This window comes from Macaca fascicularis, chromosome 6 (assembly GCF_037993035.2).
Source record: "Macaca fascicularis isolate 582-1 chromosome 6, T2T-MFA8v1.1".
Classification (NCBI taxonomy): Eukaryota; Metazoa; Chordata; class Mammalia; order Primates; family Cercopithecidae; genus Macaca; species Macaca fascicularis.
Window position 1 is genome coordinate 298,031 of NC_088380.1, and position 72,089 is coordinate 370,119.

Sequence of the window (72,089 nt, forward strand, 5' to 3'; positions counted from 1 at the left end):
TCTGATGCCTGCCTGAACATTTCCTTCCCACCTCTGGCTTGGATATTGAACACCCTCAGAGCTACTGAGTCACCCACATTTGCAGGTCATTTATCCAGCCACCAGGATAACACAATTATGCGATAAAAATGCCTTCTCAGGGCTTTGTCATACTCAACAAAGAAGCTCAGAAGGCTAGGTAAGCGCAAGAAAGGGGGAAGCGTCCTCCAAACAGACAAAAACCAAGGAAAACCGTGCAGAGACTCGAGAGAGAGAGCAGAAACACAGCCCGCTGTAGCCTTTCAGGTCCTGCTGGCCGCAGCCCTGCGTTAGGTGGCACCATTTCCACAGATGCATCCTGCTGGGCCCACTTGAAAGGTCCCGCTTGCGAGACACTCACCCCCACTTCCAGCTCCTGCAAGACCCGCTGCAGCCTCACTCCATCCTGGGGGCCGACTGTGCAAGTCTTCCCGGCGAGATCCCTCAGAGCCTACTCAGTGTCTGAGACTGGGAAGCACCAAGGATCCAGAAAGGCACAATCCCGTTCTCCTCGTGCTGCTTTCTGGGTTCCAAGTTGTCTAACGAGTCCTGCATAAACCCCGGGCTGGGGAGCCAGCCAGGGCCCAGCAGCACCCAGCTCATGCGCTCCACTCACCCCACAGAGGACCACGGAGGCCCCAGCACGCTCTGTCCGCGGGGCAAGACACCAGAAACAGCCACAGTTCAGGGTTCTGCCACCCGCCCCGCTGCCGTCATTACCTCCTGGGATCTGAATTCTCATTGGTTGGAAAGGTGATCCCACAGCTCCGCTGCCTTAATTACCTGCTGGGATCTGAAATTGTATTGGTAGGAAAGGGGATCTCATTGCTCAAGCACTCCCTGCTGCCTCCTTGCAAACAACATAAAAAATCCAAAACCCCTTGTAAAGAACGTTTACTATAACCTCAAAACAAGACACATCCCGAGACCAAGGAAGATACACACGCACATCTGACACCTGGTGGACGTCAGTGACCGACGCCACGGCTTCCGTGTGGCGTGTGAAGCAGGAGGCCTGTCACGGTGACTCAGGCTGGGGTCTGAATAGGGGTCTTCCAAGCAACTAGGCAACCAGGACGCACACCCCAAAACCCAAGTCCCCGCACTCATGTACCTGGCAGAAATGCTGCGTGGCCATCGACACCAGTTGTGAACCAAGACCGATATGTGTCCTGTGGCCCTCACAACGTCCGTACATGCCTGGGCCCAGCACAGGCACGCAGGGAACCCTGCTCGCCTCCAGTGGGGTTCTCTCCTGCCAAGGGGGATGGCCCTGAAGTCCGTTGAGATTTCCAAAGCTCTACAAAGTCGTGCTTCCTCCTGCTTGTTCAGAAGGCCTAAAGCCCTGAAGACACCAGTGAGAATTGACCTAGCCTCTTAAGGCAGCTCAAATACCTAAACACAGGAACGCTGGACCTCTCTGCCCTCGAGAGCAGCTGATAACACACTGGGCTAAGCAGAAGGTACAGATGTCACATCCAGAAGCCAGTGGCGCTCAAGATTGCATTCCAGGAGCCGCCCATGTGAGTCCCTCCCAAGGCTTCCAAGTCCCACTTGATTGTTTTCATCGTATCTCTGTAACATCAGAGACATTATATCTCACGGTATCTATGAGATCGTCTCTACTTTTATGAGCACATATGCTCTCTGACTTACAATGGGATGAAACTGTTCCAATAAACCAACATAAGCTGAAAATATCCTAAATAGAAAGTGCATTTGACATCATAGTTTCAACTTACAACGGGTTCATCCAGAGGCAGCCCATCTTGGGCCAAACAATGCACTGAGTGTGACTAGTTCACACCATCACAAGGTTGAAAAAAAAAAATCAGAAATGTAACCATTGGGAGCCAGGGACCATCTGTATTGGGGCTCCTGTCTTCAGAGACAACAGAAACCTCTTCTTAGACAAGAATCACAATTTATAATCCTCAAAATGTTAAACTTAGTTTAACAATGTAGAGGTTCAAACAAAGCCAAAGTAGGCACACAAGGCCGTTTGTGTCATTCACTAAGACGCACGACTCTGTAATAACCCTCACCACAGCCCCTCAGGGTGGGTCGGTCCCAGAGGCGGTTGAGGCTTGTGGCTACGGACACTAACGAAACCAAAATCAGAGTACGCAGGTGCAGTCAAGTCATATGACTTCTCCACTAGCATATGCACAAATGTTCATCAGCAAATCTCATCTTCGCTGTACCTCCCTCCCATGACCTAAAAAGGAGTCCACCACACACACCCATACACACACACACCACTTCAAAAACATAATTAGTACTTGCATTCAATTCTGGGCATTCGGAATAGACCTAATGGGTGATTAAATCTCTCCTCCAACCCATTGCTTAGTCTTCTTAGAAGATGAAGGATTTTGCATAACACAAGTCAACATATAAAAGATCTGCTATAGAAACAGACTTTCAAGTGGTCCTCATTAGAGTGATTCAACTAATATACAAAGGACCCAACACACAGCACAGTGTATATTAGAAGAATGATTAATTTGTTCCCCTAAAAATCCTAATATCTACACAGAAAAAATACCCAATACACATTTTATCATTCTTTACCAGTATAGTCATACAAAGGAGTATCACAAAAGCAAAAGAACACATTTGGTTTGACTCGCAGTTCTAAGTTTAATATAAAATTGCTAAAACCACCAAGACAAACATGACTATGAAATATTTAACGATCTTCACCTAAATTCAAGTCACCATTCAACCACCAATACCTCTGCTCAACTTACGGGAACTTTCCAAAAGTAAATTCTGGAATTAACAGGACAAAATTTTCTGGTGATAGAAATTAGGAAGAAATTGGTTGAAGGCGGTTCCTTGGCTGTCAAACTTTTTCTCAATAATATTTTGTAAAATAAAAGCGTCAAACAGATCTTTACATTAACTTACAATCTATCAAGCAATACTGGAGCAAGTTTTAAATATTAGCCACATTCTGTCAGGGCTAACATTAAATCAGTATCAGTCTCATGTCTTGCAGGATCCACAGATCATCTTCTTAAAACCACTTAAGGTTTCATAATTAACTCAATTAAACAATGTAAGTCATCTCCTTGATCTTTGACATGAAGGGGTAATTTTCCCCCAAAATAGTACCTCTTTCCTTGACATGATTTAATCTGTGGTTAGAGTATTTAACAGGATTTCTTTCCCTCTTAGAAAATAAAATATACACCTTTCCAATATGAAAAACTCTAACTGATAATGCCATAGCTTACCCAGGTCAAAAGCATTTTTTTTTTAAGTTAAAAAAAGAACCTAACTGCATCTTTGGACCTTATGTGAGGTAGTGTCCAGGGTCACTGGGACCCCTGCTTGGCCAGTGTAGCTGGGTACCAATTAAAGACAGAAACCCGAGCATTCACTCAAAGCCCCTTCCTAGCTGTTCATCCTAGTGGAAGAAGCCATTAGTACAAACGAATGCGGCATTCTAAGGAGGGCTTTGGGGATAGGCTGCTTGAGAACATCAAAGTGGCTCACGTCCCCCGAGTATAAAGCCAGTGACTGCTCTCAGCTTCCATCCACAGTAGCCAAGGTCTGGAATCACCTGAGTGCCCGTCAACAGGGGATGAAGGGAACGTGGCCCGAACACACACAGGAACAATACTCCATCACACAGCGGAGAGCCCTATCATCCGCGGCAGCATGGATGGAGTTGGAAGACATTACGTTAAGCAAACGAGTCAAGCAACGAAACGGCGCATGTTCTCACTCATAAGCAGGAGCTGAGAGCAGATCTCGTGGAGGCCAAAAGTAGGTGGTCAACAGGGCCCAGCAGAGCCCACTCATAAGCAGGATGGGCAGAGGCTGGTAACGGGCACAAACACACAGCCTAATGGGAACACGAGACCTACTACTGATAAATCAGCAGGGGGATGGCAGTGGGTCATCTACCGTGTATTTCAAAACAGCTAGGAGAGAATAACTTAACACAACCAGCACAAGGAAAAGAAACTATTTAAAGTGAAAGACATCCCAAGTACACAGATTTCATCAATATAGGGGTGAATCGAGGTATCACATGCACTCTGAAAATATGTACATATATTATGTATCAACAGAAACAAAAACCAATGACAGAACCATTTGCGAAGCACGTGGAGGAGAAGAATGGGAAGCCTGACATGGTGTGGCTGTGTGTCCCCACCCAAATCTCATGCTGAACTCTAACCCTATGTTGGAGGTGAGCCCTGGTGGGAGGTGATTGACTCATGGGGGTGGTTTCTAATGGTTTAGCACAATCCCCCAAGTGCTGTCCTCATGATAGTTCTCCTGAGATCTGGTTGTTTGGAGGTGCATGGCACCTTCCCCTTCACTCTCTCTCCCCTTCCAGCCATGTGAAGACATGCCGGCCTCCCCTTCACCTTCCATTCTGATTGTAAGTTTCCCCAGATGTAGAAGCCTGTACAACCCACAGAACTGTATGCCGATTAAATATTTTTTCCCTTATTACCCAGCCTCAGATAGTTCTTTATAGCAGTGGAACAGTACAGTCCTCAGGACCAGCAATGTTTTCCTTCTACCCAGCGGCCAACAAGGTCCTACACCGTAGCTGGTTTTCCAAAGCTTTGTCAGAATGCTGAAGCTGTTTTGGGGATACTAACTTTCCCCATCTCTGGCAAACCAGATGGGGCATCCTATTTGCCTCTTACCACCTTTCTCAGAGAAACCCCACCTCTGAAACAGCCTCCACCAGGGGCCTCCTTCAGCAGCAGCAAAGCTGAGTGTTCCTTGCACTTCCCTTCTTCTGAACAAGTCAACATCTTAAGCTTGTTTTTCCATCTTCCCAGCTCATTGAAAAAAATATCTTATGCTATTTTCCTAACACACACACATGGAAGAGAAGTGCCGTGAGGGCAGGGGCTCTTGTTTTCCCGGATCTGAGCCTGGCCCTCAAACACTAGGCGAATACTAACACTATATCCAGAGGCAGAAATGCAAATATCCATATGACTTCAAATACCCTAAGGACCTAACAGGCCGAGTGGCCCATGTAACTATGGTGTGCTGGGCCATTCAACTGGTGTCCAAATCCCCGACCAAGTGAGCTCTTTAATTTCGAGACTTTTCAGACAGCTGTTTTGTTGTTGTTGTTGTTCTGTTTTGTTTTTATTAAAGGGATATGTTACAATTATAATCAAGAATATCCCAGGCCGAGTGTGGTGGCTCGTGCCTGTAATCCCAGCACTTTGGGAGGCCAAGGTGAGCGAATCACCTGAGGTCAGGAGTTCAAGACCAGCCTGGCCAACATGTTGAAACCCCGTCTCTACTAATACAAAAATGAACCGGCCATGGTGGCAGGCACTTATAATCCCAGCTACTCAGGAGGCTGAGGCAGGAGAATGGCGTGAACCAAGAGGTGAGGCTGCAGTGAGCCAAGATCGTGCCACTGCATTCCAGCCTGGGCAACACAGCAAGACTGTCTCAAAAAAATAAAAATAAACCAATACTCCCAGTTCTTCACCAATGTCAGATACATCAGTTTAAAGAAAAATATGAAAGCATGTTTTTATATTTCAGTGTTGAATTTAACCATATCTTTTAAGAAGATATGAAGATAGAAGTTCCCCAAGGATCGGGGGAGAAAAAAGCAGTTAAGAAAATTTTAAAACCTCAGGAGAAAAACAAATATGGGTTAAGACCTCAAGGCAAAACTTTTTCTTTACACTTTGATTTCAAAAGAACAGAGATGCCCAAATTATGAACTCTCCCATCTGCATTTTATATTCGTCTGTGTCCTTTGAAAGGCTGGAGATGGGATCCCAGGTTCCAAAGTGCCTGGCCATGGCTCACATCAGGCAGCATCTTTCACAGCCGTTTACTCCCCTGACTGTGCCTAGAGAGCTCTGTGGCCCAATTTACAAAAAAAAAAAAAAAAAAAAAAAAAAGTCCTAATTTACTCACGTTCATCACTTTGAGCAGAGTCTCAAGAAATGAGACAAATATTGAGACTCCACAGAAGCAAGTACTCTCTTCCAAAAAGTCAAGTGTCAGGTTCCCATGAGCCAGGCAACTTGCTTACAGAAAGCACTGGCTGACTTGCTGGTTTAATGTTAAATGCATTTAAAATGTTAAGTGATCAAACGCCCCTCCTAGTGGGTGTGCGCGTTGAGCTGGCTGCAGTAGTGATGCAGACCACGTTCTTTCCTTTGGTTTTGCTTCAAGCAGAGCACCCCACACCCAGGAAGAGGCTGAAGGATGGCATCGAGGTCTAGGACAGATTTAAGGAGAGCTGCAGGCTGACTGCCTCATCTGCAAATAGTCTCTCATTTCAGAGAAAATCACTGAACAGAGTTCATAACACGTGAATTTTTAAAATTCATATTTCTAATTTCATCCCATTAGAACTTTTGAACCTCCACCTCCCACCTAGAGAACGTCAGCTCAAGCCGATCACAGCGCAGTGCGATTTTCTATAAATAATGTGCACACCTGCATCTGAGCTGAGATGTGAATGTCTGGAATGTGCCTGCCAGGCCCAGGAGGAACTGCAGCAAGTGTGGGGACACAAGCCGCTAAGGAATCTGATTTGGAGGGAACTGGAGGCAACTAAAACTAGGTCCACTGGTTTTTCTTGGTAAGGTTTGACCAGGCAAACTGTTATCACTGTTGCTAATTTATGGTAATTGGCATGGGGACTTAACAGTAAGTAATTAGAGCAATTACAGAATTTGCTACTCAATTACAATGGCACAGATTCCTGAGAATGGAAGAACTGTTGCCCAGGAATAGAGTTCAAGAGGTCCTCCCCATGCTCCGAGGAACATGGCATTTCCACGCACCCCTGCTTTGGTCCCTGGCCACCACCATCCTGATCTCGGCCATCTGATGGCATCAGTCCCCAAAGCTGGAAACACCTGACACCTCTTGTCACCCTCCCATCTGCCCTGCCTTCCTCCAGTCCGGGATATTCAGGGATGCCCACATACAGGACCAGGACACCAGGGTTATCCCAAACCAGTGCCTGCATTCAAAGTCCTCCACGGCAGCACAATCACCAATGGCCAATACTCCCAGAACCTTCCACCTCAAAACGGGAGCACATCTGGATTCAAGCTGACAATGCTGCATTCTCTTTGCCATGTACACAGGGAGGCATGTCAGGTTCCACCTAAAGGTATCAGGTTCCACGCTGCTCAGGAGCCCAAACCTAGTCACTCTGCATGATCTCAATTCACCATCCACAGAGAAGCCGGCAGTTTTCCTCTGGTGCACGGTGTGGATGGTGGATGGTGGATGCATTTCCCCTGAAGACTCGGAAACAGAAGCCTGGCCAAGGAGGCCAGTCACCCCAGCCCCTGCAAGGCCCGGACGTGACCCTCTGCTGTCTGCACACAGTACCCAAGTCTAGCAGTGCTGGCTCTGTGGTGGGATCCATCTGGGCCTGCAGAGGACCCGGGGCACAGGAACCGTGCAGCCTGGCTGCAGCCGGAGGCCTAAGGGATCCCCACGAGGCTCTCCAGCCTAGGTGCCCTCACCACAGGCAGAGCCATGCAAGAGAGTTGCCTGCTGAACTGGAAACGCCCCAATCTGCTCAGCCAACACAGAAAGACAACAGCCACCTACAGCTGCTGAGCCCCAAAACGTGGCCACTGGGCCTGAAGGGTTGAATCTGGAATTTAATCTGTGAAGTTCTTTTCAAATGTGTTTAGCTATGTAATCAAATCTTTATTCTAATTCAATTTAAAGGAGCCTCTGGCTATGGGCTCCCTTGTCGGGCTTCACAGCTCCAGGGAGTAAGAATGGGAGAGAGAGGCCCAGAGCCTCTCTGCATTCTCCACGTTAATTCAACAAGTCATCATAAGGAAAGGCACTCCAGCAGGAGAGGTGTACACGGGAAGAACTGGGTTGGCCCTGACAAGCATGACCCCCATGGCATCACAGCTGCCTCAGGCAACAGGCAAACGACAATGACACCCACCTGGACAGGCCACCGGATGTGATAATGCACCCCCAAGCCCTAGTCCCACAGCAGCCAGAGACCACCCGCTGCTCATCCCGGCTGAAACAGGCAGAGCTACCCGAGCTATCAAAAGCAGGAAGAATTAAGGAAGCGATTCCCACGACACACGTGACACTCCTTGGAGACAGACACACGCTTCGCTGTGAAAGTGCAGAGGACGGTGGAGTCCCTAGGCGGGCTGCTTCTTCCAACGATCGGGAAGAAACCAGATCCATTTCCTTGTAGGAGAATCATTTGTACCGTGATTAGACAGAAGACAGAAGGTGGCTGATATCAAATCATCAAGCACCTCACGGCTGCTTCTCCAAGGAAGGCCTGGAAACTTGCAGCCACCCGCGTAGGGGCCGCAGTGTTTACAATGGAGATACGGGTGACCGAGGTCTGGCTTCCTCAGGGAAGTTAATTTGAACTTTCACCACTGAGGAACCGGTCATTTACAGTCACTCACCCTCAATGCAGAAGAGGGCTCAAGACACTGCACCAGACTTCAACACTCAGGGTTGGGGTTAGGGTCAGGGTCAAATTCACAAGTTTTACAAGATGTATTTCCTTGGGATGCCAGAAGAGATGCAGCTTCACACCCCTGACCTCCATGGTTTCCTTAGCCCCTTCACCAGTGGATCTCACCAACAGATGACACATCCACGCCTCATCCATGGCAGCACAGAAAACCACTTGTAAGACAGCCACTCCCACCAAGCTTCCTGACTTTGGTGTTTAAAATCTGCATCATTTAAAATCTGCATCTCATACGTGAGATTACACTCCTCCGAACAACGACATTGCCACTGTCATTTCACCCAAAAGGGCTTTAGGAAGTGACACGCGGTCCAGACGCCAGAGGTCGCCGGCCGCCTTACTCTAGCCTAATTCCTTTGTGCCTGTATGGAGGCTTCACAGATACAGCCCATTAATGACTGTATGAGAAGCTCAGGGCATAGACGAACTCAGTGCTGAATTTTTTCCATTTATCACCCTTTGTTTTGTCCAGAAGACAGCTGAGAAAGGCGGGGGCAGATCATCTCCTCGAGTGTAATGACTCCAGTCACTTCTCTTCACCCCAGGTCACCCCTCAGTCACACGCTTTTGAGAAACCAAAGCAGTTCTGTTCCCTTCACTCTGAGTTCCAAGCACTGAATTCCTCCGTTTTATCAATTAGATTATCAAGCAGCCGTTTGTAATCTGGACTGCAATCTGATACGAAATTTAAAGCTAACTTAGGTTGCAGTAATAGCTCCTATTTACATTATAGATAAGGCATGAATGAAAACTTTAATCTGTTCATAGGACCAACTTTGTAAACAAACCAATTATTCAAGCAATGATTGTCTACAGTTAGATGCAAATTACTTTGCTCATAAAAGATTTTCCAGTAGGAATTTTTAAATCCATGGTCTGTCTTTCCTGAGCCTGTCTCTGCACCTTCCCCTGAGTGCACAGCAGGACTTCTCAGGGCATCCCATCAGCAGACCCACTGAAGAGAATAAGCTCGCAGCCCGCAGCCCAGGAATCAAGTCCGAGCCCCAGCAGCCCCTCGTCCAGCCGGGGCTTCCTCACCAGCACAGCACCCAGAGGTCTTCCAGGTTTAATGCCACGTGTGCGTGGAAAGTAGAGTGCTGGAAAGACCACAGTGGACATTCTACAAATGCAAATTCCCTCCTGGAACAGCCCAGCAACCCTCTTTATCTTCCCCAAAGTACCCATGTCAGGCAGGCGTAGAGTCTAATGGGGGTGCCTAGGAATCAGCATTTAACACGATTCTGATGAATAAAGAACTTTGAGAGGTCGGTCAGCAAGGGGCTGCCGTGGCCTCCACTCATTTGCAGGCTCTGAAGAGACACAGATTCAGGTAACAGGCCAGACAGGACAGGACAAGGATGGGGAGGTGGAGGGCAAATTCCATGGACCACCAACCACCCCGCCATCCCCACTGAGACTCCGTGATTTAAAGAGAGGCAAAGCCAGGGAGAAAAGATGCCCGCACCACACGAGCGACTGAGATTTCACCTAAAGCACGCAGCATGTGGCTGAGGGCCAAGGTTGGGCAAGCCAGGAGCACAGAACGGGGTTCACAGGCCCAGAGGTGCCCCCCACACCCAGACCCCGTGGATATCTCTCAAGCACTGCCTGTGTCTCCTGCCTGGTTTATTTCCTCCCCCCCCCCCCCCACTGTGTTGGTTTCTCAGCCGCCACCCACCACCACACAACCCTCTCTACAAGCTTGGTGGACTCAAAAGAGCGGGGGTAAGATCTGGGCTCTGGGGCCAACGTCCTGCCTGAGACATTAGTTCCAACCCACCTAGCTGTGATGTGAGCCCCCGAGATTTCTCAAATGTGAGATGGGAAGGTAACTGAACCCACTCACCAGAACGGCTGTGCAGACAGATTACATATAGCCACACCTCGGCATCCACCACACGTGGGACCCCAGCCGTGTTGCCCCTGATGGGAATCCCTCTATGCTCCTTCTGCTACCAGAGCCAACTCCCAGCAGTAGCTGTGGAGGGTGCATCCTCTATTCCCACTCACCTCCCATCGCTCCACGCAGTGACCTGCCACGCAGTGGCCACCAGCAAATCCGGCCCCACTGGATAATGGACCACCACCACCGCCGCCGCCACCCCCTCACTTTGGGGCGTCTTCCACTTGCAGTTCCGAAGCAGGCAGAGAAATCCCCCTCAAGGGCAGTCACCTGTTCCTTATTGCACGTAATGACCTGCCACGCAGGACCACCAGCAAACCCAGCTCTATCATCCAGGCTCCTGTGGATAACCAAACTCCCACCCCCCGACCTTGGGGCATCTTACACTTGCGGTTCTGAAGGGGGCCGAGAAACCGCTCTCAAGGGCACTCACCTGTTTCTTATTGCACGTAATGACCTGCCAAGCAGGGCCATCAGCAAACACGGTCCACCGTCCAGATTCTGGTGGGTAACTGCCTCCCACCCCGCTTCCTGCTGGGGTGTCTGGGAGGCTCAGAAACTGCCCTCCAAGGGCACTCATCTGTTCCTTATTGCACTAATACCTCATTTACAGAAATCCACTTTGACTTTCCAGCACTGCAGGTGTGACAATTTAGGAATCCTGCTTGCAAGCTACAAGAGCTTGAGGTCACGTCCACCTCACCAGTATCCCAGAGACCCAGCACTGTCCCACTGTGTTTAAAATTCCAAAATACTCCTTCAAAATGCTACTGGCATTTGCTTTGCACGTAAAATGCTAAAAACCTTCAGGTGAAACAAATATCTTCAACAGTTTGATATAATGACATGTGAGTTACACATCTGCCAAATTGTAAAGCCTCATGCATTTATAACATTTATGTCCAAATGGTTCATTAATACAAATTACGAGAATCTCCAAGAAACAAGATGTTTTCTGGCATTAGATGACCAAAGGAAAACTGGGTTCTGGCTGGCTTTCAGGCCTGTAGAGGCAGACATATCTGCTGACACAACCAAGCTCCTTCCCACTGATGTGGCCTCATCCCAGGCCCCTCACCCGGATGCCTGCAGGCCCCTGGAGGAGCAAGCTGACCTGTCCACATTTCTCAAATGCACAGCTGTTGCTCACACTGCAGATGGAGCTCAAGGCACGAGCAGGCCGCCACGCTAAAAATACCACGCAGCGTCCACGCCAGGTGACGGTGGTTTTCACTCCATCCCAAAGCCCCGTGTATGAGTTTACAGCCATGATTAAAACATGGATTTTTAGACCCTCAAGACATACTTTACTTTTATGCAACAAAGTTAAAAGACTATCACTCAGATATAGGCTCTGAAACTGTGGAATAATTATTTGGGAACAGAGTCTCTGCCAGATCAGGATAAGCACTTGGGACAACACCCTGTGACCTCGGTCCACACAAACCCATCCAGACCAGAAGCCTCCCGCACTGTAATTTCTGTGGATTTCTGTAAACGAGGTATTACTGCAATAAGGAATAGATGAGTGCCCTTGGAGGGCAGTTTCTGAGCCTCCCAACCACACAGCCACGTTCAGGCTGAAGCCGCGCCACCTCCAGAAATACTGTCCCTCACCGAGGTGTGCCTGGCTTCTCCCTTTTTCCAGACCTTAACAAAACCTGAAAGAACAGGTCTGTGTAGAAAAAAACAAGCTACTTGCGATTCCTCTTCCCAGTTCACGCTGTAGGAAGCTCGTCTCGGCCCTCACCGTGTTCTGACTGTGGCTTGGTTCCCATAAGAAATAAAGTCACAATTCCAGTCCCTGTCTCCTGGGAGGTGTGGCAGGCATACATACCTTCAGTTACATGAGGAAAGGCGTGGTGAGCCCCCTTCCTTCAGTAAAACTGCACAGTTCCCAGAACCCCGATGCCATCCCCCTCACACTGTGAACACCTGGACACAGCACATTTCAATGCGTGCACCTTTGTGGGCTAGTTTTCTATTTCTCCACTAAATCACCCCAAATTTAGCGCCCTAAACACTGACTTATTTTCTCACATTTCTGGAAGCTGGAGTCCAAAACAGGTCTCACCAGCTAACGTCGAAGTGGCGGCAGGGCTGGCTCTGGGGAAGCGACCGTCTCCTTGCCTCCCGCAGCCTCTAGAGGCTTCCGCATCCCCTGGTCCATATGGCACCTACTGTCTTCAGGACCCACAGTGGCCCTGATGGCCCCCCCCCAACAAGAAGACGCAGAATGTCAGGAGCCCAGGCTCTACTGCTAGGGCCAAACCGCCCCACCCTCCCAGTTCCTCACACACTCCCGTGCGAGTTAATATAGATTCCACTTTAACTAGTGTCACCTGTGTAAGGGGTAAGTGCCCAGCTGTGAACTGGTTAATCTCACCCACACAGACCCGGGGAATAAACTCACAGGCCATGGACCACTCCACAAGCAATGAGTGACCACCTGCTCGGGGACCTCCATGGCCCAGCAGAGCACTCTGGTACCTCCCCGTGGACTCAGAGTCTGCAGCACCAGAGGGCCCTGGATAAAAAAGATAGCTCCCATGTTGGGAGGCACCCACCAGCAGTTGGGTTCCAGGTACTTTAAGTAGCCCAGGTGGACAAGCTGGGCCCCGTGCAACTCCATCACAAGAATAACGGCTGCACGTGGCGAGTGCACGGGTGGCCACCCCTCAGTTCAGCTGGCCGTGTTAAGCACATCACCACCGTGACGTCAAATCAGACTCATCTGCTGGCACAGTCTAGGCATCGACCCCCAGGAATATTCTGGATCACAATTCACAGTAGTGATTGCGATCAGGGCCACACGTGGCTAAATGTATTTACAGGAGGACACCACAGCCCATCTGGCTGGACTGAGAGCATTTCTCACTGTACATTCTTACAACACCATTTTATTTGCGCTTTATTAAACTTTTATGGCTTTCTTCTGCCTATCTACTTGATGGGAGTGTTTCTTGTTCTTATGACTGCAGTGATACTTCAGGCTACAACTATCAATGTGTAAAATTAGTTTGGAAGGCACCTTATCATTAAACATTTCACAAGCAAGCAGTCAGAGGCACCTAACGCGGAGGACTGTTTTCTTCTCTGAGCCAAACCTACCTTGGACTCAAAGAAAACGGCACATGGAGAGGGGCTGGATCTCCAGCGCCCATTCCTAGGGGGCCTCCTGGGGAGCAGATATGGAAGGAGAAGCCCTGAGCTATGGCACTGCCGTACTAAAGAAAAATCTATTTGGGTAAATGTAAGCGCCAGACATAAGAGATTAAGCAAGCCATGAAAAGAAACCATTAACCACAGCTTCTCCAAAACAGAACTAAACTCCCTTTAGTTTGAATTGGAAAAGCAGAAGTGATGATCAGTATACATAAAAAAAAAAAAAAAGACAAAGTATCTGAACACAGGAGAATAATCAAGGGCCACTGTCTCTTCCTGTGTCAGTGGGAGCCTCGCATCTAAGCTGGATTTACAAGGTTGCTACTTTGGACTGAAAGTTATCCCCAACCCTAGTTTGTAAGCAAGTGGAGCAGAACGCTTCAATTATTTCAAGATTTAGTGGTAAAGCTCTGCAACTCTCACAACCATTTTAATTGGTGTGAATTTTAAAGTGACTCAATCTGTTGGCTGGAGTATCTAACGGCTTAATCACGGGGTCATGTTGGAAAATTATTCCAATTGCTTTTGTTTTCTCTACTGAAGATGCATTTGAGTGTTCTTGTAGTTTGCAGTTGGGGCTGGTTCTGATGTTTGGTCCTGAGGAGGCCCAAGTACCCGTAGAGGAAGAATCTGAAACCTCAAGACACTCGAGTGCTGTCTGGGGAGATGGAGACCCCAACCCGAGGGACACTGACGGACTCAGCACCGGCGCAGGGCCGCCCAATGCAACAGGCCACGTATTTGCCGCTTACAAAACAACATAAGCACACCCTCCCAGGTGTGTACACACGCTCTGTACACATCTGTCCCTGCCAATGCCAGCACACATTCTGTACGCACTCACATCTGTCCCTGCCAATGCCAGCACATATATCCAAGGTGTGCACACACGCTCTGTACATGCTCACATCCCTCCCTGCCAATATGAGCACACACCCCCAGGGGTGCACACAGGCTCCGCACATACTCACGTCTGTCCCTGCAGCCTGAGTCAAACAGTCACAGGGAGGCAGAGGAGGAGGAGGAAGGACGTGATGGTCACTGAGGTCCTGGGAAGGTTCCACTCCCTACTTCGGGAGAGACCCCTCATGTGATCCTGCCGTCACTCACCCTTCCACCTCCATCCTCCATCCTCCCACAGGGATCAGGAGGATGCCCACTGCACAGAGCTGTGATGAGCATGAACAGAAGATGGCAGGAGCTCACGCCAAGGTGCTGAGCAAGGGGCCTACGGAGTGCTTCTTTCTGCTGTGGCTGACATCATCAAACAAGAGGCTCACATGGCTTCCGCAGAGAATGTCACTCGCTGAGAAACTGAAACGTGTGACCTAGGAGCCTGTGAAGGTCTAAGAACAAACCAACAAACCAAACGGTTTTGTTTGTTTTTCAAACATCGTAGCCTGTTTTTACTTTTTTTTTCATGCTCTACCTTGGGTATCATTCAGTTTAATTTCAAAGTAAGTCCAATAAATACACAAAATCACAGGACTGAGCATGGAGCATTGTTTCACTTCATGTCCTCCAGCCTTTAGGACACATTAAGGAGAGACATGATTCCAGGATTCCCGTTAGAAAGGCTGCCCTGAGGCTCCTGCTGGGGCAGCCAAATTGCAGCAGTTGATGCTGCCCCCAAGCTGCTTGGATGAAGCAGAAGATTCCGGAGGTCTCCTCTCTTCTGCCCCTTGTCCAGGAGAGAAGGTGGGGGGAGAAAGGTGAGAGAAGACAGGAAGAAGGAGGGGGGAGGGGGTAGAGAGGAGGGGAGAGGGAGGGAGAGAGGAGGGGGGAGAGAGGGAGAGAGAAGAGGGGAGGGAAGGAGAGGGGAGGGGGAGGGAGGGAGAGGGGAGGGGTGAGGGAGGGGGGAGGGGCATGTTCCATCTACCAAGGTAGCTGCACTGCAGAGAGAATGGAGGCTGTGTTGTCTCTCAGGACAGCAAGTTCAAGCTGTTTATAATTGTTAGCATAAGCAGTGACCAGCTGAGGACAGGGCTGCAATTGGAGATGACAACATTTTATTTTCATAGTTGATATTGGGGACCTGCACCTAAAGCATCGTGCCTTGCCCTTTCCCCAGATGGGCCAATGCCTCTCTATACTTGACTCTATTTGACTAAATAGCTGATATTGACTAGGAATTATGACGCGTAGGATACCCCTTACCATAGTAACGTCAAACTCACGTTCTAAATGCAATTTGCTCAGGGACCGGCTTCTAACTCTGGGTGGGAATGTTAAGCTCAGTACAGTTCAATTCATTAAGCATTTATCAAGAAACTCCTAGACCAAGAGCTGTGTTAGACACTGGGTATGGGGTGATGGGGATACGAAGATGTGGAATTAGAACTCGAGAAGCTCAAATGCTCTCATTTAATTCCCTAATGCAATTACCTAGCTTCAACCTGATGGCTGTAATGTCTAAATTCGCTTTCTCTTTATTCCAGTTCTACATAACAAAGCATAAATAATCACAGAGCAATAATTCTGTGTTGGACTATTCAGTGGACAGAGAAGAGCATTCTGACCGGCGTGAGACACTGTCTCCATTCCCAGGGAGCCCGTGAGGTGGCTGCACGGAGCACACGCGTGAAGATTCAGGAGCACGAGCGTCAGGTGATGGGAGGGGCACGGAGGCAGCACCACAAAGACGCCTGCCGAGGGGCCGCTGCAGCCGGGCTGGCCGGGAAGGTCACGGGAGCGGGCACAGGCATGTCCCTCCAGCCGCACTTGGTTTTCATGAGGACACATGCAGGGAAGGGGATGACACCGAAATGCTGTGGCGCTGAGGAGAGGAGGGGAGGGACACAGGGCCAAGGGCTGGCCACCACCCCTTGCGTCCCTGCCCCTATGAACGCTGCCAAAATCAGCCCCAACGGGGAGAAATGAGGTGGGTGAAAGAGGTGGACAGACTTGGCTTCCATGGAATTCACAGATTCCAGTCATTAAAAATCCCTTCTGAGTTTTCATCTGGAAAACTTTACAAATGTATTTAGGGACAAGAAGCAGAAGATGAAGCCAACACAGTTGGGCTCAAACCGCCGCCCTTCTCCTTCTCTCTGCATCCAGGATCCACCCTGAGCCCATGAGTGCGAGGACCCGGAGCTGCCCAGCCCAAGGGAGCGGCCCCTGACCAGAGGAGGGAGCCGCACAGCGGGGCCCCCAGCACGTGGATGGCAGGATCTGTGCTATCTCAGTCCCAGGGCCCCAAGCAGAGAAGGCCTGGGGCTCCCAGCTGAAGTTTTGCTGTCTCCTCTGTCACCAAAGTCGAGAAGGACTGAGTGAGACCAACGTCTGCTGGCTCCTCGGTGGCTGCCAATGTGGCCCTCAGGCTGCGGGTGAAACCGTCTAGGGAAGCCGAGACAGTGGCTAGAATCACAGCCACGAGTGTTCCAGGGGCCCTAAAACACAAGCGCAGCCCGAGGAAGGCAGCGCCCGCTCAGATCCCCGTCCAGGCTTGTGTGCCACACTCGAGAGGCACACGGCACCAGAACATGGCGCTTTAAGTGACTTTGTGGGGTGTAGGAACACAAAGTGGGGCCTCGAGTGGCTCAGAAGTCACTCCCACCAGCCCACGGGGACCTGGGCGGCCCCTCTGGATGTGGCTGGCGTCTCTCCAGGGCGGGCTCCAAAGTCCTATGGAGGAGGTGAGTGTCGGTCTTGCTCTGAGGAAGGACCCTGACAAGTATCCTGAACATGCAGGCACACAGCTGGCTGACTCATCTGAAGGGACCTGTTGAGCCACTAGCCAGGGAAGGCTGGAGAGAACTCGACTAACACACGATCCCTGCCCAGGGGCCCACCTGGGCCGCCCACGAGAAAACTATGGAAGCTGTGAAGACAGAGGTGTGCACGGGGCTGGGAGAATCCTGGGAGGAGCCGCACTGGGGACCAGGAGGGACGGAGGGCTGGGCCCCACAAGCAATCGAGGGAGGCGCTCAGTGCCATGAACACCCCGCTGCACCCACAGCTGCAGGCCTGGCTGGCAGCACGACCGTGGCTTCCGTCATTTTAGAGGCAGGTACCTGATATCAAGGATGACAATCAACCATGCCACCCTGAATTACAGCCATGTCCTCAGCGGGTCACTATTCACGCTGACAATTACAAAGAGTTTGAACTCGCTGTCCCAAGAGGCAACAAGCCCTTCATTATCACAGCCGCAAGCCTCTGTGCGGCCCTCCTCCCCCTCTGCTTCCCGTCAGGGCAACCTGAAGTCCCATGACAGTGACTCAGAGCCAGCCCAGTAGCTTCAGTGCAGGAAAAATCACAAAAACTCAAACACATCCTAAACATGGGCAGTTGGTAGGAGCTGATTCCTAAATTAAACCTGTTCGGAGGCTTTCTGGGTTAGCACAGCTCTGATAACAGGCTTGCGCTTTTTGCTCCCCCTGAAGGGCGGCGAGGAGGCCAGGCTCTGCCATTCTGCAGGCTCTGATACCTGGAGTCTGCCCTGTGGCATCGGTGGCCTGTGCCAGACAGTGTGACCGTCGCCCGCAGTGAACACTCGGCACAGCAGAGCAGGCTTGGGGAAGAACAGAAAGTGACCTCTAAGCCTGCAGAAGACGCTAAGCCACGCACGGCCTCACGCGCACTGCGTGTCAATCACGGCCGAAGCAGGAACGAGCTCTTAATAGTTCCAGTAAATGCAAAGGCCGCCCTGGAAAACAGTGTGAACCTTTCTGACAACTCACAGGTAGGTAGCCACTGCCTGAGACACGAAGGTAAAGAATTCACCTGAAACTGCATATTATAAAACTTATTTTTAAATGATGGCGCTTAATTTGAAAGACTCCCAAAGAATACTGCATTAGAAAGTGACAGAGTGAAACCGTGAAGCTGACCACAGGAGTCCCTGGAAATTTCACCAAATGTTGCGTCAAAACTGGGAAACAGAAGAACCGCACCTGATGAAATATTCTATTAATCACTCGAGTCCTCCCCACATGCGAAGCTATGTTAAAAAGTGTTCCAAAGGTGGAGAGGATGATATTTCTTCCGATTTCGCAGGGGATGTACACCACCCCTACAATATGGTTCCTAACATCACAATATGGTTCCTAACATCCAGGGGGCGAGAGGATGATATTAGTCTCAATATTGCAGGAGGTGTACACTCCCTAGTGACATTGTTCCTAATATCCAGGGAAGTAGAGGAAGATATCACTCCCAATAGAGCAGGGAGTGTACACCCTTTCTGTGACATTGCTCCTAATAGCCAGCAAGGGAGAGGAAGATGTTACTCCCAGTATTGGAGGGGATGTACACCCCCTTGTGATATTGTTCCCTATATCCTGGGAGGGAGACGATGATACTCATGGCAATATCGCAGGGGGTGTACATATCCACTGTGATATTGTTCCGAATATCCAGAGGGAGAGAAAATGATGTGACTCCCAATACCACAGGGTGTGTACATCCTCCTGTGATATTGTTTCTTATATTCAGGGAGAGAGGATGATATTACTCCCAATATCGCAGTGGTTATACACACCTCCTGCGGTATTGTTCCTAATATCCTGAAAGGGAGAGCAACATATTTCTCTCAATATGGCAGGGGGTGTACACCTCCTTTGTAATATTGTTCTTAATATCCATGATGGGAGAGGATGATATGACTCCCAATATCACAAGAAGTGTACAGTAGCCTGTTATACAGTTCCTAACATCTAGGTGGGGAGAGGATGATATTACTGCTCATATCGCATGTGTTGTAAAACTCCTTTGATATTTTGCCTACAATCCTGAGGGGAGAGGGTGATATTGCTCCCAATATCGAAGAAGGCGTACACCCCCCTGTGACACTACACCCAATATCCACGTTGGAAGACGAAGACATTATGCCCAATATCGCAGGGGATGTACACCCACCCTGGGATATTGTTCCTTATATTGAGAGGGGGAGAAGACGCTATTGCTCCCAATAACTCAGGGGCTGTGGTGGTACACCCCTCCTGTGATCTTGTTCTTAATATCCTAGGGAAGAGAGGAGGATACTACACCCAATATCGCAGGGGGTGTACACCCACCCAGTGATATTGTTCTTAATGTACTCCACCTCCCACCACCAGGGATATCGGTCCTAATATCCAGGGGAAGAGAGGATAACATTATGCCCTATATCACAGGGGAGTGTACACACCCTCTGTGATGTTGTTCCTAGTATCCAAAGGTAGAGATGATGATATTACTGGCCATATCGCAGGAGGTGTACACCCTTCTGTGATATTGTTTTTGACATTCAGTAGGGGAGAGGACAACATTAATCCTAATATCACAGAAGGTGTACAGACCCCTGTGATGTAGACCCTAATGTACAGGGGAAGGAGAAGACTATTGCTCTCAATATCACAGGGGCTGTAACCACTCTGCCCCTGGTATATTGTTCCTAATATGCAGCGGGGAGGAGGCTCATAGTACTCCCAATATACGAGAAGGTGCACACACACCTGTGATAGAGTTCCTAATATCCAGCGGGAAAGAGGCTGATTTTACTTTCGATATCGCAGTGGGTGTACACAGCCCCCAACCCTAGGATATCGTTCCTAATATCCAGGCGGGAAGAAGATGACATGGCTGACAATATCGAAGTGATATGGTTCCTCTTATTCAGGGGGTGAGTGGATGATACTACTCCCAATAAAGTAGGAACCATACAGCCACCTTGGGATTTTGTCCTTAATAACCACAAGGGAGAGGTGATATTACTACCAATATTGCAAGGGGTGTACACCCCTCCTGTGATACTGTTTCTTATATCCAGGAAAGGAGAAGATGGTGTTAGTACCAATATTGAAGCGATGGACAGCTGCCATGGGATATTGTTCTAAAGATACAGGTTGAAAGAAAATGAGATTCCATCCAATATAACAAGGGTTGTATACCCCGCCTGTGACATGAATCCTAAAACCTAAAAGAAGAGAGAATGACATTGCTTCCAAAAACACACAGGGTGTACACCCACCCTGCGATATTTTTCCTGTCATCTAAAGGAAGAGATGATGATACTACTCCCACTACCGCCAACCAACTACCACTTCTTTAAGCATCTTGACAACTTTTTGCAGGGAAAACAAGTACACAACCAGCAGGATGCAGAAAATGCTTTTCAAGAGTTCATCCAACCCTGAAAGCACAGAATAAACAAGTTTATTTCTCATTGGCAAAAATGTATTCATTGTAATGGTTTCTTTTTTTTTTTTTTTTTTGACAGAGTCTCACTCTGTCACCCAGGCCAGAGTGCAAAGGTGCAATCTCGGCTCACCGCAACCTCTGTCTCCTGGGTTCAAGAGATTCTCCTGCCTCAGCCTCTTGAGTAGCTGGGATTACAGACACATGCCACCACTTCCGGCTACTTTTTGTCTTTTTAGTAGAGACGGGATTTCACCATGTTGGTCAGGCTGGTCTCAAACTCCTGACCTCCTGATCCGCCTGCCTCAGCCTCCCAAAGTGCTGGGATTACAGGCGTGAGCCACTGTGCCCAGCCCATTGTAATGGGTTCTATTTTGATTAATAAAGATGTGTTGCAGCCTAGTTATACAAATTTAAAATTCATGGTCCAAAACCATAATTACTTTTGCACCAACCTAATACTTTAAGAATTAAAAGAAGCCTTTATATTAGAGAGCCCATGGATGATAAAATCATAAAGAATATTACAATCTCCATAACCCACAAACTTGGTAACTTAGACCAACTGGATGAATTAAAAGACACAATCTATTAATACTAAAACACAGGAGAAATAGGTAATCTATATATATTGATATCTATTAATAAAATGGAATCAATACCTAATAACCTTGCAGAAAACTTATATATTCCATAAATCTGACATTCTGTCATGTTATTCTAACTGGTGGGATTCAGGGATTTCCATTTTGATAAGAACATAGGTGAGTCTCACACACTTAATCTTAGTGCTCATTGGTCAGAAAAGCCATGTCCACTATAGGATACTGCGGAGCAATGCGTTATGGAGAATTTAGGCAAGATAATATGATTTTCAGAGTTAAAGGAAGACAACCTGATTTATGTACAGTAATTCCTCATAATATCATAGGGGATACCATATTTAAACTTTGGGGTATCCCCAGGTACAATTCTTATTTGAGCCACCTGTGAATTTCAGACACGGAGGCTTCCCAACTTTGGTGGCTTTCAATAAATGTGGAAGTTAACTCACAACCTATTTTGTGGAGGCATAAAATTCAATGAGCACTCATTTAACCTTTTATTTTAAATATTATTTTTGTAAACTTGCATTTCCAATTAGTTGAAATTTTAAACCTGTTTCAGTTCTTATCCACTTTTTTTTTCCCCCTGAGACGGAGTCTTGCCCTGTCACCTAGGCTGGAGTGCAGTGGCATTGTCTCGACTCACTGTAACCTCCACCTCCCAGGTTCAAGCGATTCTCCTGCCTCAGCCTCCCGAGTAGCTGGGATTACAGGTGCCTGCCACCACGCCCAGCTAATTTTTATATTTTTAGTAGAGATGGGGCTTCCCCATGTTAGTCAGGCTGGTCTTGAACCCCTGACCTTGTGATCTGCCCACCTCGGCCTCCCAAAGTGCTCGGATTACAGGCCTGAGCCACCGCACCCGGCCTCTCCACTCTTTTTAGGTGGAGGGGAGTAAGGGTTTCTTGGAATTAGGAGGAACTCCCATGTACCCAACCCATTTGGGTAAATTTCTTCCTTCAGAGTTTTTCAAATCAGCATCACCATTGTTAAAGGCCTCCCACATGGTAATAATTGTGCTATAGGGTTTTATAAACATGAAGTTTATGTTTGGCTGAATGAACCTCCTTGCTGTGGCACAAGGGGACCATAGGTGTTTTCACCAATTATGAAGCGGGTTCACTGTGCAATGGCTACCAACTTTTCTGAGTACAATGAGGCCAAATACATTCATAGATAAATTCCATGAAGTGAATTTATTACTTACAAATAGCAAACAAAAGACAACAGAAGTCTAGGATTCAATATGAACCGCTACCACAAGATCAGGAAGGCTACCTAGAGCAGATGGATGGAGTTTTGACTGTAAATGCTTCCCTTGCACTACAACTGAAGGACCCCAGAAAGAAGCCCACATTGAGTTTTCTCCCAGGATGTAGTTTGCTGGACACAAGCGTTAAAGGCCATTCTGTTTCGAGCAGGGCCTATAACAGAGCCTGGGCTGTTCTGACCAATGTCACTTGATTATCAGGATATTGCCTTCCCAGCATATCATACAGTAATCTTGAGAACTACCAGTAAGAAAGGGAGGAAAATGGCCCTGCACCCTTAAAACTGAAGGATCAGGATATTTGCTGTAACAGAGGCACAGACAGTAGCGACAGAGTGTTCTTGTGAGCCATCTACTAGTTCTCTTAACCGGAGCGTGGCACCAGACCGCTTTTCTATTTCCTTTCAATTGAAACTATTTCAGAATATTTTGAATTTCTACATCTATAGAGTTGTGGCACATGATCACTGGCAGTGTAGTCCGAAGATGAGACTTTTGACATGCTGATAAGCAGCAGTTATAAGAAAAGCCCACACACTGGTCAGGAATTTTTCAATGAAAGCAGCTGAGACTCTTCTTCATATGCTTTGGTAGGGGCTAATATCAAACTATTTCTTCCCATTTTCTTTACTCAGCAGTGCCTGAACCATGAGGCACCATAGATGTACACCTCATCAGGAGGGTGTATGGTACAGCAGCAAGGGGAGCAGCAGCACAAGAAACAAGGCCACTACTTCTGCTTACATAATAACTATTGTCTTGGAGTGTAAAATAATTAATAATGTTCACATGGCTGCCCTAAGCACACAGAGATGGTGACCAGAGCAGATGCAGGGACTACAGACATACAGCCTGATTCTTGCTAATTAGGACTTAAGTGTTGGCTTATGTGCTGTGCTTTTGTGCATTCATAAGCCAGGGCCTCAAAACTGCCTGCTGAGCACAGGCCAAAGGTCATGCTAGGGTGCAGTTAAACATTGATGTCTAGGAGATGAGAGCATTTTAGTGTGGAAGAAGATGACAACACCTGAAGACCACAAAACACTGTGCAGACCAAAGGGAACGCCCATCGTCAGCTCACGGTTCTGACCCAGGTGACAGCTGATGTGTTACGGAACAGTCAGCCCACAGCAGGTAGGTCAAGTTGAGCTGGTGTCCTGCATGAGGGCTGATCCATTCCATTCGTGTTGCCAATTGTTTCAATAGTGTCTCATGCACCCCACTGGTGAGGAAGGAATTAGCACCCTACGTTTACTGGCACTGTTAAACACATAACATCTATTACTAAACAGATAAGCCAGATATCAGTTATTAATTACATACAGGAGGATGGTGTAAGCTCCCACAGGCCCAAACAGGGATTAACTTGAGCGTAGAGAGTGCTATAGCATTTAAAAAGTGAGGGTATTCCTTTTTTTTTTTTTTTTTTTTTGTTGTTGTTGACACAGAATCTCGCTCTGTCACCCTTGCTGGAGTGCAGTGGTGTGATCTCGGCGCACTGCAAGCTCCGTCTCCTGGGTAAACTGTATGTACTTAGGAATTAATACCAACTCATTATTAGCAAAAAATAAATATCTTTACATCAAGAGTAGTTTTTCATTTAATAAAAATAGGTGGGATGTGTATAATGGACAAAGGATAATCAAAATTTGCCAAATGAGGCTAGTAAGACAATCCCAAGAATTCACAATCATTATTCACTGGTCCATTAATCACAGGACAATACATACAAATGAAACTTACCTGACCGGGTGCAGTGGCTCATGCCTGTAATCCCAGCACTTTGGGAGGCCGAGGCGGGCAAATCATGAGGTCAGGAGTTCAAGACCAGCCTAGCCAACATGGTGAAACCCTGTCTCTACTAAAAATACAAAGAATTAGCTGGATGTAGTGGCGTTCACCTGTAGTCCCAGCTACTCGGAAGGCTGAGGCAGGAGAATCGCTTAAACCCAGGGGGCGGAGGTTGCAGTGAGCCGAGATCGAACCACTGCACTCTAGCCTGGGCAACAGAGTGAGACTCCATCTCAAAAAGAAATAATAATGAAATAAAAAAATTAAACTTACCTACATATTAGAAAAACATCCAAATTCAACCATGAATCCAGCACACTGTCAGATGAATAGACAAAAATTCTACCAACAGACTTAAGAAAATATCATTATCTATGAAATTCAAGTACTACTGCTTAAAGAACATTTACAGAACTCTCACTTCAAGGTTTCCCTGCAAAATAAGGTGAAATGCATACTCAAGACTCTTTAAGAATGGGCCACTGATAAAAACAATATACTTGTAACTTGTGTAACATTTCATAGATTTTTTTCGAGCACTGCACGATAATTAATTTGCATCAGGCTTTCCAAATTAGAAAAGCTTCACTTATAGAACTTCTTTCCCGTGGGAGTTTTCACACGGCTTTTCAAGTAAATGTTAAAACTGAAAATATTCTTGCAGTTTCTAAACTATTAAGAGTTTTAATCCTGTGTACGTTCTTGTATTTACAAGGTCCAGCCAGCTACAGAGTGCATTTTCATATGTCCTTGAGTGGGTATGAGAAAAATGAAACACTCAAACATTCTGAACATTCATAGGGTTTTTCTCAGGAATGAGCTGATATCTTCAAATGGAACTAATACAACCGAAGGCCTTACCATAAATTTAAATTCAAAACCTTTTCTCCACTCTGAGCCCTCCCAAATCTTCAGGGAAATCTGAAGGCTTGACCACATTTCCTACATTCTTAAGGTTTCTCTGCAGTGTGAGCTCTTTCATGTTTATGAGGGAATGGGAAAGAGTAAATGTTTTACCACATTTCTTACATTCAAGGGGCTTTATTTATTTATTTTTGAGATGGAGTCTCACTCTGTCGCCAGGCTGGAGTGCAGTGGCACAATCTCAGCTTCCTGCAACCTCCGCCTCCTGGGTTCAAGTGATTCTCCTGCCTCAGCCTCCTGAGTAGCTGGGATTACAAGCATATGCTACCACACCCAGCTATTTTTGCATTTTTAGTAGAGACGAGGTTTCACCATGTTGGCCAGGATGGTCTCGATCTCCTGACCTCGTGATCCGCATGCACAGGGCTTCCCCCCAAGCCCCTGTGGCCTTTTATGTCCTTGAAAAAGAACTAAGAAAACTGAAATGTGCCACCATGTCCAGCTAATTATTTTCTTTGTTTTTGTTTTGAGACGGAGTCTGCTTCTGTCGCCCAAGCTGGAGCGCAGTGGTGCGATCTCGGCTCACTGCAAGCTCTGCCTCCCAGGTTCACGCCATTCTCCTGCCTCAGCCTCCCGAGTAGCTGGCGTGAGCCACCGGGCCCGGCTTTATTTTATTTTTTGTAGAGACAGGGTTTCACCACGATGCCCAGGTTGTTTCACATTGTTTTAATCCAGGCTGGTTATGAACTCCTGGGCTCAAGCAATACACACACCTTGGCCTCCCAAAGTGCTAGGATTATAGGCTGAGTCACTACACCCAACCTCTATATCATGACTTCTTTAGTGGCGCATAAGGTAACTGGAACGAGTGTAGGCTTTACTGCATCTCTTACATTCATAGGGTTTTTCTCCAGTATGAATTCTTTCATGGAGGTGAAGGGAACTGAGGCAACTGAAGGCTTGGTCACATTGTTTACATTCATAGGGTTTCTCTCCAGTATGAGTACTTCTATGGTTACAAAGGGAACTCAAACAACTAAAGGCTTTGCCACATTGTTTACATTTATAGGGTCTCTCTCCAGTATGAATGCTTCCATGGTCATGAAGGGAAGTGGAACAGCTGAAGGCTTTATCACATTTGGTACATCTCTCTCTAGTGTGAGTCCTTTCATGCATCTTAAAACAAGAAAATCTGAGTGTTTTCCCACATTCCTTACATTCGTAGGGTTTCTCTCCAGTGTGAGTTCGTCCATGTATTAGACAAGAACCGGAAACAGTGAACGCTTTACCACATTGTTTACATTTATAGAGTTTTTCTCCTGTGTGAGTTCTCTGATGTCTTTCAACTCAATTGAGAAAATGAAAAGCTTTCCCACATATCGTACATTTATAAGCTGGATTTCCACTGTGCATTATCATGTGTCTTCTAACACCTGGAACAGAAACGAAAAGTTTCCCACACTGTTCACATTTATATTGCTTCTCTCCATATGGTTTGTATCCTGAGTGAGCTAGGATGTGCCTATTAAGGAGGGAATGAGGTACAAAGACTTTTCCACAAATACTGCATTCACATTGTTTTAATCCAGTAGAAATGTTCTCATTCAGATCAAGATTTGGAATGTGGCTGACAACTTGTCCATACTGACTACCTTCTTTGCTTTCGTACCATATGATTTCTGTAAAAAAAATGACAAGCACATTATTATTGGTTGGTTTAATAACTTTCCACTCATTCATAGGTCTTCGACTTACACTGCTACCAATACTAGGGAAAATGCATTTTTGTTTTGTTTTGTTTTTGTTTTTGTGCCATGACTGAATTATTTGAAAGTAAATGGGCTACTACTGAAAACACAGCTACCACCTGCATGGCTATGACCAAAATAGTAACATTCGTATACACAATTTTGTAGTACTATTTTCAAGTAAACTGTTTTCCAAACACTGACTGCTACACTGATGTACGTTACATTTTGGGTGAAATTTTTCTAAAAGGAAATGAATTTCAAGTGACTCTTATTTGCTTTGATTGCTTGTTTTTAAATTCATGACATGCTAAGATTCCTTCAGAGGACTTTATTTCCTCTTCTCGGTGCAAATTATCTTGTATCTTTCCCAAGTTTTTTGAAGTGATCTTCAATATTCTGGTCTTTCCGTTTTTTCCTAAAATGCAGATGCACAAAATTATCATGAATTATTTCAAACTATAGAAACATTACTAGATTTCATGTTCATTGTACACAGTGCCCATGCCTGATTTATTCACCAAATCATTCCCTTGCCCCATTCCAAATCACAAATAGCACTGATGATAGGGAAATACTTCTGTAATTAAGTGAAATGTGTTGTCATTCTTACCTACAGAAGCCAGGTTCCTGTAGGTTTCCTGCATCACTTCTCTGTAGAGATTCTTCTGAGAAGAATCTAGCAAAGCCCATTCCTGCTGGCTAAAGTTCACAGCCACATCCTCAAAAGCCACGGAGTCCTAGAACATTCCACACATGTGGATAGAAGGATGAGTGAGACTGAGAGCACTGGGAATGTATACTCAATTCATAAGCTGTTTACATGATTCTAAAATTTCCAAGCATTTATTCTATGACTTGATTGTCACAACTCTTACTCTGTTCACACATACTCCCTCCCACACAGCAGTACTAATGCTAGAATTGAACTATTCAAAAAGGCAACAGCAAAGTAGAAACACCCATCTCATTAGAGAATCCAGGGAGTAAGATTACGAAACACCCATCTCATTAGAGAATCCAGGAAGTAAGATTACGATATGCTGCTAGGAGTTACCTTTTAACTTCACTTTGTACATTTCTAGTATCTGTCATACTAAAGTCCTACCTGATGTGCATAAGTGAGTTAATATTATCAGTCCTGAGACTACTTATTCTTAAAAATACCTGCTTGCAAAGTTCAATCTTTGTTTGTATTAGGAACTTACATTTTGAAAGGGATTCCACAAACCCAAGTAATAAGAATGACTCACTGCATCTAAATGGCTTATGCAGTATATTTTCCAAAACTTCTTCTGCTGAAAGTCTATTATTTTGTGTCACTGCAGTGGTGCTTAGGGAACCAGACACAAAAACACAGTCTGAACACTAAGTGTTCAATGAATTTCCCTGGTAGACAATATTTTACATGTGCTGTCACTTGTTAACTGTGGAAGTGAACCCATTCCACGTGATTACACCAAGAGAGAATAGGCTTATTAAATTTAATTGAGTAGTAAATAAAACCAATAATTGATATTTAACAATACTAATATAACAATTTTTCAAATTTCTATTGCACAATATCAAGACAGAAAGGAATAAGAGGAAATAGGACACATGCTTTTTAAAATGACATTAATGTCACCACTTCCAGATGCTATTCCTATGAAACCACATAAATTCCCAAATCAGGTGGTTTTAGGCAAGAAAAGCTACTCTTTCATATGCAGTAAAAATGACCAATGTCTAATCATTTTTAGTCATCTAAAAAAAGAGTGATGGCTTGTCTAACATACTTCTAAGATTTTCAAACAAAAATATTCAGGACAGCACAGTGTTAGCAGAGAGATGAGCAAGCAGACCAAAGGAAAAAAAAGTCTTAATGACCCAGCATCTATATGGAAAGTTGAGGAATGATAGAGTAGGCACTATAGAATAGAAAAAGAAATTACATGCACTTTAAAATACGAGGCAAACCAGGCTGGCATCTACTTGGGAAAATGCATTGCATTCTTCTCTATTCCATGAACAATAATCATCTTATTATATATTCAAATACAAAAGATAAAACCAGAATACTTTCAGAAGTCACAGGAAGATTTTTTTTTAACAAAGGATTAGGCAGAATTTTTTTTATGTAAGAAAAAAGTGATAAAGGAACAGACAAACTCAAACATATTAAAATTTAGGGAATAAAAAGAAAATAGAGTGGGCCAGGCGTCGTGGCTCACGCCTGTAATCCCAGCACCTTGGGAGGCTGAGGCAGGGGATCACCTGAGGTCAGGAGGTTGAGACCAGCCTGGCCAACATGGCAAAAATCCCGTCTTTTTGTTGTTTGTTTGTTTGTTTGTTTGTTTTTGAGACGGAGTCTTGCCTTGTCCCTTGGGCTGGGGTGCAGTGGCAAGATCTTGGCTCACTGCAACCTCCACCTCCCGGGTTCAAGCAATTCTCTTGCCTCAGCCTCCCGAGTAGCTGGGATTACAGGTGCCTGCCACCACGCTCAGCTAATTTTTTCGTATTTTTTAGTAGAGACAGGGTTTCACCATGTTGGCCAGGCTGCTCTGGAACTCCTGACCTCGTGATCCGACCACCTTGGCCTCCCAAAGGGCTGGGATTACAGGCATAAGCCACCGTGCCAGGCCTAAAACCCTGTGTTTACTAAAAATATGAAAATTAGCTGGGTGTGGTGGTGGGTGCCTATAATCCCAGTTCCTCGGGAGGCTGACACAGGAGAATCACTTGAACTCGGGAGGCGGAGGTTGCAGTAAGCAGAGATGGCGCCACTGCACTCTAGCCGGGCTACAGAGCAAGGCAGCATCTCCAAAAAACAAAAAACAACACTCAGACACCCAGATAAGAGGATACACATGTGTCCACTGTCATAAATTCTTCACCAAGCTACAAGACGGGAACTGACATTTTGGTGAATCTTTATAAATCATCAATTTATCTATTACACTTTTATTTCACCAGTAGCATTTACAAAGCTAAGTCCTACAATTCCATTTGAAATTACCCTTAAAAAGAACAGACCTTTAAAACTTACTACACTCACTCTGGGGAAGAAATAAATACGAATTTTTAGCAAATGAAATACATCATTTTACCTTACCTCTTTGGAAATAGTATTTTTATCTTTCAAGCTGTACTGACAAAATGTATCTTACAGTCAGTGAAAACCTGAAACTCAAATAAGCGGACAAGCCTTTTCAAGGTAACAAACTCAGGGAGAGGCAGTGCTGACTCCAACGCAGACCTTTCTAAGTGTCACGGCAGGCCATTCCATCCCTCAGGACACCCATCCTGTTCAGTAAAGTACTCAGTGACCACCTAGGAGGCACTGGCACTGCTCTTTGTCCTCCTGTGCACCTTAAGTGCATTTTATAATTCAGGTTCTTGCACATCCTCTCTGGGGTGGGTTTTGCTTGTCCTTTGGGACGGTTTTTCTCTCTTCACAAGTCTGAGACAAGCTAAAGAGCAGAAATCATTTCTGCCTTTTCCTCTCAATATCAGCATCCAATTGGCAAACCATCAATGTGTCTTCGAGGAATAAAAACTCGGGCCGGAGGAATAATTTTAATGACCTAACTTTCATGACATTACATTGTATTGTCCATTAATTTTAATGTCCTAAAATTTTAATGACCCTAAGGGGTCACCATTTTAGATGAAACTATACCAGGAGATTCCTCTAAGGCCAAGAGCATCCAGCTGCTCCCCTGAGAGACTCTACCCCCTACCTCAGGCTGTCCTTGGGGATGAGATGACCCCAGGACTGATACTCACTAGACCCTCCAATAGACATGGCCACTGTGGGTATCCTGGGTCATCCCCAGACAGTTCTAAAATGCCAGGACTAGGAAAAGACAGGAGAGTGGGTGAGGACAAAACACCCTGTCAAGTTTTCACGGGGGGACCTCAATCTAAAGACATTTTGGTAATATGTACACTTAGGAAAGATGAAAAGAAGAGAGGCACAAAGATTTTTTTTACAGTAGAGTGTCAGATGATTTATTCTCCGCTTTCCTCTCATGTAAAATGTTTGGAAACAGAAAAATATTTTGGCCAAGGTGCCTCACGCCTGTAATCCCGGCGCTTTAGGAGGCCGAGGAGGGTGATCAATTAAGGTCAGGAGTTCGAAACCAACCTAGCCAACATGGCGAAACCCTGTCTCTACTAAACATACAAAAATTAGCTGGACCTGGTGGTGGCGCCTATAAGCCCAGCTACTTGGGAGGCTGAGGCAGGAGAATCGCTTGAACCCGGGAGTCAGAGGTTGCAGTGAGCTGAGACTGCATCATTGCACTCCAGCCTGGCGACAGGGTGAGACTCTGTCTCAAAAAAAACGAAAAAAATATATATATATGTGGATATATGTGTATATATATGTGTGTGTGTATATATATGTATGGTTTGCTTCCTCATTCACCTTATCAAAGCCTCTCATTTACGCCCCTCCCCTGGACCCCAAACCACAAACCATGACTGCGGTACCCGTTTATGAATCGCGTTTGCTCAAACGCCCCGTTTAACGTTTTAACAAAGCCTCGGGTTAATTTTAGGGGGAGAAAGGTGGGACTGGAAGCTCCATGAACCACAGCCCCTCCCACGCTGGAACCCCGCTCACCGAGTCGGGGCTCTCCCGGATCACCCTCCCGTGGTCACCGCACTACCTGGGTGGGGGAGGCGCGGGGTTCCGGAGAGGGCTCCGGCCGGCGGAAGTGGCGCCCGCAGGTACAGACAGGACGCAGGGGTCCCGCTGCCCGTGCCGCCCGGCCCTGCGCAGAAGGTGACTGAGGCCCGGCTGCGCCGCGGCGACTCGGTCCGCAGGTTCCGCAGCCCATGGCTGGTTCCAGCAGGTTTCACCCAGCCCTCTTCCCCACTTCGGGAAGCCAGGCGCAGTCCACTCACCGTTCCTCGGCTTCCCGGGTGTCCCGGCGTCAGTTAGGGATGTCCCAACACCCGCAGGTCACAGGGTGGCCGAGGCTGCTGCAGAGCCACCGGGCCTCCCAGAGCCAAGAAGTAGCAGCGGAGACTCACAGAAAGAGCCTACGGTGGCGAGGGCGAGACAAAGCGCCCGCCAGCCGGATCCCGGAAGCCGCCCTCTCCTTTCCGCGGCGCGCCTGATTGACGGGCCCCCACTCCAGCGTCCCTGATTGTCTGGGGCTTCAGGCCCCGCCCCCTCAGGCCCTGAGTGACAGGAGATTGCGATCTCACGTGAGGCTGGATGTGGCCAGAATGACCGTTTTGGCCTAGCGGTTTATAGGGGGTGAGGATCTGACCAGGCAAGGAGCACATTCGCATTTAACCTTGTATACAAGGTTATAGCTATTTTGCGTAATAAGATATAAAATTGCAAGCAATATAATGGCAATTCTGTAACTGCCCAGTGGGTTCACCTTGCCCGCTGCCTAGACAGAGCCGATTTCTCAAGACGGGGGGAATAGCAATAGAGAAGGAGTAATTCACGCAGAGTCAGCTGTGCAGGAGACCGGAGATTTGATTTTTATTTTATTTTATTTTATTTTATTTTATTATTTCTGAAACAGAGTCTTGCTCTGTCGCCCAGGCTGGAGTGCAGCCTCTTAGTTTTATGATTATTCAAATCAGTCTCCCTGAGCATTTGGGAAAAAGAGTATTTAGAAAGTTTATTTTGCCAAGGTTGGGGATGCTTGTGCATGACACAGCCTCAGGATGTCCTGATGACAGTTGCCCAAGGTGGTCAGAGCACAGCTTGGTTTTGTTGGAGATAAATGCTCGGTGACGCAAAGTGAAACCAGCACTTAAGCAAAAGTTTTCTCAGCAATGCAATTTACCTCTGCGGAAGCGTGCTGCTCGCATCAATCACAATCGCAAGAGCACACGGAACAAAGGAAAGCAGGGGTTTTTATTCCTAATGCAATCCCTACCTCTGGCATGGGCTGGGGCCAGACCTCAAGATCTAAACTGACCCCGTTGGCTATTTGTGAACACTTTCCCAAATAAGGAAGGGGGAAGGGAGTCGTGAGTTACAATGGTGGGACGTGTGGTTTGGAAGGGAGAAATGGGTGCAGAGCAGGTAACCAAGGGAACAGATGTGAGTGATTGATTAGAACTGACAGGGGGAAGGTTGTTTACAGTAACTAAGGGCAAGGAGGCATGGAGAACAAGAAAGTTGAGTTCGAGAACAAAACACAAGAACGTTAACATGCCAAACCTTGGAAGAGAAACTGACTGTATCTGACAGTTTTACATATTTTAGGGAGACAGGAGACATCAATCAACATATGTAAGATGAACACTGCTTTGATCCGGTACAACCTGAAGCAAAAGTGGGTCAACTCGAAGCCAGGAGGGGGCTTCCAGGTCACAGGTAGGTGAGAGAGGAACGGTTGCATTCTTCTGAGTTTCTGACGAGCCTTTCCACAGGAGGCAATAAGATATGCATTCTTCTCAGCGAGCAGCGGATGACTTTGAATAGAATGGGAGGCAGGTTTGCCCTAAGCAGTTCCCAGATTGATTTTTCCCTTTATCTCAGTGATTTGGGGGACCCAAAATATTTTCCTTTCCAATTTCCCCCTTTTCTTTTAAAATATTTTGGAGAAAGCATTTTAGAAGAAAATCAGTCTCTGGAGGCAGGTTTTGTCTGATTTCTCAAGGAGTAGCTGGGATTACAGGCGTGCGAAACCCCGCCTGGCTTTTTTTTTTTTTTTTTTTTTGGTAGAAACCGGGGTCTCCCTCGGTTGTCCAGGCTGTCTCTGGTGCCCAACGCAGGGGTCCCCATAATCTCTACAAATAATCCAGTGAAGGAACACCAGAGCGTGGAAAGCTGAGGACGACTGACAAAGGACTCCCGAGTAGGTTTTCGCTTTAAGCTCTAGGGTAAGGAGGGCGCTCAGGGAATTCCAGGGAAACCTCAGGAAAATGTGGGTCCAGCTGAGAGTAAGTTCGCTAATTACTTAAGCCTTGTGAAGTTACTGCGCCGCGGAGGGGTAATTGTCAGTACCCAAAATCTCACATCTTTGTTCCGCCTGGTAGACAAGTATTCTCCTTGGTTCCCGGAATGTGGAACCATGATGTAGAAGATTGGGACAAGGTCGGATCAGACTTAAAACGAGCACAAGAAGAGGGCCGCGATATTCCCGTCTCTGCTTGGTCTGTGTGGTCTGCAATTAAAACAGCCCTGGAGCCCTTCCACACTGAGGAGGAGAAGGAGGATTTTCAGGATGACATAGGAAAGTTGAATAATCAGGAGTCTAATTATCAGCTAAGTGAACCATGACAGTCTCGTTTAAAAAAGGGCGAGAAACGGGAAGGTATGTATGTTCATCTCCAAAGACTTATAAAAGAAACTGTGCCACCTACTGCGCCTTTAGGGGAAGGTCTGGAATGGCCACCCCCAGGCCAGCCTCGTGAATATTTGGAAGGGGAGCCTGAGACCCGTGCCTTGCCGCTCCCATTGTTGCAGGCCCCGCCAGTAACTAGGCGAAGGGAAGCTTCAGGCTTATCCAACAGCCAATTAGGATGAGGGAATGATCTAGGCTTGCCCACCTGTTAATTATGGTAGAGGAGTGCTGTGAGCGGGTCCAAATACAAATTATGGCACAGGGACAATCCAGGCATCCATTCGCCAGGCACAAGAAATGGGGGATTTGAATGCTTGGCAGTTTCTGGTAATTATTTCACCAGCTGAGGAGGCTAGAGAACTTGTTCAAGCATGCTGGGATCCATTTCCTTTTAAAATATTAAAAGACTTAAAGCAAGCAATTGGACAATATGGGCCAAATTCCCCTTATGTTCATTCCTTGTTACAATGTGTGGCTTATAACAGACGTTGAATAAGTATGGATTGGGAGGCATTAGCCCGATCCACCCTGTCCCCCTCTGAATTTCTCCAATTGAAAACCTGGTGGACGGATGAAGCAACAAATCAGGCAGAAATGCTCAAGCCCAACGTCCTGTTAATATCACACCTGATCAATTGCTTGGAATCGGACAGGCATGGGGTACTCTAAATCAACAGATGGTAATGGGTGATGAGGCTGTTGATCAGCTCAGAACTACATGTCTAAGAGCCTGGGAAAAAATTCATGACCCTGCTACTGCTTATCCTTCTTTTCACACATTTCAACAGGGTCCAAGGGAGCCTTATCCTGATTCTATCGCCCGTTTGCAGGATGCGGCTCAAAAGGCTATTTCCAATTCTCATGCCAAGAAAGTGATCATTCAGCTGCTTGTTCATGAAAATACTAATACAGAATGTCAGGCAGCAATTAGAACTATTAAGAGAATGGAAGATCTAAATGAGGAAAAAACTTTAAGTGAATACATTAAAGCCTGCGATGGCATTGGGGGGCACTTATATAAGGCCAGCCTCCTTATATAAGGCCAGGGGGAGAGGGGGATGCTATTACTCCCCAAATCGGGGGGGTTTCTCACCCCCTGCGATGTGGATTGTAACAGTGAGGGGGAGAGAGAGGATCACTATTACTCCCCTTTACGATGTGGATCTTAATAATTATTCCCCCCTGAAATGTGTGTTCATTATTAGCAGTCTCTTTTGTTCACGATATTAGGAACAATTTCACAGGTTATGTGTACACAGCCTGCGATGGGAGAAAGATTACCATCCTCTGCACCTCCCGATATTAGGAACCATATCACACAATGGGTGTACACTTTTTCGGAGATTTGGAGTAATGTCTTCCTATTTTTCCCTGAATATTCGGAGACATATCACAGGGTGGCTGTACACCCACTACTCTCTTGGCAGGAACATCATACTTTACCTACTGGAAATTAGGAGCAATATCACAGACTGGGTGTGAAGCCAATGTCATTCTGGAAGTAATATCATGCTCTTCCCCCAAGTTATGAGGAACAATATCACAGGGGGGTGTGTACCTTCTCCGGTAGGGGTAGTAGTATCATCATCTCTTCCTTTAGATGACAGGAACAATATCACAGGGTGGGTGTACACCTCGTGTGTTTTTGGAAGCAATGTCATTCTCTCTTCTTCTAGGTTTTCGGATTCATATCACAGGCAGGGTGTACACCCCTTGTTGTATTGGAGGGAGTCTCATCCTCTTTCAACCTGCATCTTTAGAACAATATCCCATGGGGGCCGTCCATCCCTTCAATATTGGTACTAAAACCATCTTCTCCTTTCCTGGATATAAGAAACAATATCACAGGAGGGGTGTACACCCCTTGCAATATTGGTAGTAATATCACCTCTCCCTTGTGGTTATTAAGGACAAAATCCCAGGGTGACTGAACAGTTCCTGCTTTATTGGGAATAATATCCACTCACCTTCTGGATATCAGGAACCATATCACTGAAGAAGTGTCCACCCACTTCGATATTGTCAGCCATGTCATCTTCTTCCTGTCTGGATGTTAGGAACGATACCCCGGGTTTGGGGGCGCTGTACACCCACTGCGATATCGAAAGTAAAATCAGCCTCTTTCCCGCTGGATATTAGGAACTTTATCACAGGTGTGTGTGCACCTTCTGGGATATTGGGAGTACTATGAGCCTCCACCTCGCTGCATATTAGGAACAATATACAGGGGGCAGGGTGGTTACAGCCCCTGCGATATTGAGAACAATATTCTTCTCTTTCCCCTGTACATTAGGGTCTACATCACAGGGGTCTGTACACCTTCTGCGATATTGGGATTAATGTTGTCCTCTCCCCTACTGAATGTCAAAAACAGTATCATAGAAGGGTGTACACCCCCTGCAATATGGCCAGTAATATCATCGTCTGTACCTTTGGATACTAGGAACAACATCACAGAGGGTGTGTACACTCCCCTGCGATATTGGGCATAATGTTATCCTCTCTTCCCCTGGATATTAGGACTGATATCCCTGGTGGTGGGAGGTGGAGTAACTTAAGAACATTATCACTGGATGGGTGTACACCCTGCGATATTGGGTGTAGTGTCCTCCTCTCTTCCCTAGGATATTAAGAACAATATCACAGGAGGGGTGTACCTCCACAGCCCCTGTGTTATTGGGAGCAATAGCATCTTCTCCCCCTCTCGATATAAGGAACAATATCCCAGGGTGGGTGTACATCCCCTGCAATATTGGGCGTAATGTCTTCGTCTTCCAACGTGGATATTGGGCATAGTGTCACAGGGGGGTGTAAGCTTTCTTCGATATTGGGAGTAATATCATCCTCTCCCCTCAGGATTGTAGGCAAAATATTGAAGTGGTTTTACAACTCGTGTGATATGGGCAGTAATATCATCCTCTCCCCACCTAGATGTTAGGAACTATATCACAGGCAGCTGTACACTTCTTTTTTTTTTTTTTTTTTTTTTTTTTGAGATGGAGTCTAGCTCTGTCGCCCAGGCTGGAGTGCAGTGGCCGGATCTCAGCTCACTGCAAGCTCCGCCTCCCGGGTTCACGCCATTCTCCTGCCTCAGCCTCCCGAGTAGCTGGGACTACAGGCGCCCACCACCTCGCCCAGCTAGTTTTTTGTATTTTTTAGTAGAGACGCGGTTTCACCGTGTTAGCCAGGATAGTCTCAAGCTCCTGACCTCGTGATCCGCCCATCTCAGCCTCCCAAAGTGCTGGGATTACAGGCTTGAGCCACCGCGCCCAGCCTCAGCTGTACACTTCTTGTGATATTGGGAGTCCTATCCTCTCCCATCATGGATATTCAGAACAATATTACAAAGGAGGTGTACACTCTCTGCCATATTGAGAGTAATATTATGCTCTCCCCTTCAGGATACTAAGAACAATACCGCAGGAGGTGTGTACAACCCCTGTGATATTGAGAGTAATATCGTCCTCTCCCCCTGAATATAAGAAACAATATCACAGGAGGATGTATACCTCCTGTGATATTGGGAGTCATATCATTTTCTCTTTCTCTGGATATTCGGAACAATATCACAGTGGGTGTGTACACCCCCTGCGATATTGCCACTAGTATCATCGTCTCCCTTTCAGGATATAAGGTATACACCCCCTTGTGATATTGGGGGTAATATCTTCCTCTCCCCCGCTGGCTATTAGGAACAATGTCACAGAAGGGGTGTACACCCCCTGCTCTACTGGGAGTGATATAGTCCTCTCCGTCCCTGGATATTAAGAACAATATCACTAGGGAGTGTACACCTCCTGCAATATTGAAACTAATATCATCCTCTTGCCTCCTGGATATTAGGAGCCATATCACAGGGGTGGTGTACATCCCCTGCGAAATCGGAAGAAATGTCATCCTTTCCACCTTTGGATGTTAGGGACAATATCACGGGGGAGGTCTACGCCCCCTGTGATATTTGGAGTCCTATCATCCTCTCCCACCCAGGATATAAGGAACGAGATGACCGAAGGGTTGTACACCCACTGCGATAGTTTCAATAATGTCATCCTCTACCCCCTGGCTATTAGGAATAACATCATAGAGGGGTGTACACTTTCTTTGATATTGGGAGTAATATCCTCTCCCCGCCGGATATCAGGAACAAGTCTATTAATTATTAATATTAATAAATATAAGAAAAATTAAGAGTAATCATCAATGTTGATAATCACAATAAAGATAGTAAAAATTAATACTGGTTAAAAATGTTAATGATTAGTATTAATAATTAATAGTAATATCACTGTTAATAATAAAATAATGATATCAGCAATAATGTTACTTAAATCAATACTAAGTGATGCTGGTAATAAAATAATAATTAATATTAAGAACTAATAATATTGTTAAACGTGATTAATGTTAATAATTAATTTTAAGTATGCATAATCATATATTTAAAATAATTATCCACAATTAATAAATGGATTCCTATTAATTAATAGTATCATTGATAATTATTAAAATCGATCATTGATGTTTAATAATTAATTATATTATTACTCCTAATACCGCAGGGGGTGTACACCTACCTGTAATGCTGTTCCTAATATCCAGGGACGGAGAGCATGATTTTAGTTTTAATATCACAGTAGGTGTACACTCACCACGTGACACTGATCCTAATATAAACGGGGTAGAGTATGACATGACTCCAAACACAGCAATGAATGGACAGCCACCCGGTGATACTGCTCCTAATATTCATGGAAAGTGTGTATTATATTACTCCCAATATCACAGGGAGGGTACAGCTCTTCTGCGATATTGTTCCTAGTATCCGGAGGGGAAGAGGATGATAATAATTTGCAGGCTGTATTCACCCGCCCAGTGATATTGTAATTAATATCCTGGGAGGGAGAGGATGATATTACTCCCCGTCGAGCAGGAGGCGTACACCCAGCCTGGTATATTGTTCCAAATATCCATGGAGGGGAGCGGTTGATATCACTCCAAATATGGCAGGGAATGTACATCCACCCTGTGACATCCTTCTCAATATCTCAAGGCCGAGAGGCTGATATTACTCCCAGTATTGCAGACACTGTACACCCCTATGTCTTCCTGATATCCCGAAGGGGAGAAGACGGTATTAATCCCCATATTGCAGGAGGTGAACACCCACTCTGTGATATCTTTCCAAATTTGCGCGGGTAGAGAGGATAATATTCCCAATATTGCAGAAGATGTGCACACCCCCTCCCCCTGTGATATTATCCTGAATATTCCAAGGCACAGAAGATGATGTTACTCCCAATATCACAGAAAGTGTACACCCCCCAGGGATGTTGTTCCCATGATCCAAGAGGGGAGAGGATGATACGACTTTCAATATCGCAGGGGTGTACACGCCCCCAGTGATGCTGTTCCTAATTTCCACCTGGGAGAGGATGATATTACTCCCAATATCGCAGGGGTCATAAACACTCCTTTGATATTGTTCCTAATATTCAGGCGGGGAGAGGATGATATTCCTCCCTATATTGCAGAGGGTGTACACCCGTCTTTGATACTGTTCGTAATGTCTAGAGGGGGAGATGATATTACTCTCAGAGTCGTAAACACGCTGTGTGTCCACCGTGGATCCTAATATCCAGGGAGGGAAATTACTCCCCAAGACGTGGGGAGTGTCCACCCCGCCTGTCACATTGTTTCCTGTACCCAGGGAGGAGAGGATTATATCGCTACCAATATCAAAGAAGTGTACACGTCCCCTGTGATATGGTTCCTAATATCTTCATTGGGAGAGGATGATATTACTCTCAATATCACGGGGGTTGTCCATCCCGCCTGAGATATTGTTCCTACTATCCAGAATAAGAGAGAATGATATTACTTCCAATAGTGCACGGCGTGTCCCCCGCCATGTGATATTGTTCTCAAGAGCTAAAGGAAGAGAAGAGAATAGTATTCTTTGTACTGCCGGGGGTGTACAACCAACTGCGATATTGTGAGGCACCCCTTGTGAAAACAAGAAAGACTGGAATTTGATGAGACTCCAGTACCACCTGGGCAGCTCTGCCTTCCCCACAGTCTCTCCAGCTCCCTTTTCTGTCCCGTGGGTGTAGGAGAACAGCTCTCCGCAGCAGGGTCCCACCCAGGGCTTCAGAGGACTTGATGGATTCACTCTTTCCTTCTGTTAGCAACACCAGGCACGGCTCTCTGCTGCGGATACTAACAAAACATTTTCTCTGTTTAATTTCTGAAAGGAATTTCTCTGGGATTTCCTGAACCATCAGGAGGGTCCCCGCATAAGAGATCATGTAAGCCACGGGGAGATCAACTTACATGAATTTTCAAAAGAAACAACTAATCAGTTGCTTGCATTTTCTGTTGTACTGTTACTCAGATCTGTTGATGAAGGTCTACTATCAGTTTTTAAGGTAATTTACAGGGAAGAAAATCATTAATTAGATTAACTCATTCAGCTATGAAAGGATATAGTTTATTTTTCAAATGTAATTAACTATTAATCATATTTTAGTATATCTGAGTTACAGTATCCTCCATCAGAAAAAAAAAGTGACTGGATTACACGTAAGTTTATATTCTCTATCACAGATCAATCAATATTAATCTTAGCTAAAATAATTTAACTTGTTTCTTAAAAACACATTTGCTTTTGTATGTAACAGCAGCTAAGTATTGAAAATCAAAAAGCAAATTATAAAACAGGATTAACCAAATATTAGGAAATTTTTACAGATGTTTGCTGCATCGATGGGGTAGGATATTTGCATCATCAATAAACTAATTCTTTTATTATTTCAAAGTAAATAATTTAGGTTAGAATATTTGTTATTGACATTTTAATCTTTTTTTCAAATCATACGTTTGACAGTTATTTTTAAAATGTTTAAATGTTCAAAGAAAAATTACTAGAAATAGAAAAACTAATGTGAAAAGTAACAGCCCTCAAGACTTCCATCTCCCAGAAATAACTACTGTTAATAATTAGGTAGTGTTGCTACCACATTTTTGCTATGAGTGTACCAAAGTGAGTTCGTAGGAAGGTACGTTGTGTTTTATAGCTAGCATTTTTCATTAACAGTGTGTTTTTGGCATCTTTGTTCTGCCTTATTCTTTTTGTCAGCTGTTTGATATTCCATTTTATCAATATGTTATTATTTACCTAAGCAGTCCTTCATTGATGGATGAGTTGTAATGTTCCTGATGTAGAAAATTCCTAATTATTATGCTGAAATGAACATCTTTGTTCATTTGGGCACTTATGTAAATACTCTTAAAAAGTAAAGTTCTAAGACAAAATATATCAATAAGGTTTTTTAAATTCTTTTCTTTTATTTATTTATTTATTTTTTATGAGACAGGGTCTTGCTCTGTCGCCCAGGCTAGAGTGCAGTGGTGCAGTCATGGCTTATGATAGCCTCGACCTCCTGGGCTCAAGCCATCCTCTTGCCTCAGCCTCCCGAGTAGCTGGGACCACAGACGAGAGCCATCATATCCAGCCAAGATTATGTTTTTATTTTCATTCTTTTTTTATGTTTACTAGATGTTTATAATTATTTCATTAATTGCCTATTAATGTATTTTCTCCGTTTATTTCAGTTTCATTTTTCCCACTGGTTCATTAGCCTTATTTGTGTACATATTGCTTTGTTATTTGTTCATAGGTTTTGATTTTTTTTTCCTCTGGCTTCACATTTGGAGTCATTCTGAAAAGAATCTTTGCTTTTCAAAATTAAAAATACAGGTATACATTTTCTCTGGTACTTCTATTTTTTCTTTTTCTTTTTTTTTTTTTTTTTTTTTTTTGAGACAAAGTCTCACTCTGTCACCCAGGCTGGAGTGCAGTAGCACAATCTCAGCTCACTGCAACCTCTGCCTCCTGGGTTCGAGCAGTTCTCTGCCTCAGTCTCCCGAGTAGCTGGGATTACAGGTGCCTGCCACCACGCCCGGCTAGTTTTTTTGTATTTTTAATAGAGGCGGGGTATCATCATGTTGGTCAGACTGGCCTTGAACTCCTGACCTTGTGTTCCACCCGCCTCAGCCTCCCAAAGTGCTGGGATTACAGGCATGAGCCAACGTGCCCTACCTATTTTTTCTTTATTTTCCATTTACGTCTTTGGATCCAACTGGAATTTATTTCATCTTGAGAGTAAGGTACAGAGTCTAGCTTTACTTTAAAAAAAAAATAATAGTTATTATTCTGTGTAAACTTGGACAAACATAAAACCCCAAAAACAAATAAGAACACTTCATGGATTGAGTTAGGGATAATTGACATTTTTCACAATATTGAAGCTTATTCAGGGACACAGTGTCTCCCCATCTTCATTCCTCAAGTCCTCCCATCTACGTGGCACCTCCAGCCTTCCAGGTGGCTGCTCAGGTTGGAAGCCTCAGATTCCTCTCCTCTCTTCATACTCCGTCCTTGGAACAGGTTTTAGAAATATGTTCCACAGTCCGGGCACAGTGGCTTATGCCTGTAATCCCAGAACTTTGGGAGGTCAAGGCAGGTGGATCACCTGAGGTCAGAAGTTCGAGACCAGCCTGGCCAACCTGGTGAAACCCTGTCTCTAATAAAAATACAAAAACTAGCTGGGCATAGTGGTGGGTGCCTGTAGTCCTGAGAATAGCTTGAACACGGAAAGCAGATGTTATAGTGAACCGAGATTGTGCCACTGCTTTCCAGCCTGAATGACAGAGCAAGGCTCCATCTCAAAAAAAGAAAAAGAAAAAAAAAGAAATATGTTTCACATCTGCTTCTTCCTGTCCCTCCTGTGCCACCACCTGGCCATACCGCCTTGGTCCCTTCCTGGAATGTCGCTGGCACTGACTGGTCTACCCACCGACTTCTGTGAGCCCTTCCCCTTGTCATAACACAGCAGCCAGACTGATCCTTCCCCAACATGTCATCCTCTCCTCAGAAGCCCTCAGATGGGTTCACGTCTTGGAACAGAAGCCAGGTGTTCTGCAGTGGCACACATACGCCGCTCTGCAGTGGGATATATACGCTGCTCTGCAGTGGCACACATACACTGCTCTGCAGTGGGATATGTAGGCTGCTCTGCAGTGGCACACATATGCCACTCTGCAGTGGGATACATACGCTGCTCTGCAGTGGCACACATATGCTGCGTGTGGGTCTGCCCTGTGGGGACATCACCCGTGCAGGCACATGTGTGTGCCTCCCGTGTTCCACCCAGCACTCCCTGGTGCACTCCAGGCTCTCACACATCTGAGTGAAGGGAAGGCCAGCACATTTCTTCTGTAGTTAACATCTAGCTACTTGAGTTGTTTGTTTTGTGCTTTTAAGAATTGTAGGTAGCGGGCCGGGTGCAGTGGCTAACACCTGTAATCCCAGCAGTTTGGGAGGCCGAGGCAGGTGGTTCACCTGAGGTCAGGAGTTCAAGATCAGTGTGGCCAAACATGGTGAAACCCCGTCTCTAATAAAAATACAAAAAAATTAGCCAGACGTGGTGGTGGGTGCCTGTAATCCCAGCTACTCAGGAGGCTGAAGCTGGAGAATCACTTGAACCTGGGAGGCAGAAGTTGCAGTGAGCTGAGATCGCACCAGTGCACTCCAGCCTGGGCAAAAAGAGTAAGACTCTGTCTCAAAAAAAAAGAAAAAAAGGAAAAAGAATTGTAGGTAGTCACAGATTTTTTAATTTGTCAACCATCAATTCACTGACTTTGTTTCTCATAGGTTTCAGTTGACTGACTCGGATTTTTAAGTTAGGTGGTTATATCAGCTTCAAATAATGTAATTTTTATGCTTGTAAAAATATGTATGTGCTTAGCAATTAAATGATTATGTGATTTTTTTTAGTTGTATTGTTTTTTAGTGTTTAAGTAACTATGTCCTAGTTAAATTTCCAATTGTTTGGAATCCTTTTTTTCTTATTCATCTCCAGTTTTGTGCACAGAGGGTGGGTGTGGCATTTGTGATCTATTATTGTTAATGGTCTCCATTTAAAATCATTTTATTGGCTGTGATTTCCTTGCGATGTGAAACCTATTTTAATGCAGCGTTTGCTTTTCTAGCTGCAAAAAATTGTTTGAAGAAAGATAATGAGAAATGGGGACTCTAATTGGCCTACAGTTCGATAGAAGAAAACTAAGTCTACCCAAACACGATAGTAGCCACTGTTTTCTCTAAACTAGGAAAAAGCAGCAGTAGAATTGTTGATTAGTCTTGCAGAAGGCTATAGTTCTCCCTGCCATCCGGTTTTTCAACCTAAAAAACAGGTATGCCAAATGCAGGGTGCTGGGAGGGGTGTGTACGTCTGTGAAACCACCTGTCTTTTGCAGAGATGCTGGAAGGGTGCAGTTTGCCTGCTGAGTCAGACTTTGAGTTGGGCAGATCCAGCTTTCTAGCCAGCGTGGCGCTTGCTGTGGCCCTGGCCTGGTTGCTCAGTCTTCTGAGCCTCAAGTTCCGTGTCTCGCAGTTGAAAGTAATGCAGTGCTGATGGCACTGAGGTTTTTAGTGTTAAATGGATGAGCACTGGGAAGTGTTTTTGCTGAATCCCCTGGCAGGATTTTATTGCTGTAGGCAGTAACGCAGAGCTGGGAGCAGTTTTTATTTGTCAGTGGTGAGTAATGTCAGTTTTTCTTCTCCTACACGGACTAGCTTTTGTTAACTTACTGAAACAAACAATTTTTTAAGCATTTCTGCCAGGAAGTTCCAATTTGGCAATCAGCGAAGGTGCTTTATTCTGCATACGGGAGGATACAAGGGTAGTGCAAGGGGATGAAAGAGACCGTCCCCAAGAATATAAGCATCGTGACAGCTGTGCAGGTGAAAATTCCTAAATGAAACTACCTCTAAAAGGAAGCTGTAAAATCAACATACAGCGGGGTCAGGAGAGATTTGCAAAGGCGCTTTAAAGAAATGGTGCCTTGAGAAGTCGGAGGCCCCCTTGAGAATGCCTTAAGGAAAATACTGTAAGAAGGGGGTTGTCAGCAGTGAAGTTGGGAAAACAGCCTCCTGGAGGTGTGGCTTGGAGGCAGAGCATCGGGCTGCACTGGTCGGATGCCATTCCCCGTTGGCGCCACAGACCAGCTTTACCAGTGGGGATGGCCGTGCTTTCCAAGTGCAAGCCCTTAGGAAGGTAGAGGTGGGCAGGTAGGGAGGAGGGAAGATTTAGAAAGGAAGAGGAGCTTCAAGAAGGCAGCCTTTGTCTTCCAACCAGAGCTGCTGAGGCTCCAGACCATCCTCTCCTGTGCCCCACAGTGGCTATTTGGGTCCTTACCACTTCCTGTCCCCCTCCTGGCATCTCACAGGTATTCAGGCAGCTTAGCATCCTGGGCTTCGGTTATTTCTGCTGTTGAGACCACTCACGCTGCGTGGTGTCAGCAGCCACGTTTGACTTGCTCATGTGCTAGTGGGTTAGAAATGGGGAGCATCTGCCGAGGGATCTGTCCTGTGGCCTGGCCTGGGTGTGGACGGCTGTGGTCCCCCAGGGCTTCGTGGATGTTGCATCTGAGAAGACTGGAAGTTGGCCAGAGGCCTCATGGGGACAGTCTCAAGGTGACAGAGGCTGCACCCCGAGCGCGGCCTGAACTGGAAAGGCACCTGCGCCTCTGACATGGCTTTGCATAACGTGCAGCATCTTCACACCTGCTGTGTTCTGCTGGTTCCAGGCCAGTCGCCAGAGCTCGTACAGATTTGGTGGGGTCCTCCCTCTCAATGGCAGGTGTCGAAAGAACCTGTGGACATGGTCATAGCCACCCCAGACGTTCACTCCCTACCAATCCCCTGGTAGTTTCCCCAGCCTTCCCCCACCTGTACTGAAGAACTGACATCCACCATCTGGTTTTAAAATGTTTAGAATTTGTAATAATTTTATAGATACATATTTTCTAGAGAGTGATGTAACATCCATAACAATCTAAAAACAGATTTTCTAGGAAGTTACCGTGAAATCTACAAAGTCAATAAAACATTTCATCTCAGGTGCTGAGCTTTGAGGAGAGTATCAGGGTTTGGGCTCTGCTGCCTTTCCCCAAAGAACTCACTTGGGAAGCAGTCAGGTACGTGGCATCCTGGGGCCTGGCTGACATCAAGCTTGTCTGGTACTGTTAGTTTCAGCAGCATTTCTTCTTTAGCGAGGCTGTTGGAAGATAAAAGGGGAAGGAGGAATTTCTGGGCCTTGGTGACTGTGAGGAGCTGCAAGTGATGCTGAATGCGATCTTCCAGCTGGCCTGGGGCCCTGGTGGAGACTGAACATGGAACGAGAGGCAGGTTTTGTGGGTAGACAATGGCTTCCATGAGAACTACTGAGTAGGCAGAAAGAAAGATGGGTCTGAAGCTCAGGAGAGAAGTGGGGATGGAGGCATGCATTCTGGAATCATAGACAACAGCAGACATACTTGTTCAGCAGGAGGAATACGCAGGTGGTTCATCGTCTCGTCATCAGTCATCATTGGACTTTGCTTTTGGCTTAGGGCATCGTTTCTTTCTCCACTGTCCCGTGATGGTGGCTTTTTACATTTTATATTTGGGAAAACTAAGATTCACAGTCAGGTTGCTGCTCAGTGAACCATTAACTATTATTGTGCATGGGCACTAATGTGGACATTTTAATTGTCATATATCTTTAAATATTTTCTATTTTTCAGATTAGAAGATAATTCTGAAACAAATGCCAGCCACTCTTTAATTACAAAAATGACGGATGAGCTGTATCACCATGTGCCTGAGAATCATTGTGTTTTAAAGGACTTGGATCATCTTCCTACTGAGACGTAAGTTCCAGGACATCCTGACAACTGTTGAAACATTGATTCTGCAGATTAGCATAGCAAACTTAGACATTTTCTATGTTTTAGATTTTATAAAGTAGTCTTAGAATACCACTGTTACTACTCCAAGAGGAATTATGAGATCAGTTTTGACAATCTCTGTGAAAGCGTGGCACATCTGATGAGGCTGTGAATGTCACATTCTGTTTGCCACAATTCAGTGTATTTAATTAACACTTGCCGTATGTCACGATTGTCCCTGCAGACCCACCAGTGATACACAGCTAGCCCTGGCTCCCAGAAAGCTGCAGCCTTGCAGGTACAGGAGAGTGAGGTACAGGTGAGGATCACAATGCCTGCTCCGAGTCTGGCTCTGTTTGCAGGTGGCCCCAGCTGCTCCGTGAGTTCTGCAGTATACCCTTTCCTACCCTCTTCTGCCCCAGGATTGTGCTGGAAGTGCTGGTTGTGTTCCAAAGCATCAGCAAGCAGTGTCACCACGTGTCTTGCCTTGGAGCTGAGACACAGGCAGTGGGTGGAGAGGATGCTGCCGTCTCGCCAGCGGCTGAACTACCTGCGTATGTGGAGTAGGTGCGCGCTCACTTTCCTGTTTTGGAGGGACACTGTGGGGCAGGAAGTCACCACAGATGCAGTTCCAGTCCCCACTGAAGACACACACAGTAGGCCCCTCACTGAACCCATCGACAGGTGTTGATATACTTGGAGTTCACAACTGAGAGTATGAACCCAACGTATCTGAGACAGGTCTCAATCCTTTTAGAAAGTTTACTTTCCCAGGGTTAAGGATGTGCTGTGACAGCCTCAGGAGATCCTGACAGCATGTGCCCCAGGTACTTGGGGTGCAGCTTGCTTTTATACATTTTTATACATTTTAAGGAGACATAAGACATCAGTCAGTAGGTGTAAGGTGTACATTGGTTCCATCTGGAGTGGCAGGAAAACACAAAGGTGGGGGGCTTCCAGGTTATACGTGGACAAGAGACAAAGGATTGCATTGTTTTGAGTTTTTTATAGGCCTTTCGGTGAATACACAATTGACTTGTGAGTGGGGGTAGAGGAATAGTGACTTACACCTTAGTGTGGCTCAGTGAAGCTGCATTTTACACAGGGCAGAGGAAGCAATCATATAGGTATTTGTCTCAGGTGAGCTGAGGGATGACGCCCTGTCCCACCCCTGGGAAGATCAGCTGGCAACTGCATTGCCAGGGTGAAATTCAGCAGAAGTCTTTCTGGGTAGAGATCTTGAGGCCCACGAGGCATTTCCTTGTGGACAAACTGTGAGGGAGGTCTGTATGTAGCTTTTTTCTCTTGTAGCCACCTTATTTAGGAATAAAATGGGAGGCAGGTTTGCCTGAGGCAGTTCCCAGCTTGACTTTTCCCTTTGGCTTAGTGAGTTTGGAGTACTGAGATTTATTTTCCTTGCACGGTGGAAACAAAAGTTAAGTTCCCACAGCATGTTTCTGGTCATAAAAATATTGCCAAACTTCTAAAGAAAGACCCAAAACACTTACAGTGTTAAACATTGAGGCACATGTGAGCTCTATGGACATTTAAGAAAGATGAATAAAAACAAGTGAGAACTACTCAGTGTTTGGCGAGGCAGTGAGTGACGGCAGTCCGGCAGTCCTGTGGTGGTTAAATGAGGCAGTAAATGTTTGCAGAGCGAGACCTCCCCAGGCCCGCCCCCTTCCCCCCACCCACAGCTCCAGCACCAACAGAAACAAATGTGTGGGTCACTGAGCACTTTTGTACCAACACGCACTGTCGAGCACTTGTATGATGATGGTAGACTTTACAAGTTCTTATAATTTGTATTCATTCATTCATTCATTCATTTTCCAACCTGTTCATTCCAGTTCAGAGTTGTGAGTGGCTGGAGCCTATCCCGGCAGCTCCGGGTACAAGGCAGGACCCACCCTGGACAGGACGTGGTTCCTTCGCAGGGTCAGTTACACACCCACACTCACTCTGGGACCATGGAGATACGCCAGTTCACCTAATGTGCACGGCTCTGGGATGTGGGAGGAAACTGGGGGATGGGAGAAAACCCATGCAGAACGTGCTTCTCCACACAGACCGTGGCCCTCACGGTGTATCGATTTCCTTTCTCACTGATGTTGTGATGAAACGGTGTTGAATGAAATGATGTTATCTGAGGACTGTGAGGACTCCCCATGCTGATTTTCATAGAAAGTTATAGTACATACTATTTTAAGTAGTGTTTGTAATTTGGCTTATGGAAATGTGGGTTCTATCTACCTAAATAAATATTTGGATTTAAAGTATAACAGCAGATTAACTGGATTTGGATTTAAAATATAACAGCAGATTAACTTAATAGCAGATTAACAGCATTATGGTTCCTTCACTTACAGTGTATATTTTAGAATGTGCTACATCCTTAAGAAATGACCATTTTGGATACATTTCTAGAACTTTTGGGTTTAGTGGTATCTGTGTTTTTAAAGCTTTAAATAGATATCACTGGATTCCCCTCCAGAAGGGTACTACTTAATTTACACTCTTACCAGCAGTTTATAAGACAAGGTCATTCTCTTATTACCACTCTCCAAAACCAGAATATTTTTAAATGTCTCAACTAGTTTCATGGGAAAAATAAGATCTTACTTTAGTTGGGATTTCTTTAATCTGGTGGCATTGAGCCTGCTTTCATATTGAGGCCATTTGTTTTCCTCTGGTAAGAGTCCCTCCCTAGATGTCAGAGGGCAGGTAGCAGGGGGGCTGCTGGGCGCAGACTGGGCCTGCCTGGTGCCCCGTGAGTGTGCAGAGCCCCTGGCAGCCCTGACGTAGACCGTCAGATGTCTGAGAGTCTCAGATGATGACTGATGAGCAAGGAATGCGGATGTGCAGGATGGGCCGGGAGCAAGGGCTACACGGGGCACTCCCGCCAGCCACGGGCCTGGGGGCTGGAAACAGGTATTGGGCTCTGAGGATTAGGATAATTATTTTTTGAGAAGTTGGGACTTAAGGATGTTGATGAGGTGAAACATCTTTTTCCGGATGAAGGTGGAAAATACCAACATTCCTCACGTTTGAATTTACTTTCATCTGTTTTTAGTATCAGAATACTGTCCCCTGTGCTCAGCCTGATCCTGTTCCTCATTACGCTGGAGTTGGTCAACGTTCATGCTGTTCATGGGAAGAATGCGCGTGAGTATCAGCAGTACCTAAAGTGAGTATGTTCCACTTCTCTGTAGTCGCATTGCATCGTGGGCCAGATTGGGGGTGAGCCTGTAGGAGTGAGACTGGGGCAGCATGAGGGCCACCATCTCCTTGGTGGCCCCACCGCCGTCTCAGGCAAGGGTCTGACAACTGACCTACAAGAAGAACTCACACAAATGTCTCAAAACCACATTTTGTTTGTCTGTTTGTTTGTTTTTTGGAGACAGAGTTCCATCTGAAAAAGGCAGTAAACACAAAGGTGGGGGGCTTCCAGGTTATAGGTGGACAAGAGACAAAGGATTGCATTGTTTTGAGTCTTTCATAAGCCTTTCGGTGAATACACAATTGACTTGTGAGTGGGGGTAGAAGAATAGTGACTTACTCCTTAGTGTGGCTCAGTGAAGCTGCATTTTACACAGGGCAGAGGAAGCAATCATATAGGTATTTTTCTCAGGTGAGCTAAAGGATGACGCCCTGTCCCAACCCTAACCCTAACCCTAACCCTAACCCCTAACCCTAACCCTAACCCTAAAACCCTAAGCCTAACCCCTAACCCTAAACCTAACCCTAACCAACCCTAACTGTAACCCTAACCCTAACCACCCTAACCCTAAAACCTGACCCTGACCCTCACCCTCACCCTGACCCTGACCCTAACCCCTAACCCTACCCCTATCCCTACCCCTGACCCTGACCCTAACCCTAATCCTCACCCTCACCTAATTTTTTTTTAAATTTTTTTTTTTAAGGAAAGCTATAGCTATTCTGGGTTATCAGATTCTAGTCTTGTTTCTTGTTTTGGGGCTATTTTTACCTCTTTGTAAACTGGATCCTGCCATCTGATGAATTTTGTCCCACAATGATACTTGTGGAATAAGAAGCCAAGTATTGTCTCTCCTACTAATGTATGTATTGTCAGTTAATTTGAAAGTCTCCAACCCTGGAACAAAGTTAGAAGAGGTAAGTTTTGCTCCCCAAAATGCATAACCAAACTGTGGTACATTCATGCAATGGAATACTATTTAGCCATAGAAAGGAACAAGCTATCAACTCACACAAAGACATGAGTGAATCTTGTATGCACATTGCTAAGTGGAAGAAGACAGTCTGAGGAGAATACACACAGTGTGACCTCATTTAATGAGACACTGCAGAAGGCAAACTACACAGATGAGAAACCATTGGCTCCATGGGGTGGGGGTTTGAAGCATTCCATATGATACTTTAATAGTGGGATATCTACCACAATGCATTGGTCAAAATACGCAGAATTTTACAACCAAATGGGTAAATCAAACTCTATTCAAATTAAATAAAATTACTCAGGATGTGGAGTATCCTAGAACAGAATACATCATGTGAAAAATAATGTAACTATGCTACAAATTACTATGATTTGGATGTGGTTTGTCCCTGCAAAAACTCGTGTTGAAATTTGACCCCCAATGTGGCAGTGTGGGGCGGTGGGGCCCAGTGGAAGGTGTTAGGGTCATGGGGACGGATCCCTCATGAATAGATTAATGTCCTCCATGGGGATGAGTGAGTTCTGCTCTCACAGGAATGGATTAATTCCTGCAAGAGTAGGTAGTTAAGAAAAGTCTGGGTTCCTTGGCTTCCCTCTTGCTTTCGTTCTTGCTATGTGATATCTGGTGCACCCCTTGCTCCCCTTCCACTTTCCACCATGAGGTGAAAAAGACTGAGACTCCACCAAATGCAACTGCCCAATCTCAGACATTCCAGCCACCAGTATTTTGAGCCAAAAGGACCTTTTTTACTTACAAATTACCCAGCCTCAGGTATTCTGTTACAGAAGCACGAAACAGAGTAAGACACAAATGTAGGAAAAAACTCAATGAAGATGTAGGGAAAATGGTGTTGACCTAAGTCACTTTGAAAATGAATAGAATCCGTATGCTGAAGGCAAACGAACTATACTTCATCACTGGATTCTATTTTATAAAGTTCTTTCCAACAGAAGCAATTGTGAACAATTGTAAAACCACAGTATCTGTATCTGGAATAAAACAATGACTTCCATAAGTCACAGATGGTAGGAACCAGGTCTCTCACTGTTGAAGTGGGAGGTTACAAATTACAAGGGGAGAAGGCTAGAATGATTCATTGATAGTAGATCAGAGGTAGAGACATGAATGAAAACTTATGTTTAGTTTAATATAGATACACACAGTTCTACATAGAAAACTTTATAATTAGGTGTGTATAGGTAGGTTACACACACACATATACTTCCTAGCATTGCTAATGAGGAACAAGTGCTCATTCAACAATGTGCTCATTCGGCAGCCAGATGTAAGTTTTCCTACCATTCTGAAAGGAATCAGGCTCTTTGAAGAAATGTCTGATACTAGAACTGGGACAGTAAATATACGAGTCGGGATAATCTTGAAGTATCAGAAAGTAAGTAAGTACTAAAAAAAATTAAAATATATCAAAGAAAAATAATAGCCAATAAAAACAGCTACTGATGGCCAACACAGGAATGAATTGTAGTGTTGAATAATAACTAAAGCTGAAAGTAATTATCTAGGTGTCTATATTTGTATACACAGGTGAATAAGAAAACAGAGTTGATAGAAATCTCCTTTGCAAAAGAATTCCAAGTAATTGATGTAGACACTCAGCCATCAATAATGTGGAGCCAACTCCTCACTCCGTAAGTGTGGGCTCTGCACAGTGACTTGCTCCAAAAGAACACATGCAGTATGGGCAAGGAGGAAAAATAACTTCACAGTGGAGAAACCTGACAAACAGTAGCTCTTCCAAATGATCCAAGTGAACATCAAAGGTGACAGTTCACCTTGAGAATATGCAGTGACAATGGGGGACATTCTGCAAAATTCTTGACCAATCCTCCTCAGTACTATCAAGGTCATCATGACATGGAAAGCCTGACACACTGCCACAGCCAGGAAGAGCCCACAGGGACGTGATGACTACATGTCATGCGGGATCCTGGATGGGATCCTGGGTCAGAGTAAGACAGAACCAAGGGCATCCAAATGAAATATGAACTTTAGTTAATAATAGTCTATCAGTATTAGTTCATTAAGTATGACAAATTATGTAAGATATTAATAAGCCATGTGAGACACGCTGATAGAAGATGTTAATAAGAGATGAAACTAGGTTGTAGCTACATGGGAAATCTCTGCATTTTTGGGGGGGGGCAATTTCTGAGTAAGTTTAAAAAAGATGTAAAATAAAACTTTATTGAAAACAGTTATATTTTTTGAACACTTCCTTGTTTAATTATTTATACCACGAATTACTAGTAATTGACACTGTTAACTAGTACTGTTTTTTTAAATAAGAGCATTTATGACACAAAAAAATTAACAGTGCAGATTGATATATAAATCAAAACAAATGCCCTTTACATGTTTTCTGTTAGAGTAGTCACACATATGTGTAAACTTAATTATCATATTTTTTTCTTGTGCTGTAGTTGTGTCCTGGGTTCATTCTCTAAAATGCTGTTCGCCTTAGACCAGGAAAAAAAAATAACCTTACAGACTCTGTTTCAATTCATGGCTAAATATTTTCAAAACAGTGACTTTGTAAAAATATGTTCCAATGGAAAATTGATTCATTGTGATGGGATCACTTATTCCAAAGAATTCTTGTCTTTATTTCGTGTCCATGGCTACCTTTTAGCCATAATACAACAGAATCAAATATTAGCCACTGGGAAAAAATATTCAAAGAAAGAAAGTACGTGAAGAGAACTTATGACCATGATGATTCAATGTTTTACCACAATGCTTTCTAAAACACAAGAGTGTAAAAGGATATTCAAAGTCAATTTCCTCAGTAAGGCTTTGCAGAAAATGAGGAAACTAGAGAAACAAAAATGGCAGGACATCCTACAGGTGATTTTAGATGTTGCTATGTTTTATGGGAAAAAAATACTTTTACCTTTTAAAGAATCACAAAGAATTATTGGAAACCCAAACTCTGGAATGTTTGCAAATTTAGTTGAGCTTCTGTGTAATTATGTCTATATAGCTAGCCACAAAGTTGATTATTTTTTTTTAATCTGTGCCTTATTTGTGTAATAAAATACACAATGAATAATTAATGCTCATAGGAAACCATGTTAGACCTTGTGAAAGGAAAATCAATCTTGGGGACCCAAAATCACTAAACTAAAGGGAAAAGTCAAGCTGGGAACTGCTGAGGGCAAATCTGCCTCACATTCTATCCAAACTCACCCATCTGCTCACCGAGAGAAATGCATATCTGATTGCCTCATTTGAAGAGAGTAATCAGCAACGCAAAAGGATGAAACCATTTGTCTCTTACCTACCTATGATCTGGAAGCCCCCTGTCTGGCCTTCTCAATTTTCTGGACTGAACCAATGTACATCTTACACATATTGATTGATGTCTCATGTCTCCCTAAAATGTATACAACCAAGCTGAGCCCCTGCCACCTTGGGCCCGTGTTGTCAGGACCTCCTGAGGATACATCACAGGCATGCATCCTCAAGCTTGGCAAAATACACTTTCTAAAAAATCTGAGAGCTGTCTCAGATTTTCAGGGTTCACACATGTAATGTAGGAGGTCAATGTTTATAAAACAGACATTGTTCTATCTACTATTACAAATATGCTGCCAATTAACCTTAGACTTTCTCAACAAAATAAAAAATGTTGATGAGGTACAAATAATAATTTAAACTTAAATAATGTTGCAAGTTTTAATATGGCTACTTTTCAATTTTTCAATACTATTTTTTACTACTTTAACACTGTAAGAAAAATTAGTAATTAAAACATGAATAAAAGTGTTTACAGCGGGGTGCACATGTTTCCTCCAGCCTCTGCCCATCCCCAGCTTTCATCCCAACTGTCCTGATGGTGGATCTAAGCATTGCTCCTTTCTCTGTACCAAGATCTCTCCCCAGAAACAAACCTAAATCTTACCATATGTTATGGCACGCTGTGATGATGAGCAGCGACCAGCAGCCAAAGCCTCAAGGCAGGGAGGCTTTTCTAAAACAAGACTTGTAGAATGTAACATGTGAAAGTAAAGCCCATAGCAGAGCTCCCTCCTTAGCACATGGGGAGCAGACAGGAAGCTTTTGCCTCACCTTCCTCAATGGCCTGCAGCCACATCTCCCTAGGTCAGTCTTAAGGACAACGAAACTCTGGTCTTCAAAGTGGACACGCTACTAGGTGCTCCAAAGCCATGGTGACCCACTCTCGGGTGGGTCCCAAGGAGAACAAAGCTCTGGTTCTAATCCTAACCCTAACCCTGTCCAAGACTTTGACCCTGAACCTAAACCCTGATCCCTACCCTGGTCCCTAATTCTGATCCTTACTTTGACCCTAACTTTGATCTTGACCCTGACCATGACCCCACCTCAAACCATACTTCTGGCCCTGACTCTGAGCATAATCCCTGTTATTATGTTTACGATCTATCTCTAGTCTTACCCTCTAGTGGTAAATAGCTGTACCCAAATGCACTTTTAAATTATTTAACTTCTTTTCCTTGAATTCTCTAAGGACATCCTAAAGGAAATGTCGTTATATATTTTGTAGTCCCTCTGAGTGGCATGGCTTCAGATAAGTTCTAATACTTTGCAAGACATAAAAGGTTTAGAGAGTGACAGCACTGGGTTTTTTGGGATGCATGTTGGCATTCATGATAGTCATTGGTGCTGTTCTCTAAATATTTTTAGTTCACTTTTTATGAATGCATTCTGACTGTTCCATCCCACCTACTTAAATTTTCACATGGCCACATGACTGTGTTTTTTTTTTTTTTTTTTTTCTTTGCCAATGGAGGTGAGAAGAAAATAACATGTGACTTTTTCAGGAGAAATTTCCAAGAAACAGAATTCTACTCCACATGCTTTTCTCTCTTTTCTGTGGCAATGGGGATCTTATTGATGGTCCCTTCTTCCGTCTGGATTCCTGTGTTAGGATGATACAGCACAGAGCTACCTCTCACCTGACCCATGATGAGATGTATATAAATGAGGAAGAAGATTTTTGAGCCACTGAAATTTGGAGGTTGTCTGTCACCACAGTTTAACCTAGCTCCCATTGACTGATGCAGGGCTGAAGAATGAGTCCAAACTGGATCTGGACAAGACATGTGAAGAGCACTCCAGGTTGAGTAAAATTCAAGTGTTGTCTCAAGATAACAGTGAGCATGACATGTTATTGGGTGGGTGTGGGATAAATAAGGTATATCAGCTGAGAATAATGAGAAACTCAACTTTAAAAGACGGTGCTGATTTGGACTGTGGAGAGATTCAAATGCCCTGCTTAGCATTTGAGATTGTGATGATTGAACAAACTAATTAAAAGCCCTAAATGAAGACTTGGGATAAATATCTGAGGGTGTCTAATATCCCAATTTTTCATCCTAGAATCGGCAGAGTCCTTCACCCCATTCTAGTGAGACTTAGAAAAGAAAAAAGACCTACATTTCTTCAACAAGCCACATCGAGAGACTTTCCTGCACTTTTGACCTGTGGCTAATACTCCCCACCTTTCATTCTGTCATCAGCATTTTGGAGAAACACCTTTAACTCTCTATGATTTACAGGTTATTAAGTGGCCCTTATAATTCCCTCCAGAGGTGGAAAGGACTAATGATGATGGTGTCTGAGCTCACAGCAGCAAGCAGGCATGTGTGCTCAGCAGTCACGTGGCTCATCTGCTAGGAGCTTACTAAATACATATTCTACAACGTTGCTTAACACAAGGGGAGATGCTCCTGACTCAGAGGGTTTAATTGTTCACCAACTTCTTTTTCTGCGCTCTTGGGCTCCTAAAATGAAAAGAACCCTGGGGTGATAAAAATGAGTCAAAGGGGTGCCAGCTGTATCACAGCAAAATAGATTCCTAAAAAATCCCTGGCCTAAGATGACAGTCTTGGCTGGATAAGTTTGAATGTGCTGATAGCGGACATGAGACAGTGAAGGTGGTTGAAATGTTCATATTAAAGAATTTCCACCCAGATTGCAAGAAAAGATAGAGGAATGGAGATGGCAGCATGAGTTCCTACAATAAAAGCAGATGTTCTGAGATCACTTATATTTGTTCTGACAAAAATAAAACACAGAAACCAAAGTTTAGCCTGAGGCTACAATTAATTGGGCAATAAGCCAGAGGCACATATGGCATACACGGATTTAAACATTTCTCCCTTATATTAATACAAATACTAAACTTACAAATAAATTGATTCCAAATAAAACAAATATTTAAAAAATTTGATGAATAAACACTGGGGTCTACAGTAGTATTTGAAGGAGATCTCAATGACAGGTTTGGTTTTTGAAGGTTAGAACTGATGGTCTAGAGAATTCATTTCATTCCAGAGAGAGAAAGGAGGAATTTCTTGGGTTCCTTCAGGAATGAGTCTAGCTTTGCCTCATCTTTGTTTGAACTATGGATACGGCAGAAGAAAACACGATGATTTCACTGATTTAAGGTGCAAAAAGTCACTGGGTTCTCTAAGAAACCTGGGATTCTTCTGCTGGAAAAATAAGTTTGTTGAGAAAAAATGAGTTGAGGAGGCTGTTACTGAAGTGAAGCAGAATTGTTTTTACATAATCTGCTCATTACCCACTCTGTAGTATGGATAAAAATTATTCCAGCAAAAGGTCCTCTTACTGTTCCTGGAATGCAGTGAATAGAGAACAGATTAGTTTTTTTCCCTCAGAACACAACCACTAGAAACATTCTACCTCAGATGAGATATTGCCTAATTATTTTCAAAAGACAGTGAAAAATGATGGATGTAAATGTTTGCTGCAAAATAAATACATGCTAGAAACAGAAGCATCTGGGTCACAGTTATATTAGAGCTACCTGTGTTCCCTTATCACTGAGATTAAAACAAAAATGTCCAATACAATCATTCACAGCATGGGAGAGGGGAAGGTGAAGGATGGAAAGGCCGGTCATAAAAGGATCAGAATTTCAGTCCATAAGGAAGTGGCTTTGTGCATTGTCTGTTGCTGTGTGCAAGGTGAAGGCTGGGGCAAGAAAACGTGCAGTAACAAGGGCTCCTTTGTCCATCTCACCTCTCTAGATACCAGGTTGCAGACATGTTGCATTTTAATTGAAAGGTTGATATAATTTTTTTAAAAGAACACTTGCAGTGTTTGAAGTGACAAAGGCTGCTGTGACAAAAAAGCAGGGAAAGGGATTTAAAAAAAAAAAAAAAAAGCAAACAACAACAACAAAAACCCCACAAAAAAGCAAACAACAAATAAACAAAAAACAGAGGAGGAAGTCGGCTGTGACTACTTCCAGGAAGGGACTCAAAGAGGCAATTAGAAATTTTATTTGCTTTGCAACTGTGGGTTTTCCAGCCTGCTTCCTTTCTAAAGTATATTACTTTGTTTTTGGTTCATGAAGTTATCCCTTTCTGTTTTCTGGAACAGCTATGTATTTTCTTTATCTATCATCTATCTACCTGCCTATCATCTATCTATTTACTATCTATCTTTTCTACCTTTCACTATCAAGAGCTTGGGTCAAGCAGGATAGAATTGCAGTGTATGTTCACTCTACCATTTAAAACAAGAACTCTCGTAGGCATTCTCCATCATATCACAAACCTGAGCTTTCTAAAACAGGGTATGGCAAACTACCAGGCATGGGCCATGTCTGACGCAGTCTGCATTTGTAAGTAAAGTTGTACTGGGACACAGCCACATACATGTGTTATATGACATCTCTGGCTGTTTTTATGGTACAATGGAAGAGCTAAATCATTAACAGAGAGACCATATGGCTTGGAAAACTTAAAATGTTTAACATTTAGCCCTTTGCAGAAAATATTTTCTGACTCTTGTTTTAAAAGATCTTTGTTTAGAATGCTACCTATTGCCTTCTGGATAGAATCACAACTCTTTACCACAATAGACACAGCTTGAACCCTGCTTCTATATCCAGCCTCATTTATTATTTCCACTTCTCCTTTTTTTCCTCGTGGCCATGCTGATGGATTATCAGCTTCCCAGATGTGCGAGAATCTCTCGTCCCTTCCTGACATTCTCATGCTCTCCCTCTGACTCTAGAGAACTTTCTGTCCCATCTCTCATGACAAATCCCTTCTTCAGCCCCTTTGTTCCTTCCTTAAGGATACCCGTTTGGCTCTATTTTGGGTGACATGCTCCTTCTGCATCTCCCAGAGCCATCCCGTGTCTGTCAGCTACTGCATTTCTTTGCATCTCTGTGTCATATATCACCAAATCTGCCTAAGCTTTCATCAGTCACTGCATGACAACTTCAGACTCCACCAGCATTGTCCCCACTAACCACCAGGCTTAGACATTTGTCCAGTATGCTCAGGGTTGTGGGGTAGTAGCAGTAACCAGCCGGGGAGCATCGTCTCTTACATCATAATCAAATCTGTAGATCTCTGCCATTCATAAGTATTTGGAGTTTAAAATTAGCATAAAGATTTTCCTTAAAATAAGAACAAATGGCTTGAATAGGCTTTTGAAACGTATGATTTTTCCTCTGGTTCATTTCGGTGTTCAGTATTCAGACATGAATCTAAACACAACTCTGCTCTTAGTAGTTGTGTGACCCTGGGAAAGTCACTTAATCTCCCTCTGCTAAATTGTGTTGTGTGAATAATGAGAAGAGAGTTGTTATTTGTATTTAGTGAATAATAACAAACAAAAAGCATTTAGCTTTCTGGAACCTGGCATGTAGATCCTCATGAAATACCAGCTCTGTTGATAAAACTAGACGAAAAGGAGCTTTCAAAGTCAACAACAACATCATGCAGTGAAGGACATAGATGAGAAGCTGCTGCTGCAGCCTGGAGCTCCTGGGGGCCCGTTTTGTCCGTGATTTAGCAGGAATGCACTACCTTTCCATGAGGAGACACTGCCCACAGAAACCAAGGCCATTCTTTGAAGACAAACATGTTGTAATAGTGTTTACGTTGTGTAATTGTATAATATAAATAATAATTATTACCAATGTAAAATTGTTTACATTATTATGTTACGACTATTGTACAGACCTTTATACCTAGATACTCTGAAGTTGGTGGTCTGTGAGTGGCATTGAGTGATGACTGACACACTCTGACCTGGGATAGAACAACACGTGCCCCTGCAGTTTGCTGAATTTCAGGGCATCACCACCTTTTTTCAAGAGTGTGTTTTCCTATCCTCTAAGTTTTGCCCACTTAAGCCAATGGCTCCAAGGATGAGAAGGTAAAAAAGCCTTTTCTTTTCTTTTCTTTTCTTTTTTTTTTTTGGGCCAAGAGAAAAAAATCACATTTCAAACTGTCTCGTGCTGGTCACTGGAAAATTAGAAGTGAACACACTCCCCTCCCAGCCCAATCACAGCTACTAAATAACCAAGATCTCCTGCAGGTGCCTTGGCTTTGTGAGCCTGGAGTTGCTGGCTGGTACTGGGCAGCAGGCAGCAGAGCTGGTCCCATTTCTCCATGCTTTCCCCATGCTGTGGGGGACACAGGCACATTGAATAACCTGGGTCCTAGCCTGGTGCTGGCTGGGAAGATATTTGATGTCAGGTTCATAGTGGACTTCTGAGTTGAAAAGAGAGTATGGGTCACCCAGCCCCACTTACTCATTTTACAAAGAATGAAAATGGGGCTCTATTCCAGACATGAGAGTACATATTGTAAGACTGTGCAAGCTTGCTGCACTTGTATCCGCTCAGCACACACTTACTGAGTGCCGAGTGTCTCCAGCATGAGAGGGGCTCTAGTCCCTGGGGTCCCACCCTCCACATACAACAGCAGCACTTCGAGCGACAGAGGTGCAAAGAACAAGGTAGGGGCCCTTCTGTTGGAGAGGCAGCTAGGGAGGGTCCTTAGAAGAAGTGACAGCTGAGCTGTTCTCTGAAGGGTGAAGCTGAATTACTTGAAGTTTAGGACAAAGGAGTGTCTGAGGAAGTGGAGCCTATGAGCCAAACACATAATGACTTGTCCAGAGAAGCGTAACAAGTTCCATATTGTTTCTATGCCAAATATGAACAGGAATCAACATAGGAAAGAGCAGGATCCTGGAGCCAGGGCCTTGGATTTCACCCGCTGGCAACGGGAATGTTCACTGTGAATTTTGGGGGTCAAAACATTAAAGTGTTTTCTCTTATCTCCAATTCTCTGTGTCTCTTTCTGTCTCTCTCTCTCTCCCTTATCTTTAATTTTTGTATTATCCTAAGAACACACAGATGTATCAGACATGGGGATTAGCAGCTTGCCTCTTTCTGGATGACTTCAGGGGAGCACTTTGGCCTATGTGAGCTTATTTACAATAATTCAAGAATCTTGCAAAAAAAAAGTCATGGTAGCAGAGGTTAGAAAATCTCCTAGTGTTTCTTGTGATACTTTGAATTTATGATTAATATGTTTAATCTTCATCTTCTGAAAAGTCACCAGGTGCACAGTGAGACCATAAAGGGATTCTGTTTCTGTGGTTTGTGTCTTCAACAGTGGGTAGTTTTGCAGCAACAGCATTGCATGTGGGTTTTAGGCTGATGATGCTCAACAGTGGACAATTCTCTTCACCTGCCTGGGCCCCACTGCCCACCCTTCCATACAGTGCAGGGTCACAGCTGAGTTCTCCAAGACACCTCGATCTCAGCTTCTGAACTGTCAAGTGTCTTCTAGGTGAGGCTTAGTCTCATAGCCTTTGTGGCTTCCTCCAGGTAACACTTGGTTTTTTGACCTAACCCTGGTATTTGTGTGACACAAGTGTGAATGTGCTCCCTGTGGCAGCGCTGAGGAAGGATTCAGTCATCATAGATGCTGAAACGCAAACGCAGTGTGTTTTTTTCCATCATCTCCAGTCCTGTATTATTTTTACACATCAGCCCATTTGAAAAAGAAAACAAAAAAGCCTCCTGTTAGAATTAAATCCCTTCTGGAGATAAAGGGTATCTTTTAAATCTTTAATTTTGTTTATAGTCACATTTGCTCCCAGTGCCGGCCAGGATCCACTAGAGGGCAGACACACCCGTGTGTATTTGTGTGGCGCTGACTGAGTGGTAATAAGAACAGTCCCTGCCAGGATCCACTAGGGGGCAGACACACCCCCGTGCATTTGTGCGGCGCTTGCCAAGTGGTAATAACAACAGTGCCTGCCAGCATCCACTAGAGGGCAGACACACCCCTGTGTATTTGTGTGGCACTTGCTGAGTGGTAATAAGACCAGTGCCTGCCAGGATCCACTAGAGGGCAGAGACACCCGCGTGTATTTGTGTGACACTTGCTGAGTGGTAATAACAGTGCCTGCCAGCATCCACTAGAGGGCAGAGACACCCGCGTGTATTTGTGCCTCGCTTGCTGAGTGGTAATAAGAACAGTGCCTGCCAGCATCCACTAGAGGGCAGACACACCCGTGTGTATTTGTGTGGCACTTGCTGAGTGGTAATAAGAACAGTGCCTGCCAGCATCCACTAGAGGGCAGACACACCCGTGTGTATTTGTGCGGCACACGCTGAGTGGTAATAAGAACAGTGCCTGCCAGCATCCACTAGAGGGCAGACACACCCGTGTGTATTTGTGTGACACTTGCTGAGTGGTAATAAGAACAGTGCCTGCCAGCATCCACTAGAGGGCAGACACACCCGTGTGTATTTGTGTGGCACTTGCTGAGTGGTAATAAGAACAGTGCCTGCCAGCATCCACTAGAGGGCACACACACCCGCGTGTATTTGTGTGGCACTTGCTGAGTGGTAATAACAGTGTCTGCCAGCACCCACTAGAGGGCAGAGACACCCGTGTGTATTTGTGCGGCACTTGCTGAGTGGTAATAAGAACAGTGCCTGCCAACATCCACTAGAGGGCAGACACACCCGTGTGTATTTGTGTGGCACTTGCTGAGTGGTAATAAGAACAGTGCCTGCCAGCATCCACTAGAGGGCAGACACACCCCTGTGTATTTGTGTGGCACTTGCTGAGTGGTAATAAGAACAGTGCCTGCCAGCATCCACTAGAGGGCAGACACACCCCTGTGTATTTGTGTGACACTGCTGAGTGGTAATAAGAACAGTGCCTGCCAGCATCCACTAGAGGGCACACACACCCGCGTGTATTTGTGTGGCACTTGCTGAGTGGTAATAAGAACAGTGCCTGCCAGCATCCACTAGAGGGCAGACACACCCGTGTGTATTTGTGTGGCACTTGCTGAGTGGTAATAAGAACAGTGCCTGCCAGCATCCACTAGAGGGCAGACACACCCCTGTGTATTTGTGTGACACTGCTGAGTGGTAATAAGAACAGTGCCTGCCAGCATCCACTAGAGGGCACACACACCCGCGTGTATTTGTGTGGCACTTGCTGAGTGGTAATAAGAACAGTGCCTGCCAGCATCCACTAGAGGGCACACACACCCGCGTGTATTTGTGTGGCACTTGCTGAGTGGTAATAACAGTGTCTGCCAGCACCCACTAGAGGGCAGAGACACCCGTGTGTATTTGTGCGGCACTTGCTGAGTGGTAATAAGAACAGTGCCTGCCAACATCCACTAGAGGGCAGACACACCCGTGTGTATTTGTGTGGCACTTGCTGAGTGGTAATAAGAACAGTGCCTGCCAGCATCCACTAGAGGGCAGACACACCCCTGTGTATTTGTGTGGCACTTGCTGAGTGGTAATAAGAACAGTGCCTGCCAGCATCCACTAGAGGGCAGACACACCCCTGTGTATTTGTGTGACACTGCTGAGTGGTAATAAGAACAGTGCCTGCCAGCATCCACTAGAGGGCACACACACCCGCGTGTATTTGTGTGGCACTTGCTGAGTGGTAATAAGAACAGTGCCTGCCAGCATCCACTAGAGGGCAGACACACCCGTGTGTATTTGTGTGGCACTTGCTGAGTGGTAATAAGAACAGTGCCTGCCAGCATCCACTAGAGGGCAGACACACCCCTGTGTATTTGTGTGACACTGCTGAGTGGTAATAAGAACAGTGCCTGCCAGCATCCACTAGAGGGCACACACACCCGCGTGTATTTGTGTGGCACTTGCTGAGTGGTAATAAGAACAGTGCCTGCCAGCATCCACTAGAGGGCACACACACCCGTGTGTATTTGTGTGGCACTTGCTGAGTGGTAATAAGAACAGTGCCTGCCAGCATCCACTAGAGGGCAGACACACCCCTGTGTATTTGTGTGACACTGCTGAGTGGTAATAAGAACAGTGCCTGCCAGCATCCACTAGAGGGCACACACACCCGCGTGTATTTGTGTGGCACTTGCTGAGTGGTAATAACAGTGTCTGCCAGCACCCACTAGAGGGCAGAGACACCCGTGTGTATTTGTGCGGCACTTGCTGAGTGGTAATAAGAACAGTGCCTGCCAGCATCCACTAGAGGGCAGACACACCCGCGTGTATTTGTGTGACACTTGCTGAGTGGTAATAAGAACAGTGCCTGCCAGCATCCACTAGAGGGCAGACACACCCGCGTGTATTTGTGTGGCACTTGCTGAGTGGTAATAAGAACAGTGCCTGCCAGCATCCACTAGAGGGCAGACACACCCGTGTGTATTTGTGTGGCACTTGCTGAGTGGTAATAAGAACAGTGCCTGCCAGCATCCACTAGAGGGCAGACACACCCGTGTGTATTTGTGTGGCACTTGCTGAGTGGTAATAAGAACAGTGCCTGCCAGCATCCACTAGAGGGCAGACACACCCCTGTGTATTTGTGTGACACTGCTGAGTGGTAATAAGAACAGTGCCTGCCAGCATCCACTAGAGGGCACACACACCCGCGTGTATTTGTGTGGCACTTGCTGAGTGGTAATAAGAACAGTGCCTGCCAGCATCCACTAGAGGGCAGACACACCCGTGTGTATTTGTGTGGCACTTGCTGAGTGGTAATAAGAACAGTGCCTGCCAGCATCCACTAGAGGGCAGACACACCCCTGTGTATTTGTGTGACACTGCTGAGTGGTAATAAGAACAGTGCCTGCCAGCATCCACTAGAGGGCACACACACCCGCGTGTATTTGTGTGGCACTTGCTGAGTGGTAATAAGAACAGTGCCTGCCAGCATCCACTAGAGGGCAGACACACCCCTGTGTATTTGTGCGGCACATGCTGAGTGGTAATAACAGTGTCTGCCAGCACCCACTAGAGGGCAGAGACACCCGTGTGTATTTGTGTGGCACTTGCTGAGTGGTAATAAGAACAGTGCCTGCCAGCATCCACTAGAGGGCACACACACCCGTGTGTATTTGTGTGGCACTTGCTGAGTGGTAATAAGAACAGTGCCTGCCAGCATCCACTAGAGGGCAGACACACCCGTGTGTATTTGTGTGGCACTTGCTGAGTGGTAATAAGAACAGTGCCTGCCAGCATCCACTAGAGGGCAGACACACCCGTGTGTATTTGTGTGGCACTTGCTGAGTGGTAATAAGAACAGTGCCTGCCAGCATCCACTAGAGGGCAGACACACCCCTGTGTATTTGTGTGACACTGCTGAGTGGTAATAAGAACAGTGCCTGCCAGCATCCACTAGAGGGCACACACACCCGCGTGTATTTGTGTGGCACTTGCTGAGTGGTAATAAGAACAGTGCCTGCCAGCATCCACTAGAGGGCAGACACACCCCTGTGTATTTGTGCGGCACATGCTGAGTGGTAATAACAGTGTCTGCCAGCACCCACTAGAGGGCAGAGACACCCGTGTGTATTTGTGCGGCACTTGCTGAGTGGTAATAAGAACAGTGCCTGCCAGCATCCACTAGAGGGCACACACACCCGTGTGTATTTGTGTGGCACTTGCTGAGTGGTAATAAGAACAGTGCCTGCCAGCATCCACTAGAGGGCAGACACACCCGTGTGTATTTGTGTGGCACTTGCTGAGTGGTAATAAGAACAGTACCTGCCAGGATCCACTACAGGGCAGACACACCCCTGTGTATTTGTGTGACACTGCTGAGTGGTAATAAAAACAGACACCCTGCCCTCCTGGAGTCAACCTCCAGTGCCCAAGCCAGCGGCACCAAGTAAGAAAACCGCAGTTTCCCTATCTGCATCAGCTACACAGTGCTCGCACACAGGAGGCATCAGCCAGTTTTCTCAGTTAAAGAGACAGAAGCAAAGTGTGTTCTCACTACTTTTTCCTTGTACCATGTTATCTAATGTTTTAACTTAATTGAATGAATAAACTACCTATGCATCTGGACACATGCATGGAAAAGTCACAAACACAAAAACACAAAATAGAATATTTTGCCAAGAGAAAATTTCTTTGATATGTAAATTTCACTTTTTTCTATCTTTTAGTGATTTTAAAGTAATGAAATTGAGAAGTCTGTGCCTGTAAAAGACTTTTTAAAGAGCATGATATTTCTCCATTTTGAAAAAAAAATGGTAAAATATCTTCTACTATAGATAGAAGTTAATTGGCTGAGAGTAATAAACAGAAGATTAAGAAATGACTTTTATCCCCTGCTATTTTGTCAAGGGCTACAGTGAATTACACACCCTGGCTTGGGTTTGCACACTACGTGCTGGAAGCCAGCAGTCATGCAGGCCATGCTCTCCCACACTTAGAAAAAAAAGCCCATGAGAAAGAGCTCCATCAAGTTCACACAGAATGACCTCCAGCAAGACCTGGAAAATGCTCAGTTCCACAAAATACCTGTGTCCAAATCCTTTCAGCGCACAGCTCTGGCATCAGGTTCCCGTGAGGACAGACCCCGAGATGGATTTCTGGTTGGAGGCTGCTGCCAGAGGAGACAATGTGACCACAGATGGCTCATGCTGCTCCCACGCTGCAGGGACCAGTGACTTGGGGGTCCTGCTCACTGTCCTGTTGGGGAACTGCAGAGATTCACCCCAGCTGAGTGGACTCTGCTATGTCTCCTGTCAAGAAGCTCCTCAGTTTACCTTGGTTTTTCCTTTTTAAAATTCTCTGGTGTTTTCCTCTCCAGTGGGGGCTGCATCTCACCTTAGAAGAAAGGATTTTCCAGTCGGGTGCGGTGGCTCATGCCTGTAATCCCAGCACTTTGGGAGGCCAAGGCGGGCAGATCACGAGGTCAGGAGATCGAGACCATCCTGGCTAACATGGTGAAACGCTGTCTCTACTAAAAATATAAAAAATTAGCCGTCTGTGGTGGCGGCACCTGTAGTCCCAGCTACTCTGGAGGCTGAGGCAGGAGAATGGCGTGAACCTGGGAGGCGGAGCTTGCAGTGAGCCAAGATCGAGCCACCGCACTCCAGCCTGGGCAACAGAGCGAGACTCCGTCTCAAAAAAAGAAAAAGAAAAAGAAAAGATTTTCCAACTAGGGGCTGTCTTGGTAGCTGGTCCAGAAGAAGGTTTCCTCTCTCTGGAGTGAGGTCTAGCCAAGTAACTCCAGCAAGAACTCTCACTGAGTGGGGCTGCATCTGCTCTGTTCTCCTCCCATCCTCATGCAGACTGTGGAAACCCATCCATGCCCTATGTAAAGTCCTGCATCTTTGACTATAAAATGGCAAAAGCCGAATTTAAAATAGATGATTATATTGACTCTATGAAGAAAAGAAAGTTCTGAGGTAGACAATTGGTAAGCAAGCAATTATGTGTAACTTGTTAGAACACTAGGGTGTTTATTTCTCTCACTGATTATTTTCTGTTTAACAGGAGGGAGCCAGAGGGAGAGAAAGCTGACTGGGAATTGAGAGGCATAAGATCACCTCAGTCCCAACAATTCCATGTAAATGATGATGCGAGGTGGGCTACTGGCAGGAGTCCCTGGAAATCCTCACAATCTCAGCTTTTAACTTCTGTAAAACATTATGTCATTTATGATCTCTTTAACAGATAACTTTTTTCTAATTATAAAAGTGTATAATCTCTTTGGAGGATCTTTGGTAAATATAAAATGAGTTATAAAAGAAAGAAAAATTATTCATAATTTTATCACTCTAATTTTGAAAATTATATTCCTGCATTTTTAACTAAATGTAGACATTTTAGATTGTACTATACATTAAATATTGTATCCGTTTTTCATTCAATATTAGATTATAAATGTTTTACATAGTATAAACTATATATGTAAATCAGCTATTTCCACACCTGGATGCTTGATTTAACCCTCCTTATACTGTTAGCCATTTAAATGATTTCTACTTTATCCTATGAATAACACTTCAACCAGTCATTATTCTTATATATAGCTCATTCAGTCACTCATAATCTTGTTGAGCATTTATTTATAATTTAATTGCCTATTACCTGAGTGGATTGTGGTTATATGTTTATATGCTTATTCCAAATACAGTGCTAAGATTAGCATCAGAGACAGGAAAATATTCACGGGTTTTGAAACTAGAAGGAGCCAAACAAATCCATGATCCAGCTTCACATACTCTCACCCAGCCTTAGTTCTCTTACACAGAAAATGAACACAATGCTGTTTGTCTTGTGGCATCACTGTGAAGTTAAAGGAGACACCGACTGTACTTGCAGCATTGCACAGACAGCGGGAGGCTGGGCCCCCACCAGCTCTAAGGACAATCACCAGTGGATGCCCCACGATCCTACTGTCAGGATGTTCATATGCCATATGCCCTGTGAGTGTCACTTACCCAGTGAACACATATTTGTTGATTATAAATTACTCCCATGCTCTTTTCTTTACATGTTCACAAATCTATTTCTTATAAAAGGTACAATTATGAAATTAAAAGTTAACTAAAGGGGGATGTTTTCATTATCTCTGAAATTTAACCCCCCAAATCTAGATTGTAAAGCAAGGAAATGTGTTACGGCCCAACACTTGCCATCAATACTTTTTCGATGTTAGTGGGCAGGGGAGGGTAGTGGAAGAGAAGGAATCAGAGCTCTGATGGGTGCACGTTGTCTTCCCTACAAATCCATTTCTTGTCCGGCCTTCCTTCCTCAGTGGGGCTGCTCTATCCTTTTACACACATTTGAACTGCTCCCCTGTGGACCATTCTCATTTGCTTTACTTCCTAAATTCCATGGGACCCATATTTAAGAGGAGAGGGGAACCACTTTGGAACTGGAGGAAGTTCGCCTTACGTGATATGCCTGCCTCCTTCCTCTACAGTGAATGGTCTTTGGTGTCCCTGGGTGTTCAGTTTCTTTCCACTCACGTGTTACTCTCTGTTCAGGTGGCAAATGGCCCATGACCTTTACGGTTTAAAGACAAAAAAAAAATAGAAAGTTGTGTTTCTTTTAACTTTTTATTTTAGGTTTGGGGGTACATGGGAGGGTTTGTTACATAGGTAAACACATCTCACAGGGGTTTGTTGTACATGTTATTTCATCATCCAGGTATTAAGCCCAGTACCCAATAGTTATCTTTTCTGTTCCTCTCCCTCAAGTAGACCCCAGTGTCTGTCTCCTTCTTTGTATTCACAAGTTCTTATCATTTAGCTCCCACTTATAAGCGAGAACATGCAGTATTTGGTTTTCTGTTCCTGAGTTACTTTGCTAAGGATAATACCCTTCAGCTTCATCTATACTAATGCAAAAGATTTAATCTTGTCCTTTTGTATGGCTGCATAGTATTCCATGGTATATATGTAGCACATTTTCTTCATCCAATCCCTGATTGATGGGCATTTGGGTTGATTCTATGCCTTTGCTATTGTGAATAGTGCTGCAAGGAACATTTGCATGCATGTATCTTCATGGTAGAATTATTTATATTCTTCTGGGTATATACCCAGTGATGGGATTGCTAGGTTGAATGGTAGTTCTGCTTTTAGCTCTTTGAGGAATCACCATACTGTTTTCCACCATGGTTGAAGTAACTTACACTCCCACCAACAGTGTATAAGTGTTCACTTTTCTCTGTAACCTTGCCAGCATCTGTTATTTTTTGACTTTTTAGTAATAGCCATTCTGATTGGTGTGAGATGGTGCCTCACTGTGGTTTTGATGAGCATTTCTCTAGTGATCAATGATTTAGAGCTTTTTTCCATATGCTTGTTTGCCATGCTTGTGTTTTATTTATTTATTTATTTATTCTTTTTGAGACAGAGTCTTGCTCTGTCACCCAGGCTAGAGTGCACTGGCACTATCTCCACTCACTGCAAGCTCTGTCTCCCGGGTTCCCGCCATTCTCCTGCCTCAGCCTCCCAAGTAGCTGGGACTACAGGTGCCTGCCACCTCGCCCGGTTAATTTTTGGTATTTTTGGTAGAGATGGGATTTCACTATGTTAGCCAGGATGGTCTCGATCTCCTGTCCTCTTGATCCACCCGCCTTGGCGTCCCAAAGTGCTGGGATTCAGCCTCAATCTTCAGCACATGGCTAGCCAGTTATCCCAGCATCATTTATTGAATAGGGAGTCTTTTCCCCGTTGCTTGTTTTTGTCAGAAAAGCTGTGTTTCTAAGGCTTTGCCCAACATACTTTTAACTTTTGACACATCTTTTCCCCGGTCAATAGGCTCCAGGAAATGCGACAGGATTCTTGGAAATAAAGATCTGACCCGGCCAGGCGCGGTGGCTCATGCCTGTAATCCCAGCACTTTGGGAGGCCGAGGCGGGTGGATCACGAGGTCAGGAGATTGAGACCATCCTGTGAATGATGAAACCCCATCTCTACTAAAAATACAAAAAATTAGCCAGGCGTCGTGGCGGGCGCCTGTAGTCCCAGCTACTGGGGAGGCTGAGGCGGTAGAATGGTATGAACCCAGGAGGCAGAGCTTGCAGTGAGCGGAGATTGCGCCACTGCACTCCAGCCTGGGCCACAGGCGAGACTCCATCTCAAAAAAAAAAAAAAAAAAAAAAAAAAAAAAAAAAAAAAGAGCTGACTCTGAGACAACACAGGTGAACACAGCCAACCTGATAGACTGAGTATGTAAGCATGTTACCATCACAGGTATGGAAGTGCCTAACTATGACTTAAATTGTAGAGCCTCAGATTTTAGATCTGGAAGAGCCATGGGTTTTAATCCATGCTGGGAGAGGCTCAAGGTTACTCTGGAGAAACACGCAGTTTGGGGAGGCTGGAGACTGAGGGGTGGGCTCCCATTCCCCAACTCCTTCAATGAGTCTGATCTGTTTTATAAATCAGTTACTGGAAAATGTTTCAAACATGTCAACCCAATTCCCTATTATTTGGTCAAAGCCATCAGCCCTCAGGCTTCTTGCCACTGCAGCTGTGGGCTCCCACTCTCCTCCTGCTCTCCTGCTCAGGTTGGGGTGGCCAAAGACCTTCTCTTTCCAGGGAGAGAGGTTAGGGAGGGACCATTTTTCAATTATTTGAGGGTGTGGTTCAGTTGTAAACAGTGTAAGTTTTAGAATTTGTGTTATTGTGATGGCGATGACCAACTGCAAAATATTTCCCATTTGCCTTGCAATAACAAGAGCATGTATTTTACGCAATTGAAGTTTTTGGATCCTACTTATTTACTTTATTAAGAATAGTGACATTTGAGCAGAGAACAGTTCTAATTTTGCATCAGAGTCAAAAGTGACAATGAAAGGAACTGACCCATGAAGGAACAGGTATGAGCTATTTACTTCACTCCTGCCCATCCTGGTTGATGTTCAGCTCTGGCCCTGTATCCCACTTTCAAATGTGGTGGATGCCTCACCTATGAAAGGCCCTCCCTACGCTGGCTCCCTCTGCTCACCCGACTGTAGTTACTTCTCTTAATCCCCCATGAACGCTGTTTTCTAAGTTGGGTGTGTTTCCTGTAATAAAAAGGTATTGTTGCACCACTTATTGAGGACTTTTTGGATGCCAAGCTAAGCATGTCATAGTCACGAGCTCATTGTACAAACTACCCTTTATAACACTCCTATGAATTTATATTCCCATACGAATTGATCTGAAGAAGTGGCATGCTGGAGAGATTAAGTAATTAAATGACAGCATACAGTTAATTAC

General features: G+C 45.1%; 3 pseudogenes; all 3 read right to left on the reverse strand.

Annotated features, from left to right (window-relative positions):
• Window positions 1-16,984: 16,984 nt before the first annotated feature.
• LOC135971208 (uncharacterized) lies at window positions 16,985-17,593 on the reverse strand (annotated as a pseudogene).
• A 6,570-nt stretch (window positions 17,594-24,163) lies between these two features.
• On the reverse strand, window positions 24,164-26,984 carry LOC135971209 (uncharacterized; annotated as a pseudogene).
• A 42-nt stretch (window positions 26,985-27,026) lies between these two features.
• On the reverse strand, window positions 27,027-36,329 carry LOC135971210 (uncharacterized; annotated as a pseudogene).
• Window positions 36,330-72,089: the final 35,760 nt, after the last annotated feature.